At 39.6% G+C, this 69,529-nt stretch overlaps 11 protein-coding genes across 16 annotated transcripts in view; 6 read left to right on the forward strand and 5 right to left on the reverse strand.

Moving 5' to 3' along the window:
- Positions 1–823, forward strand: part of LOC135626820 (root-specific lectin-like) — a 1,106-nt gene extending 283 nt beyond the window's left edge. The window contains exons 1-2 of the mRNA XM_065132468.1: positions 1–362; positions 558–823. The exon at positions 1–362 is cut by the window's left edge and continues 283 nt beyond it. Of these exons, the coding sequence (XP_064988540.1) occupies positions 1–362; positions 558–634 (439 nt within the window). The 3' untranslated portion in view covers positions 635–823. The remainder of the gene's footprint in view (positions 363–557) is intronic.
- Positions 824–2,765: 1,942 nt separating this feature from the next.
- On the reverse strand, positions 2,766–3,962 carry LOC135626348 (putative F-box protein At4g38870). The gene has a single exon (XM_065131577.1). The coding sequence runs from the start codon at positions 3,960–3,962 to the stop codon at positions 2,766–2,768; it is 1,197 nt and encodes a 398-aa protein (XP_064987649.1).
- A 5,225-nt stretch (positions 3,963–9,187) lies between these two features.
- Positions 9,188–17,579, forward strand: LOC103970616 (WD repeat-containing protein DWA2). Of its 3 annotated transcripts, XM_009384459.3 has the most exons (14): positions 9,188–9,348; positions 9,424–9,507; positions 9,621–9,753; positions 10,365–10,476; positions 11,728–11,827; positions 13,218–13,345; positions 14,137–14,206; positions 15,923–16,011; positions 16,138–16,183; positions 16,359–16,432; positions 16,500–16,573; positions 16,643–16,701; positions 17,119–17,175; positions 17,257–17,579. In XM_009384459.3, exons 1-13 carry the CDS (start codon positions 9,301–9,303, stop codon positions 17,155–17,157), a joined length of 1,056 nt encoding a protein of 351 aa, XP_009382734.2. In that variant the 5' UTR covers positions 9,188–9,300; the 3' UTR covers positions 17,158–17,175; positions 17,257–17,579. The 3 variants fall into 3 exon arrangements, with proteins under 3 accessions (XP_009382734.2, XP_009382733.2, XP_064990302.1); XM_009384458.3 differs by having other exon boundaries at positions 17,119–17,579; XM_065134230.1 differs by having other exon boundaries at positions 16,359–16,423; positions 17,119–17,579.
- A 2,384-nt stretch (positions 17,580–19,963) lies between these two features.
- LOC135626352 (uncharacterized) lies at positions 19,964–27,235 on the forward strand. Its single transcript, XM_065131580.1, has 7 exons — positions 19,964–19,978; positions 20,530–20,617; positions 21,816–21,902; positions 22,073–22,203; positions 22,956–23,171; positions 26,585–26,791; positions 27,097–27,235. The coding sequence occupies exons 1-6, from the start codon at positions 19,964–19,966 to the stop codon at positions 26,723–26,725; spliced, it is 678 nt and encodes a 225-aa protein (XP_064987652.1). The 3' UTR covers positions 26,726–26,791; positions 27,097–27,235.
- A 702-nt stretch (positions 27,236–27,937) lies between these two features.
- LOC135627849 (protein ELC-like) lies at positions 27,938–32,991 on the forward strand. Of its 3 annotated transcripts, none has more exons than XM_065134229.1 (2): positions 27,938–29,177; positions 32,573–32,991. In XM_065134229.1, the coding sequence occupies exon 1, from the start codon at positions 27,946–27,948 to the stop codon at positions 29,170–29,172; it is 1,227 nt and encodes a 408-aa protein (XP_064990301.1). In that variant the 5' UTR covers positions 27,938–27,945; the 3' UTR covers positions 29,173–29,177; positions 32,573–32,991. The 3 variants fall into 3 exon arrangements, with proteins under 3 accessions (XP_064990301.1, XP_064990299.1, XP_064990300.1); XM_065134227.1 differs by having other exon boundaries at positions 32,637–32,991; XM_065134228.1 differs by having other exon boundaries at positions 32,676–32,991.
- An 849-nt stretch (positions 32,992–33,840) lies between these two features.
- LOC103970618 (small nuclear ribonucleoprotein SmD3b) lies at positions 33,841–43,700 on the forward strand. The gene is made up of 5 exons (XM_009384465.3): positions 33,841–34,123; positions 34,270–34,322; positions 34,415–34,481; positions 34,572–34,628; positions 43,368–43,700. The coding sequence occupies exons 1-5, from the start codon at positions 33,965–33,967 to the stop codon at positions 43,431–43,433; spliced, it is 402 nt and encodes a 133-aa protein (XP_009382740.1). The 5' UTR covers positions 33,841–33,964; the 3' UTR covers positions 43,434–43,700.
- A 612-nt stretch (positions 43,701–44,312) lies between these two features.
- On the forward strand, positions 44,313–46,906 carry LOC103970619 (uncharacterized). The gene is made up of 2 exons (XM_009384466.3): positions 44,313–44,966; positions 46,468–46,906. Exon 1 carries the CDS (start codon positions 44,416–44,418, stop codon positions 44,941–44,943), a length of 528 nt encoding a protein of 175 aa, XP_009382741.2. The 5' UTR covers positions 44,313–44,415; the 3' UTR covers positions 44,944–44,966; positions 46,468–46,906.
- Positions 46,907–49,890: 2,984 nt separating this feature from the next.
- On the reverse strand, positions 49,891–52,098 carry LOC135626355 (uncharacterized). The gene is made up of 3 exons (XM_065131583.1): positions 51,748–52,098; positions 50,830–51,600; positions 49,891–50,706 (listed from the first exon to the last, which is right to left on the reverse strand). Exons 1-3 carry the CDS (start codon positions 52,096–52,098, stop codon positions 49,891–49,893), a joined length of 1,938 nt encoding a protein of 645 aa, XP_064987655.1.
- A 543-nt stretch (positions 52,099–52,641) lies between these two features.
- Positions 52,642–53,475, reverse strand: LOC135626356 (uncharacterized). The gene has a single exon (XM_065131584.1). The coding sequence runs from the start codon at positions 53,473–53,475 to the stop codon at positions 52,642–52,644; it is 834 nt and encodes a 277-aa protein (XP_064987656.1).
- Positions 53,476–53,760: 285 nt separating this feature from the next.
- LOC135626357 (uncharacterized) lies at positions 53,761–54,069 on the reverse strand. The gene has a single exon (XM_065131585.1). The coding sequence runs from the start codon at positions 54,067–54,069 to the stop codon at positions 53,761–53,763; it is 309 nt and encodes a 102-aa protein (XP_064987657.1).
- A 6,734-nt stretch (positions 54,070–60,803) lies between these two features.
- LOC135626290 (probable galacturonosyltransferase 3) overlaps positions 60,804–69,529 on the reverse strand; it is a 9,768-nt gene continuing 1,042 nt past the window's right edge. Inside the window, exons 2-8 of one of the 2 annotated variants that reach the window (XM_065131493.1) lie at positions 68,645–68,766; positions 67,970–68,029; positions 67,756–67,893; positions 63,815–63,928; positions 63,405–63,739; positions 62,382–63,327; positions 60,804–61,371 (exon numbers count right to left, since the gene is read on the reverse strand). In XM_065131493.1, coding sequence (XP_064987565.1) covers positions 61,096–61,371; positions 62,382–63,327; positions 63,405–63,739; positions 63,815–63,928; positions 67,756–67,869 — 1,785 coding nt within the window. In that variant the 5' untranslated portion in view covers positions 67,870–67,893; positions 67,970–68,029; positions 68,645–68,766 and the 3' untranslated portion in view covers positions 60,804–61,095. The remainder of the gene's footprint in view (positions 61,372–62,381; positions 63,328–63,404; positions 63,740–63,814; positions 63,929–67,755; positions 67,894–67,969; positions 68,030–68,644; positions 68,767–69,529) is intronic. The other variant, XM_065131492.1, reaches the window with a different exon arrangement.

Here is a 69,529-nt window from a genome sequence, read left to right on the forward strand (position 1 = left end):
GCTTTGCTGCAGCAAGTATGGCTATTGCGGGAGCACTTTCGCGTACTGTAATGACTCCGGGTATCTGTGCGGATCGCAGGCAGCGGGAGGGGTGTGCCCCACCTGGCAGTGCTGCAGCCAACATGGGTATTGTGGAAACACTTCGGACTACTGCGGCTCCGGCTGCCAGAGCCAGTGCGACGGTGGCTCCGGCAGTGGTGACTCCGACGCGCAGTGCGGATCGCAGGCAGCGGGAGCGTTGTGCCCCGACGGGCAGTGCTGCAGCCAGTACGGCTACTGCGGAACCACGTCGGACTACTGCGGTTCCGGCTGTCAGAGCCAATGCCCCAACCCCAACCCATTCGCTGGATATCGCGATCACTGTACTCTCTTTCTCTCTCTCTGTCTCTAAATACTGTGAATCCTCGTGCTCTTGTATAGATAAATAATGATCGATAATCATATTACCCATATGTAATTCCCTTGTTCTTTATTTAGATTTTACCTGAAAACTCTAATGCTCTATCAATTTCAGATGGATCAAAAAGCATCACTCAGAAAATTTTCATGTCATGCAGGTGTCTCACAAAAATCCACAACATGGACACACAAAGAGTTTGCATCCATCTCAATTTCAGTGATGCTCTGTGGGTGAAACTGCTTGGGTGCATGGAGCAGACAAGGTTTTAAATGTGAAATCGTCTGTGCACGGATCATTGTTCAATTTGCTTTCGTGTATGCTACGGAGTGTTTGTTTTTTCGTGTACGCTACGATAAGATGTATGGTGAGAAATCATGGAAGTGCATAAATCTTCGAGATATGTTTCATTGAAGTTTATTGATATATTCTTTCGATTTATATAGGTTAAGAGGGAGGATTTTCGTTAACAGAGTAACGAGATTTTCTTATACAATTGGGAAAATCTTAGTTGCTATCATGCCTCCGCAAGATGGTGCTCATGTCAAGGATGTCGATCTTGGATTGATTTAATTATAATAATTTATGGACGAGAGACCTTACGAGTGAGTCCGCTATTTAATCAACCATATGTACGTGAAAAACACATAGTTGATGTTGGACAACTTAATCTCATACGAAGTGAAAATCATACATTAATGAAACACTGGATTGACGCACATGTAAATAACTCTAACATTATCACAATATATTGTAGGAGTAGAAGTGGAGTTGATATCAAGTTCTTCGAGCAAATTTATGACCTAAATGAGTTCTACAGCGGCGGTGGCAATGACATGGTATTCAGTTTTAGTTATAGATTGTGCGATTATTTTTTTGCTTCTTAAAACTCCAATTGATTAATTAGCTCCAAAGAATATAATATATCCGATATGGATATTCTATCATTAAAGTTTCATACCCAATCACGAAAGCATAGAGATAAAGTGGGGAGTTATAACAAACAAGAAACCATCATTGAGGGTCTCGTTAAGATATCGCAAGATCCGTTTGATTGTAGACCAATATGTAATAGATGACCGATGCATGAATTGTGATAATTTATTGACTGCAAATGTGATGTTTGGGCGAGTGAGTACTTGTATTATATCCCCCATAGTGTTCCCACACAAGTAGTTATAAGATCAATCGCCTTTATCATATGGATATGTATACAATACACTAGTATGTCCGATTATCTCGATATCCCTCTCGAGTAACTTATGACCAAAATTATTTAGGGTATATGTTTAAAAGTGAATCGATTTTATTATCGTGAGCTCATTACTATCCAATTCTAATTGAACAAATTCATGAACATCATAATATATATATATATATAATAAATAATATAAAGTATAAAAATATAATAATAATAATAAGTAAAAAAGAATGTGTACTATGTTACACGTAGTATCACTCACATAATTGATTTATGGAGCAATTATAATCAAATTTAAAGTGTTCATAACGGGATTTGTTTAAAAGATGATCAAATTATGGTTGAAGTTGTCTTTTACTCCAATTTATTGAAATTAATCGATTACTCCGTCTTCGCGAATTATAAGATTCTTTCTAAAGTTTTAACCGAACTTTTATTCTCCAAATTATCTCCCATGAGCGACAACTAACTAAAATATCAAAGACAATAGAGATTGTGGTCTTGATGTACAAAGCTAGGGTAAAAGTCCCTTAGTGGCAATTAAAATAAATTATCTTGGGAAGCGTTTATCCATGTTTTACAAGTCTCAAACTTATTTATCATCCCTCCATATGCTTGCATCATTCATTCATAGTGAGCATTCATCTTATTTGACAAGAGAGCTACTGAATCAATATTAAGATAGATAATACTGATATGTGAGAGATTTAAAAAGACCTAAAAATATGGAATAAACTAAATTAGTTGGGTGTTGAGTTAAATTTGGGTGTCCAATAAATATATTGTAGATTAATCATGATTGAGTTGATATTAAGATAATAATGATATGTGAGAGATTAAAAATGAACTAATGAATTTGATTAATTCTAATCAATCGAGTGTCCAATATAATATAGATTAATTCTAATCAATTTGATTCAGACTCATTATTATCATTATGATTTTAGATTCTTAACATCAATGATATAAATAATTCAAAAAAGAGTGAGAACTGTTTGTGCATTCTTCTTAACGATAATGCATAAACCTTCATCTCTCTCATAAATCTCAGCAAGTCCATACATATATCATTGTGCATTTCTCTATGAAAGATTAATCCAAGGAAATCGCTAAGAGCTTGATATAACATAATTATACTGTAGAATCAGAGAAAGGAAACAACTTTCTTCAGATTGCTTCCAACAGCTCTTCTCGGTCACCGCATGGTCGAAGCGTATTACAGTAAGGGATGAACTTGGGGGAATAAGCGAATCCCCAGCAACCTTGCCACTTGAGTGCTCCTCCATCCTTTATATTGTAACTGTACATCGAGTCATATGTGGTGAAAACAAGTAGCGTGGTCGTCGTCGACACCTCAATCAGTTTGACGTAGTTCACAAAACACGGGTCTCCCGGAAACCCCATCTGGGACAAGCTTATCTCATGCATCTTCACCCATTCTACCGCACCGTCGCTTGTCTTCTTCAATAGCCACAGACCGATCACCCCAGAAGATGAGCTGTAATGGATCAGGCACAACGACTTCCCCTCCCACTTGGCTATTCCGAAAATTGCAAAGAAGTCGATGACTATTTCACTCGGCAGAGGGATGATTTGTGTGCGCTCCTCCCTCACGTCGAAGGTGACGACATATGGGCCAATCCTCGCGTACCACTTCGACTCTGATGATAACCAGAACACGGCGTCGCCGCAGACCACCGGGTCCTCCAAGTCTAGTTGCTGATGCCCCAAGTCGAGCTCCTTATCCATCGTCCACGCCCTAGCAACTGAGTCATAGACCCGACAGTGGTGCGATTTGCTCAATCCCCAGGTTTGTGTGAGGTAGACCAACTTGTAGTCTTTCATCACCCGATCTCCGTCGTTCATGAATCTTACCGCGATACCCCCCGGGGTACACTCACCCGGGGGGGAAGGGAGCCAGCATCGAGTCCCACGGGCCGGGTTGTAGACACATATGCCGGTGGTAGTAGCATCGAACCTTTCATATTTCTGATTCAAGACGAAGACAAGGCCACCAGCTGACCCGAGGATGATAGATTCCATATCGGCTATGAATTCGAGGTTACTACTAGGCACGCCGGCGTAGGGGTCAATGAGGATGATGGACTTCAAGAAGTTATCACTATGGATGATAAAGCCGGAGACGGTCTTATTGTAGCGTGATTGCGAAAGTAGGAAATGAGAATTTGACGAGAGCTGGCGAAAGGTCTTGCAAACAGGGAGGAGCTTGAAGAAGGCCTTCGCCGGAAGGTAGGATATGATCTCTGCGAGCACCTCATCTGGAAGGGGACAACTCCTGTTTCTGAGCTTCTTTGGACCACCAATAAGGTCAACGCTACAAGTGTTCTTGAGCGTGTCAACCATTATAATGCCGGAAGACTTGAAGGACTACGACTCTTCGTTATATGTGAAAGAGTCATATAGAGGGAGATATGTAAAGCGATAATAATGATTAGGAATTTTAGAGTGAGAAGGAATCCTTAATTTCAATTGAAAAAAAAGGTTCAAGGACTAACTAGTTTACATAAAGGGCAATTTTTCTAAAAAGACCTTTGTCTTTGTTTCCTTTTCCGCTTAGTGTCCTAATATTAATTTTTTTCCTTTGAAACTTCTATTATTCAAAATGATAAAGTGCCTATCTCGCTCTTTCCAAACATATTCAATTGAATAAACTAATTTGATTAAACCGGTTAACTAATCCAAAATTTGGACCATTACAAAAAGAAAATATCCAAAAATAAATAATATTAATATATATATATGAATAAAATTATTATAAAAATTTCTTTGACTTATAAACAAAATATTTAAAAATAAAAATAAAAATCATAATATTGAATTGAAAGTAAAATATAACATAATAATTGTATTTATATATTAAATATATAATAATATAATCTATAAGTTTTTAATTTTAAATAAAACCTCAAAAAGAATTACAAAGACCTAAATCATCATTTGTTCATATTTTAAGTCTTAAATAGGTATTTTCACTGATTGAAAATGTTGAATTTGTGTCACTCAACGATTGAAATCAGTAAAAATACTTATTTTAAAAGTGTTAAAAATATAAAAAAGACCATTTAGATATTTGAAAGCCATTTCCATGGCTTTTTCAAATTTGAAAACTTTTGAAAAAAGGTAAGAGGTGAATTGTGCTTATTTTTTTTAAGGGTTAAACTATTTTTGAATAGAACCCTAAGGTAATATAAACTTATTAACAAATAGTGTAACTCATGTCATCAAAATATTTTTCTCATAATTTCAAGAAATCTATTTTGATCATATTCAAGTAGTTTGTTTGCTTGTTGAGAAATCTAGGGTGACATCACATGACAAAGCGAAAGAATAGAAATAAAAATATTAAATTTTTATAAAAAAAAAGTTTTTTTTTATCGTGTGTGAAGATTAGTGCACAAAAGTCATAAAATAAAAAACTATGCATATAAGAAAAATGTGTTACCTACATATATGTGAGAGAGGATGAAAGATGTCAAGTGTCTTACTCTCTAGTGGTAATCCACATGGTAGGGGTTACGAAGACGCTCATCAAATCGTTGTCCAAATCTGACGCTCATCAAATTGCTATCCAAATCTTCACATATCCCAAATAGGGGTTGCTGCTAAGGAGGAGAAGAGGAGAGAAGAATATAATGTGGCAACTAAAAATGCTTTTAGGTCCCTCCTATTTATAGAGTCTCTTGTCAACTTAACCCTAGTGGATCCTACCCTATTGGGTACTGGATCTTTATCCAACTACTCAAGCCTATTAGATTAGTGGATATCTACCCAATAATCTCTCATTGACACTTATTAGATCTCATCTAAATGATCTAATAATTTAGTGGCTTATTGGATATCCAATAAGATAGGGGCTCTATCGGATATCTTATATCCAAACCTCTACTCGTCACAACACCTACCATGTGTGTGTGACCTCTAGGCCCAATATCGAGCTGTGTATGAGTCATACCTATCAGAACTCCTTCTAGCTTAGTGAATTATTATATCAATAATAATTCACTTTACTTATCGATTACGGATGTACTAGGTCACTTACGTTGCAATCCCAAATGATACATAAGAATCCAATCCATTGGGTCTATTTATCCTCAATTATCATATATCTATAGTCCCTCATCCATCTAATATCCCAAATACTGTATACCGGGTATGGTGTTGTCAGGACCATACAGTTTCTACTCGAGTCTCACTCTAATCGGATTCTCTCGGAGAACTCTTTTTCTCACTGAATGACTCTAGCTAGGGATTTGCCTGAGCAAAAACACATGAAATATTCCTCTCATAATACCGAGAGTGGATGATTATCTATCAATACTCAATAGCCCTCGTAAGGTTAACTACCATTCCCGATGATAGAGTGTGCTAGATTTGAAACTTCCAAATATATAAGTCTAGTATCAAATAGTGGAGTACTCATATAGGACATTATTGATGTCTCAATTCTAAAGATTATATATACCAATGAGACGATCAAATCTTTATCTAATATTGATGTATCATCAACCATCTAGCATTCCGTAAGTGGATCAATCACTACTATCATTATCATATAGATGAGCATACAACACACCAGTTTATCCAGTCATCTTGATATCCCTCTTGAGTGACCTATGATCAGGATTATTTATGGTTTATGTTTAAAGGCGAATCGATCTCATTATTATGATTTCATCATAATTTATTTCTTATTGCACTAATTCATGGACATTATAATACATGCAATAGACAATATAAAGTGAGAAGAATATCAAATAAATAATAAGCAAAAAGTATGCATGTCATATCACAAACATAAGATAGTACACTCATTATACCTTTATAAGCTAAACTTAGTCTTTGCCCATTTCCAATGTGGGACTAATTGGGGTGTCACAAGAGTGGCTTCGACTGCGAGCGATGTTTATGATAGTTGATGGTGAGGCAATAGTTGGCAATAGGCGACAACGATGGCATGAAGTCCACTGTGAATTGCTATCGCTATGGGCAGCCCGATAGTGTGGATGCAATGACATCCGTTGATTATGAAATCTGCTGGTGTAAGAGAACCAGAGGCAGAGGAAGAGTTGATGTTAGTAGAAAAGGTCCAATACCCCCTACAACTTATGTTGTCGTTAAGGGTGATGAATGGAGAAGAGGCACAATGGAAGCAGAGTAGAAGAAGTTGATGCCAAGGCCGATGTGGTAGGTCAGCGATCACTTGGTGAGGATGGCTGCCCCCTAGCAATGCGGTAGTGATCGGGAATCAACAGCAATGAGTAAGAAGAGAACGACCCACGATCAATATATCACAGCCATCATAAGAAAAGGTACGACCCACGATCAATAGATCACGACCATAATAAGAAAAGGTGTAGATTTGCTAGGAAAGGCTTCTCGCCGATGAAGAGGAGGGGCAACCGCTTTTGCAGATCAGACGAGGAGGAGGAGGGAGCATTAGGGTGTGATGGGATAAGATAAGTTGCTCCGTCGCAGTATTGGGTAGGGAACCGCCGCAGCTTCGTTATAGTACTGGGTAGCATAGTGTTCGGTGGCAAGATGTGGTAGGATGCATCCGGTAACTGACTTCAGAGTTGAGGAGAATGTCCATGCGAATATAGAAGTCGATGAGGAAGAAGAACTGGTCTTAGCGAAGCGTAGTGGTGTCACCGATGCTCAAGAGGAAGACAAGATAGGCCAACAGCCTGAACGAGAACCAACAAGGAAGGGATTCGATCTATGAGTAGTAATGAAAAATCATATGAAGCAGGGGTGAATGAATCCACCATGGAAAATGCCTCAATCTGCCTTGATTTAGAGGAGGGAGGAGGAGGCTAGTTGGAAACTAGCAAGCGACTACAACAAAGGATATTAGATGGCTGGTTGCATTGAGAGATCCACCGACAGATAAGATGGCTGGTTTTCATTGAGAGAAGGAGCAAGATTCTTGCTCACTGCTCTTATACCATGATAGAATAAATCATGAAGATATGTTTCATTGAAGTTTATTGATATATTTTTCCTATTTATACATGTTAGGAGGTAGAATTTTTCTTTGGATGATTAAGAAAATCTTCGCTGCTATCAACGTTAAAGTAGGTGAGGATAAAAGGGAAAAGTGATCATTCTAGTGATCATAGACAAAATCAACAAGTTCATTTTAACTCATTTTAATTATTATTATTATTATTATTATTTATTACTTCAATTTAAATGCAAGCAATGCCTCAAGCTAATCTTGGCATGCATCTCCATTCCTACTGTGCAGTCATCTAAAATAGCATAATTCTTCGAGAGATATAATTCAGTATATAAGCATATAGCTATGAAATAATTATATTCATTCTGGCACAAACTTCAAACATACATGTTCCCTTAAATATAAAATAGGTAAAATTGTCACTCCAGCACAATTATCATTACTTGTTATGGTTCACAAATATTTTTTAAAATTTTGAAAAATATATCTTGAGGGGATAAGGAATCTCATTATAGAGATAATTTCTTTGTTACGGAGAGAAACTATAGAAATTATAATTTAATTTATAGATTTTAGTGAGGAGCATACATTTAGTGCTTTGAGTTTTTCCCAAGTGCATCCGACGATCGTTGATAGAATATATACATTTTTTCTTGAGGATTTTTATAAAAAAGTATATAAAATATTTATTGTGAAAGAGAATATAAAAATATTTATTGAATCTGTATCTGGTTCTCAAGTCATCAATAAAATTATTATCGTGGATAATATTTTTTTCATAGATATATATTAACGATTTTTTAGAAAATATTTATATTTTATATATTTTCCAAAAGGTACATCTCTTTTATTTTTTTTCAGACAGTATGCCTAATTTAAAAGTGCCTAAAATATCTCTCAAAAGTTATTTTACTCTTTTTTTTTACTAATTTTAACTATTATAATGCTTTCATTTGACTTATTTATAGTATTTTTCAATAACGTTTAAGTGATTTATTGAGGTACTGGAAACATTGTAAATGCTATTAAAAAATAGCATTTACAATTTTCGATGTCATATTGTGTGTTTTTTTTCATCAATGCTCATATAGATCATTATAATATTATTTTTTAGGTCTATAGTTAATTTGATTAAGATTATGAGTTTATTTATATCATTTATAATGTTTTCAAGTAGGTCTTATAATATTTTCATTATGGTAATCAGAACATTGTAATAAATAAAAACATTGTAACAAATGAAAACAAATTTGAGATGTAATTTATATATTTTTAAAATAAGGGATTATTTAAACAAATAAAATGAGGATATCAATTGTAAAATATCTAAAAAAAGGGTAATTTTCAAGAAAATCGCCCATATGCTATACAATTTTATCTTTTTATTTATATTTTTTGGTGTTTGTTACGTCATCAGGTTTCATACGCACCAATGGTTAGGATCCTCAGCAAGGGCGGGGGGGTGGGTCCCGTGGCTAATCCCACACCGTCTCTTCCACTGTGTCGCATACCTTCGCCGTTGGATTTACTTTGGATCAAGATCTGCTCCGTTCTCCATCGATCACAACCGTTCATCCGGCTTTACGCTTCGATGTAGACCAAAGTCCAACCTCTAGAGGAAGAAGAATCCCCAGCCCCTTCCCCCTCACGAAGACGGTGAAGCGCTCCGTCGTCTTACATAACCAGCAGCTAACCGCCGTCTTCCTCTGTCGCCGGGGGACAATGCGGGGAGCATCCACCGGCATCGTCTACGGTGGCCTCAAATACCAGGTGAGCACCGATGAGAACTAACTACGTTCACCCAATTCGATTCTTGTTTAGAAATCGCTCCTCTGTCTTATCCAGGCGAGATGCATCGCCGACGTCAAGGCCGACACCGACCACACCAGTTTCCTCGCCGGAACCCTCAGTCTCAAAGAAGAGAACGAGGTCGCTCCTCCTCCCGATCACTCAACTCCCTTCCGCTCTCGCTCTATACTCCCCTCGCCCTCCTCGTCGATCTTCACGTTCCTTTATGATTTGTTTGTAGTTCGTCTTGTCAGGTACATCTGATCCGGCTGTCGCCGCCGGGATCGGAGCTCGTCTGCGAGGGGCTCTTCTACCACCCAAACGAGATCTGGGACCTCAAATCTTGCCCCTTTAACCCCAGAATCTTCTCCACGGTGTTTACTTTCGGTGAGCAATCGACCCATTGCACTCGTAGTAACTTGATCTGGAAGTAGATGTGCGGCAGTGTGTTCTTGAGAACTGTGTAATTACTAGGTGATATTGCCGGATTCATGTAATTTGATGTGGGTTTTGATGTGGAGATTCATTTTCCTCTCCAATGACAGTATTGGATCTTTTGCCTTGATGTGGTTCACTGTTTAGATATGTGAGGTACAGCAGAAAGTGTATTGATTGCATTCTTTTGGTTGGGTACTCATGAGAAGTAAGAGGAAAATGATGTGCATGAATGGCGGAAATTCAATCATTCTTGTCTGAAAGAAAGTAGAAGGATAAATTTGCAGCCTCTTCCAGTGATGTGACTCTAACTCATACATTGCACTAGTAAATTAAATTAAGGGGTGATTGCATGTCGTTTTTTTGAAGAAATATCTATTGGGAAAACATGGAAAGTAGTATTGTCGGCATTTGTCTCTGTCGGCATCTCAAAAAGTTGCATCAGCTTCTCCTATATTTTAATCATATAGTTATAAGCAAAGTGCTGTAAAAGTTATAGGCATATAAGAAATCAATGCAGCTTTATTTATGGAAAAACTAATAAGTTTTTAATTTGAGTGAAGGTGAAACATATGGAGCATCAGTTTGGCAAATTCCTGAGCTCAATGGTCAGTCGAATGCCCCGCAACTAGAACAACTTGTCTCCCTCAATGAGCATTCTTTCAAGATTAAATGGTAAGTTCATTTGTCTTTGTTTCATAGTCTCTGCAGTTCATACATCTGCTTTCTCTGACAGTAGTGGTTTCATTTGCTCTCATCATTGTTTGGATCCTACCTTATAAAGTCATGCAAACAATAAAAGAACAAACACGTTCAGGAACATAATAAAGATCATGGGCTTAACTTATGCTTTGGATTTTTGGGTATTCGTGTCTATGTTTGTTAGATTGAAGAGATAGACTACCTCACATCTGGAGAAAGTGTAGTAGTAGGGATTATGTCTTGCTAGCTTTACTAAAAAAGCTGGGATAGACTTAATGGATGATTTTATCTTTTCAAAGATTTCGATTTGAGACTCATGTGCAACATTATGAAATTGATTGAAAGAACTTTCTCCTTTATTGAGAACTTGTTACTTGGTTTTGCTTTAGTTAATCTAATTTTAAACTAATATGATCCTTATGCTGATTTTTTTGCTTCAATTATCAAGGTGAACATATTTTACAGCTATCCATCTAATTCCGGTACCTTAGTACTTTAATACATTTCTGATGACCCTCTCACATAATGGAGTATGATAAAGGAGAATTGCTTAGACAACTCTAGTTTTGACTGTTGCTTCGTTAATTGAAATGTTCCAAATGGAAAACCAGATGCCGGAAGAAGTTTGATTTGTTGTTATGAATTAGAAAAGGAGAAACAAGAGATTCTTGCTTCCTTGCTGCACACAGCATATATTTTTGGCTTCAAAATATTTGTGGTTACTAATATTTGAAACTAATTCTTCCTTGTTTGAGGTTTCGACATATATTGATTGATTATGTCCTTTTGTGTTAAAGACATCTAGGTTCTGAAGGAGCAATGCTATCCTGATGTTTGATTTTAATCAGGCAAAGGAAAATAGAGTTGATCTTCCATTTAGATGCCTAGGCCCCTATGGTGCCAAATTGAACAACACATCTTTGGGCTGGTGATGCATAGAACTATATTCCTGTAAAATTAAAAGAAACCAACTTGGTTCCAACTGTGCCCTATCTTGACTTGTTGGTAAGCTTTACGGTCTGTTGGGGCCACAAAATTAAAAATTATTGGTCTAATTTAAGCTAGTTGGTTTTGACATGGTAGGATACATAGGAGACATTTGGTCCTTGGTTCTACCCTCCTAGCTATTGATGCCTTTAAATTCTTCTCATTGTTGATTTAAAATAAAATGGGTATTTGGTAATATGATTTTATCATAAGTTATCAACAAGATGCTTGTGACAGTGTTCTTTGGTGGCCGTCGGGGAAGTATGATAAACTAATTAGCATTGACGAGGGAAATCTTTTTCTTTGGAGCATAGATGCGTCAAACAAGATGGCCAAGGTAAACTCCTCAAATGACTTTGATTTTATTCAAGTTATAATCTCGTGGACATAGCTGTTGTTACATTAAAAATAAAATTGCAATATAATTCCCCTGGTTTTTTGAACATTCATATTACTAGTTTGTTTCTCTGGTTTATTTCAATTTGTTAAGTTTGAAAGTAGTATTATCTTAAAATTCCTAATGCTTTACTATTTATGTGTTAAATTAGATGTTGATGTATAAGGTATTATCCAATTTGGTTTTTACCAATTTATCATATGGAGCATTATGTTTCCTTAATTTTGATTTTCATGTCAGATTTTGTTCACTTAATGACGGTGGTTCCTTTAAAATCCTTTGTAATCACGCAATGGCTATTGTCTCATCATCTAGGGTTTGATTTAAGGATTAGTGATTACTGAGCATCCTATTTCTTGGCTTATAAAAAATTTTCATGTTTGTGGCAAGCATTTTGTTTGTGTGTGGGGGTAAGATCTAGTAATACTAGCATCTCTCGTAATTCTGCTGTCGGAAACATTATGCACTGAAGTCAGCTAGATCTTAGTAGCTGAAAGCAACATCAATGCTTGGTGTTTCTGATTCTAAATCATGATCTAGCAATTTAGATGTGGAAATATGTGGGGATTATGATATGAAACTGTCAAAGGCACAATTCCCTAGCATTTGAACTGCTGCGGCAGGAAGAGAAGGGGAAACAGTACAGATCATTAAGTTGTCAAGTACTCATTTACAAATTTGATGCTTTCAAGATTGAATTTCACTCATTCTGATCCCTCTTTTCCTTATTGGATCAAGATCAGGATCAGTTGATCCTACAAACATGTACTTACTATTTGTTGCGCCTATGGCTACTTTCTGATGCACGCTTTGTGCTGGCTGGCTTTGTCTACCCTACATTCTTGTGAGTTCAGCTTTCTTCTTACTTAATATGCATAATTAGCACTACTTAAATTTTATGTAATTTCAAATTACTTGTTAGTTTTTATACCTTTAGGATTCTTTACGACCATTGATAACTTATTTTGTACATTTTATTTTTGTAGTTTTTTCGGTAAGCTCTCTAAATGCATAATGTTGAAGACAGAAGACTTTTTAGAATTTTAGACAAACAACATATGTTACATATTCCTTGATGCATAGCTTTTCTCATAGTTATCAATGGCTTGAAGTGCATTTTTAATATCATAAGCATCAGCTTTTCCTTAATTTTGTTGGTTAAGCTTACCTTACAATATATCTTTTCTATATTAAGCTTACCTTCCAATATCATGAAATATAGAAGCAAAATGGGTATCGATTAATAGGATTTCATATTTTAATAAGAATGTCTGCGTCTGACTTGATGCTTTCTTTGCCTGTGTTGATTCTTACACATTGGAAAATGTAGGTGATATCACAAGAATCTGTTGGCATGCTTCATAACCTATCAGGTGGAGCATGGGACCCTCATGATCGAAATGCTGTTGCTGGTATATGTGACTCATCACTAGAATTCTGGGATCTTCGAACAATGAAGTATGCTGATTTCTCAATTCGTTAATTTAGAATTTCATGCAAGTCATTCTTTACAGAGCAGTATATAGTCCAAAGAGAAACCTTAGTGAGATCTCGAGGCACATTCTAGTTAGCCTTTGTAGGTGATTTATACACTACACTCTAGCACTTTTCCTGCAGCCATTTTCCTTTTCGATGCTTTCTGGTTGGCTTGATCTGTTGATATTTGTTACTTAATTTCCAGGTAGGATGTGAATAATAAGTACCAAGTCAAAAAACATTATACAAAAAATTTAGTATTTTAGGATAATGCCAATCAAAATTTTCTTCATTTATGCATGTCAGTCTAGACTGAATTTGTAAAAAGGTAATGCAATAGATGTCTTTAAGAGCTTACCTAACCATTCAAATCGATCTATGTTGTTTGGCCCTCTTATGAGTCTCTTGAGGTAAAACACAAACTTTGTGCTTGTGGTGGTTTCCATGCACATTTATTTTTAATTCTTTTGACATACAATGCCTCACACAGCTGGTGGCTTATATGCATATATGCTGACCATGCTATATTCTGCTGGTGCTTGTGCCAATATAAAATATGTTTACATTTATAAAACTGCCCTAATGATATTTTTATTTCTGGTTATGGTTTTTCTTTTATAAACTCATGGACCATTTTCTTCTCATTTGATAGTCTTCTCAATTCTCTGTGGTTTGTGTCTAGTATTGTGCATGTTTATAATCTATCATGCGGTTATTTTTATTGAAATGAATTCGCTTTTAGGCTGACATATCCATGTGTATGACTTCTCCAGGAAGACTTCTTCAATTGAGCAAGCACATGCTAGGGATGTTGAGTACAATCCTAAAAAGCAGCATTTACTTGTAAGTGCAGTTATCAGTTAGATTTTCTAGCCATGCAAGTTAAAAATATTTTTTCTCGTTTGTAAATAGTTGAGAATGTAGATTTCTTGGTAATATTTTGTGAGACAATATTTAACCGATGACCTTTTTCATTCTTGGTAACATGCCAGTCTGTATCTTTTTCTATGGTTGTATAGCAATTTAACTGAGGACCTTTTTTATGGTTGTATAGCAATTTTGTGACTTCATCCTGTTAAGTGTTGATTAGCACCCACCGATTCTGCAATTTTGTGACTTCATCCTGTATAGAATAATTTTGCAACAAACAATATTTAACCGAGGATCCTTTTTATGGTTGTATAGCAATTTTGTGACTTCATCCTGTTAAGTGTTGATTAGCACCCACCAATTCTGTATCTTTCCCTCTAAGATCACTATTGTGCCCTTGAAGTAGGTTTGCAAATGGATGGGCCATTATCAGCTCAAGCTGGTCTTATTAGATCACCTCGTGGACCATCTTAGCTAGTTTTGTGAAGAGGAAAAACAGGTCCTATCCAACTTGTCAATCTTCTTGTAAAATGATATAGGTGACCTGACCAAAGCTACTGCAACTTTGGTAGTGAAGATGAACCCATATTTTCTTGTGTGATGCCTTGCTGGATGTTGGTTGAATGGGCCAGCCTAACCTGCTTATATTGCTCACTTTTTCATGAACTAATGATGTTTTATTGAGTCTGTCCTGAGCATTTGCTGCATGTATTCTTGATGAAATGAACCTTGATGATATAAAAAAATATAAGATTACTATTTAGGTATTTGGAAAATTTCTTATTGGAGTCTTGGTGAAAAAGATTGAGATGGAAGCCAGTATTGTCATGTCTTAAGTTTGTATATATTCTACAATTATTTTTACAGAATTTCATCAGAAGAACTTATGCTTGTGTGGAAATTTACATCTAGGTCTACTTGGTAGAGTTATTATGAGTTCCACATTTCCCATTCTTGTAATTTAAACTTGAATTTGAACTGCATTTCATGCTTTAGTGTCCTTTTATAGATCTGTTTATCCTGTAGTATCTGTTATCTGCAAGCCTCACATGTGCTCCTTGGTTTTAACTTAAGCAATTCAACAGCCTTTCCATCACTTACCAATAAAGTTTTAAGCATGTATGGACATCTTGCCGTTGAATGTGTGCCATCCATAGCAGTTCTCATACTAACCGTTTTTCCTTTGACGACATATATTTTGAGCTGGTTGATCATGACAACTGATGTCTATATATTTAACAAATAGTGAAAGCAAATATCGTTCTGGATCAAAAGTAATTTATTATATCCTATGACGTAAACTAATAGTTTATTTACTCTAGTGTGAACCTTTTTAATCTATGAGTTGCTGAATTTTCAATATTTTTCTATCTAGGAATAGATGATATTCCTATTTAATTTTTTTATATTCTAATTCATTTCTTAAATAGCATTGTCCAACATTTCATCATGGTAACACTCAACAGGGCTAGTTGCCAATGAGAACCAGGAAACTGGTCTGGCATGTGTGACAGGGATTAACGATTATAGTTATAACTTGAGTATCTAGGGTTAATGTTTTGTTTCTGATTTATTATATTTCAGATATGTGGTTATAAATTTTCACAGTTATTACAAATATAATTGAATTTCTTTCTGATTGCCACATGTATACCTTTTCTTAATGTGGCATCCTTGTGAACATTCCAGGTCACTGCAGAAGATGTATCTGGGATCCGATTATGGGACCTTAGAAGACCTAAGTTTCCTGTGAAAGAACTCCCTGGGCATGCACATTGGTACTTATCATATTTAGTTTCATTGTTGTTATCCTAAATTATTTATGCTGTGAGGGAGCTTCTCATCTTGGACTGTTCTGGTTGAAAGTATTGCTTACCCAAAAGTTCACTTGCTCATTCTGGCAGGACGTGGGTCATCAGACACAATCCTGAGTACAACGAGCTGATTTTGGTCTCTCTCTCTCTCTCTCTCTTACTTATTAGCAGATACAAGGATTTGTACATCTGCATCATTGATGACTCTATTTTCAGTGCACGTGCTATGTGCCCATGATATCACATTGATTTACAGTTTTTGTGCTTGTGCAATCTCTTTCTATGTCACTTATGACAATAGTTTCTTACAGAGTGCTGGCACAGATTCAACTGTCAACTTGTGGTTGGCTCATCCTCCTGGTGCTGATGATTCAATGTCAGAAAGGTACATACGTTTTTTAAGAAGATCTTATATAATTGGTTGTCATTCATTATATATCTTTTTTTCTCAGTCCTATTGACTCACCAAAGCGACCAAAAGATTCACTCCTCAACTCGTACACCGACTATGAAGATAGTGTATACGGTAATTTAGGATTTTGTCATTATTAAATTAAAAAATGGAATCCTGATTGACAAACTTCAAATTTGGTAGGTCTTGCATGGAGCACCCGGGAACCTTCAGTATTTGCATCATTGTCATATGATGGCAGGGTAGGAAATCTATTCAACAACCTGATGATGATTCTCTTAATATATTTATGGGGTGTGAATATAGAAATCAGACTGTCTAATGCATATAAGCTCGTCTTGATTTAACTGCCTGCACTTTTACACCAAGCCAATCTATTGGTGTGAGTAAAAGTTGAATTACAGTAGCCAGCTGAAAGTTATTAAAAGAGCCACATGGTGTTATTGCTTTTCTTTTTCTTTTTGAACCATATGGTATCTTAATTGAGTATACATGTATATCTAACCTTCAATTGCATTTCACATCTTAAATTCCAGGCTGAATTCTTTAGTCTCCTGCAAGAATTGCAACATGCTGGATTATATTCTTGGAATATTTAGGACATTTCTTTTTGTTTTTTTCATAGTAATATAACCTAATATTTTCTGTACTTAATACAGGTGGTAGTCGAATCGGTGAAGTCGTATATTAGAAAGTGAAGGTTGTGATCTTATCCAGTAAGCAAACCACATCATATATCCTCGAAAAGATTTTAGCAGAAAGTGTACCTAAACCATGTCGGATCATGCTTTCTGCAGGGCACATGAAGCTTATGCTCGATTGATAGTTCCATTTCTATATTTGGACCTCTTTACAGTTTTTTTTACAACTGGAGTTCCTTATTTTCCATCCTGCAAGTCTTAGATTTGACAGTATCAGTTCCTTCATATAATAGCATAATTGCACTTACAAATGTTCTCCTTAATTCAGACATGACATCGGTTAGTGCAATAGCTCGAGGAATGATTGTGTTATAGAGAATTGGATGATTCGGATTTTCCATTAGACCAAGGCTTGTTTTGCAAAAATAAGAGAGATTTCTGATCGTAATGGTAGATGGAATGCATAAAACTGTTCTTTCTGCAGTTGGGTTTATCTTTGCGGTTATGTCCTTGAAACAATTGGGTCATCATGTCTACTTTGCCATTTGTTTCATTATTAGATGATCTTTTGAAATGTCATAATTTTGATATGTATATAGTTTAAGAAAATAATGGAATTTGAAGAGTTGACCGTAGAAAACTATAACTTCATAAACTTTCATTTCGTTCACCTCTGTTATCTGTAAGATGGACGATTAGATCAAGTAGTCAAAAAAACAAATCAGGCAGATAAATATCAAGTAGCACCGTACAGAAACGCTACTTCTTACCGGCAAACTCATCTTGTTCTCCCTATGAGGGAAGCCAAGACGGTTCTCAAGTGCAATGCACGTGGTGCGTCAATTCGATTGAACTCGACTTCGAATCTTCCTCTGAGGGATTTCAGGTTCCATCTCAACCGTCAAATCGTCGATCCAGCTGTCTCTCCGTATCTCGTCGTGCGACGGACCCAAGTTAATATAACAGCCGGTCGAATCGGCTCCTTCTCTCTCACTCTCTCTCCCCTTGTAGGTACCGTGAGAGGGGTGAGCGAGCATGGGAGTGATCATGTCTTCCCTCCTTGCGTCGAAGCCTCTCGCCGCCTCTTCTCCTCTCTCTCGCCTCCCCCTCTTCTTCCGCTCTCCCTCGCAATTCCCCGCGGCGGAGGGGCAGATGCCTCGTGCGGACCCAAGATTCCGATACCGTTGCTTCCGACGGTGATCCCAAGCCCCAGACTGGCAATCTGGTACCTTTCTTTTGCTTCTTCTCGCCTTTTGGTCGAACTCTTTGTTTATGAATCGGAAACTTTTGATTCTTGAGGTGACTCTTGTACTATTCGTGATGGGGATCAGGAGTTTTCCCTAGGTAGATTAACATTTCTGTTGGTTGTTTATCTTGGAGGTACTTGTGCTGTCGATGTGTGTACACTTCAAGATTTTTGGGCATGTTTGATTAATAAAGAAAGTTTTAATTTACGATATGTTTTGTACCTGAGCGTTGGGGTATTCAAATTGAATTGGAAAACCGAACTGAACCTAATCGAGTCTGAATCAAACTGGTTCAAAATTGGTTCTGTCTGAATTGATTTACCAATGGTTCGATTTTGAAGGCTATAAATGGTTCCAGTTTGAGGATACCCTTCTTTAGTTTCGTTAATTGGTTCAAATCGATTTTAATTTAAAAGATATCAATCTGATTAACTTCATTGCCCTCAGCATTTAATCGGTTCAAGCCGATTAATCAAGCCGATCCAAATGCCCAAATTTAAAAATAATGTGGGCTCAATTTCATAGATATTATTGTGTCGTTCAATTGGACCAATATTCTGGTTCGGTTCAATTGAACTGAATCGGTTCATTTAAAACAATATATATTTTTGAATTGCTTAAATTATAAACCAGTTAAACGAATCGGATTAATCGGTTTTGACTTAGTTCGGTTAGGATGATCTGAATTGGTTCCGGTTCGGACTATCTTACTTTAACCAACCAAACCAAAAAAATTGTTCGGTTTGACGTTTAACGGTTTGGTTTGAACTAGTTTAAACACCCCTATCAGAACTTCATGGAGAACTGTTATCATTTGGAAAATCAAATTCCCCCATCTTTGTTTGGTGAGGAAACAAGAAAATTTGGAGAATCGCATTTCAGATTTAAGGAAAAGTAGGGGAGCTTAATTTTTCATCATATTCTTTTGGAAATTCAAAAGAGTTCTCTGGATCATTTCTTTTTGAAACCATTCACCAGCTTTTTGGGCGCTATGTCCATGGAATGTATATTGGTTTAGTCTTTTGGTCAACCAAACTTGGGTGATCTGATTTTTGTCTATCAGCTTGTCTGCTGCGGTGTTGTTTTGCAGCAACATACTACAAACTGTTCCATCTAAAATTTTCTTCTTTTTGTAGTTGTTAGTTTTATGTTTGTCTAAATATTCTGAAAATCCACGAGATTTTTTAGAGCTATATATGTGCTATCCAGAACAAGGTATGCAATTTCGACGTTCGCTCGGTACGGTACGAAACTGTATATCGAGTGGTATATCGTTCGATATATATATAAATATATATATATATACATTCATATATACATATATACATATATATATACATACATATATATTCTTATAAAAGGCGACGTCGTTGCCTCGACGATGTCACCTTTTATAAAAAATATATATATAATCTTTTATATATATATTTATTAATTTATATATATATATAAACGAGGCGACGTCACCTCGTTTATAAAAGGCGACGTCGCCTCATTTATAAAAGGCGATATCACCTTATATATATATATATATATATATATATATATATATATATATATATATATATATATATATATATATATGACGTCGCTCGACGTGGGAGAAGGAAAAGGCGATGTCGTCGAGCAAGGTATGCCTTGTTAGTTTTATGTTTGTCTAAATATTTTGAAAATCCATAGGATTTTTTAGAGCTATATATGTGCTATCCAGAATAAGGTATGCAATTTTGTACCGTACCGGAGTTTCGACGTTCACTCGTTATATATATATATATAAATTCGGTGGCGTCGCCTCTCTCTTCTCCCAAGCGGGGCGAAGTCGCCTCGTTTATATATATATATATATATATATATATATATATGTATATATAATATTATATATATTTATATATAAATATTCTTATAAAAGGAGACGTCGCATTTTATAAAATATTTATATATATTAATATATATATATATATTTCGTTTCGTCCAGTAACGGACGGTCCGTGTACCGGTACATACCACCCGTATCGGGTGATATTATTCGAAATTGTATACCTTGATCCAGAGACTATGCTGTTAGACACATGTTTCTTTATATGATGGTGTATTAATTATGATGTCGGAGAGTGATCATGTGGATATATTACATGTACACTTAAGGGTAGCTTGCTTATTTCTGGTTTTTTAATATTCTCAGCGCAAGAACAGGAGAGATATTCTTTTGGAATATGTAAGAAATGCTCAGCCATATTTTATGGAGTTATTCATGAAAAGGTCACCACAACAGATAACTTTTCATCCTATATTTTGTAACTATGAAATTTCTTTTAAGATAAAATAGGAAACCATCAGATTCATGTGTAACTTGTTCTGAAAGATTTTGGTTGGTGCCTATATTTCATTTCGACTTTTATGATAAGCAGAATTTAAAATAAGAATTTATGCGTATTTGAAGTGTCACATCCCAAGTGCATCTGTCACCAGAAATGCACCGATTGTGACAACAAACCAGTATGACAGTTGTATACATTAAATATATTACATCAAAAGGTTATATTGTTTCTGTTATATACATATAAAGCAAAATTCTATCTATTTGTAAGAGCAGAGTATCTCCTTATTTTCTCGAAATCCTTTAGGAACTTAAGGCTCTGAAATATTTAAAAAAATAACATAACTGAGCAACAATTGAATTGCTGAGTAGGCATAAAATATAAGAACAGTGACAACCGGTGTACTAAATGAATAATAAATCAAAGGATTAAACCAGTCAATCATTAAGAAATAATAAAATAATAATAACTTGCAACATTGATAATTATCAAGTGCCAACATATTACATGTTAATCGATGGCTCATTAGAACACCCGAACTCTCGAGATGGATAGCTTTTCAACAACAACGAAAAGGGTCCATACAACACTCTCATTGGAGTGGCGCCTCTTAGCCACAAGTGGAGACATGTCTCCCCTATCTCGAGCGGGAGACCATTAGCTGTCACGTTTGATGGTCTGCTAAATCTCTTAAGGGAACTGACCTACTTGCTTAATAGTAAGGATCAATGTCCATAGTATATATCGGTAATCATGTGGGCACATATCATGCAATACTTTAATACACCGATTCCAATATAGAAAGTTTATAATTCAGATAATAATGAAAAATTATTAAATAAGATTTATCAGTATTTAATAAATATAATAACGATTGGTTAATATCAAAATTTTAAGTTAATCATATAAGAATATGATTAACAATCATTATCTATTGTCATATAATTTTATAAAATTTTTAATTTCAAAATAACAACATAACAAATGGAGCGTAAATTGGTTACAGCATATAAACATGTCAAAAATGATAGTTTTACCTTTTATTCCTTCACAAATCTATAATTACATATAGGCCCTTTATTTTTAGAAAATTAAATATTACATGGTCTCATATTGTTACACTATTTTTTTTTTTCTAATTTTACTCTTGAGGTTGTTGATGCTATGCGTCAAACTGTGACAAATAAGATTGGAACACTTCCACATCAATTCTTTGCAATGACAGTTGCTACGGGATGTTACCTGTTGTAATATCTTTTATCCATTTTGGTAACAAAGAGTCAAAAACATGAGTGCATGAATAGTATGGCATTTGTATTATATTTATAATCTCAATAGTACTCTGCAGTCATGACTTTGTTTTTTTCTTGTGGATTTTAATGTGTACCTTGTTCTGGTATCAGGTAGCGGAGAACCTGGCACAACTCATGTATAGTGTTATGATGACTGGTTACATGTTTGGGAATGCACAATACCGATTGGAATTGCAGCAAAGCCTGGAGCATATTGCCCTTCCTGATCCAGAAGAAAAAATGTATGTTCTCTCTGACATTGCTATCAAGATGGGGTGGGTGTGGTTTTGATGCCTCTGGTGACTAGTGATAATATCTACTTGAAACTTCAATTTTTTTATGATTATCTTTTTTAAGAACTAGAGACTTTTTTTTTTTAATTTGGCAAAACAAACAATTTTATCTGTCCATATGAGATGTGACACTCTTGACTTGTTTCTGTAATCAGTTTTATCTAACTATCATCATATTGCAACTTAGATGCTCATGTTGATATTAATGGTAAAAGGAACATGGTAGTGAGGGTATTTTAAAATTTCTATCTGACGTGATTTACTACAAATAACCACTTTGCTTATCAAGCTTTTTTCAAGAAAAGTAATAGCTAGTTTGCTTGTGGGCTATTGTTTTGCAAACTAGTTGCAGATGATGGTTGGACCTCAAGCAAGCAATTTTCTGTTTTTGTGTTTTAAATTATGTGGTAGTTGATGCAGAATTACAAATTAAATAGGAAACATTTAGTCACAAGTTATATGATACTGGACAATTGAGGCATAAATAGCTTTGTTAGTAAATTTCCATAAACGGCTGTTCGAAGAATGACTGCAATTGGAAAGAAAAAAGGGGATATGGTTGTAGCAAATGGAGAATTGTGTTTTCAAAAGTTTATATTGTTCAGATCAATTCCTAATCTCCTATCTACTGCCCAGGATTATTTTCTTTTACAGGATCATTTGATTGTAAATGTTGTATAATTTGCCTCGTGAATGGTGTAGGAGGTTCCAGATTTTGCACTTGGGACACAGAAAAAGGTGGCTGGAGAAGTTATTAGGTGGAACAAGATCACTGGCCCTGAAAAAATGGATGCAGTGAAACACATAGAATATCTTGAAGCAGAAATCGAGGAACTGAATCGCCAAGTAGCAAGGAAGTCGTTAAATGGACATAATGAACTTTTGGAATATCTAAAGACCCTAGAGCCCCAGAATTTAAAGGTAGTTCATCTTTCATTGCTTAGTTTATTGGGCTTGTGAACTTGCATAAAAGCATCTTATCAAGGTACCTTTTTTTCCTAATGAAGACTGTACTTTTAGCGTTCATAAATTAATGATAAGAGTTACATGGAGCAGAGTTCTATTTTGGATCTTAATGCCTATCTTTTCTATTTTTATGTTGTATAATATTTGTGGTCTGGACTCCAGAAGATGAGCTAGCTTAACTTTGGCTTGTAATTACCTTAAGATGTGTCATAAATTATGGTGTAGCTCTGCCCAGCAATATACCTAGGTGTCATGTAGATGCATCAATGACAAAAATGATAAAGTAATTGAAGACACTTGTCTATAAAATCTAGACATAATTTATCTTTTAAGGCGTTTGAAGCTCACTTTCTTCTGTCTGCTTTACAAATCCTGTTTCACCTTGATGGATTAAGGCCATTGTCATATGTGCTTAGAAGAAACAAGCTTCTTTGCCTGCTTCTTGCTTACTAACCATGATAGTGATGAACGATTACATAATACATTTAATTACAATATGAGTGATTAATGGTAATTTAACTTGAGAAAATCAACTTTAGTTGGAAATGAACAATTTGTCTTAGTGAATACTAACTATCATGGTGTTTTTTTCTAAATTTGTTCTTTGGCCTTCGAATTTCAATGTAGCTATCTTATAAAGGTGCTACCTCTTTGGATGCTCCCTTGTCTGGTTAAACATTGCACCAACTTCATTCATACAGTAATGCTGTCCTTGTCCTGGTCCAAGTAAAACTCATGTTGAACCTTTCTGAATATTACAACATGAAGCATTGATCATTTGTTTCTAGTTAGCCTATCTATTTTAGATTGAGATGAAGTGTGAACACCATAGAAATTTTCGATAACTTTCTTGAAGATTGCTTAGTGGAAGGTTCACAAACTAACAAGTATGATCCAGAAACCACCTTGTTATTTTCAGATATGCCATCTTATTTTATTGACATGACTTCCCAAAATTATTACTAAAGTACTATTTTTTGTGACGAGCTATGAGAGACAGACTTTAAAAGGTGTTGTTAGGTTTAATTGCTTTCAATTCTTCGAAGCACTTTTAGAATGAACATGATTCTTAAATGTATGATATAGAAATCAATTACTGTTTATATTTTCTATGATTCCTAGAATGCCTATAGGTTCTGGCAGAATTGATGTTCTTAAGAAGGATGCCAAATGAATGACTTTGGCTATGTTGGTTAAAGGGGAAAACATCATTGAGGTTCTCTGCTTCAATGTAACTTAACAATTTTGTTATGCAAAACCTAAATAATACAAGTCGACATTCATATTTAATGAAACTATGAACCCAAGGTAGGACTACCTTCTTGATGCTACTAATTTTGTCTACTTCAAAATTGCATAATGTGCAATTAATGGATATAATTTCTACAATGAAGATTTGACTTTAATTAAGAATTTGGCATCCGTATTTCTCAAGAATCATATGTATCATAATTGACATTAAGTGTGCTTGGTGTATTGTTGTTGGGTTGGGCAGCTACTGTGATGCCTACTAGACCAAAGGGGCGGGATAATTGCCATTTTCATTGAAGAAAGTTTAACTTTGATTGGTGATTACCTATCCACCTTTTGTGCTTGCAGCCTTCTTATATATGTATCATGTTGATGACTGAAGTATTTAAAATTAGAAAATGAAACACATGAACATTAGTGTCAAGGTGTGCTTTTTTTGTTTCTGTTGGAAATGACAAGAAAATGTATTTTTGACTCAAGGTGTCCTTTCCTCTTCACAAAATGTGAAGGTGGTTGTTGTTGACCTCTGATATTATATGTTTTTCTAATAGTAGGGAGATATAGAATTCTTTTTAATTAAAAAGCAGCTACATCCATAATATCGACTTACATATCCAGTAGTAAGGATTGGGGGAAAAGTGAAAGGTGTACTATCATTGTATCTAAAATTGGTTAATTTCTTTAGCGACCACATTGAAATAATTAAGTTAATGATAGTGGTTAAGCTGGAGATTATGATCTGCACCTCTGCTGGGTCTAGTGAAACTATGTGCAACTGTCTAGACCTTTAGGATATTTCATTAATATTGTATTCTGTAAGGGAATGAGGAGCATAGATATTAGGGACACACTTTCTCCTACTAATCTTGTTCTCATATGTAAAATCCTTACTGCAACTATTGTTATAACTGGTTTTCTGTTGACATTTTTGGCATTTGACTGCTTTATAATTTGGCCAAATGATAGGATTTGATGTCTTTTTTTGTCAAGGAAAGATGAATACTTTTAATGAGAGATATGAGAGAGAACAGAGGAGAAGAACAAGCGAGGGGTAAGAGAATAGAGATGAGAGATGAGGATTATAAATTTGAAAGGAGATAGTATTTATAATCTTTGTTATCATTTGATTTGATCTGATCTGATGGATTTAGAGCTTTATAGTAGTCTTTATTCATAGATTCTCATCCCTTGCCTTGTAAAATTCTAAATAGAAAAAAACTCAACAGGCATATACCATCATAGAAGTTGAAGGGTAAAAAATTTAATCTCACATCCTCAAAAAGCATCCCTGTTATAAGACTATAACTTTCTAAATATTACTCTAAATAAGAAAGTAGATAGTCTAACATATACCACAGCTATATTGTAGAGTGGATGAGATCAGATGTTTAGGTTGGAGATAAGTAGATAATGACCTCAGTTGAACAGTTACTGCTTAAGGGGAAGAAGAGGATTTTTTTTTTCTTTCTTTTTCCTTAGATGTCCTGCACTCTACAGAACCCGTGTTTATCTATCCTTATGTAGACATATTGATCGGACTGCTGGGATATAGGCAACAGAAAATTTTTAGTAATATGCCCTTGTGGGATTTTACCATACTAGTAGTCAATCCCGGAGCAAGTGCTGCTGGAGAGAGGCATGGTTTCTTGAATGGATGTTCTTTGTTATCTTTTCTTGGGTATTATCATAATTAAATTTGCAAAAGAGTTAAAAGTTTCATATTGCTGCAAATATGAAAAGATTGCACAGGTTCTTAATTTGTTAGAGATGTTGGGACAAGATTTTCAATTTCGGCCATTTTGGTGAGAGGGGAGGGGCGCCGGGGGTTGGGGAGAAGGGGAAGAAGGTGAGGAGGTAGCACAGAAGAAGAGGGGTGGAGGTGTCAGAGAAAAAGAGGAGGGGAGCAGGCTGCACGGAGTTACACTGGTGGATGGTGGACAGCTGGTGGCATGTGGTAGTCAGATGATCTAACTTTTGTGTAACATTTCTCAATGATGTTTCAAGGTTTCGTCTTCATGATAAACTTAGCAGTATCTCTTTATTTGTTAGACTTAGTATTTTGTTTTTGCATTTGTCTTGTTCATAATCAAGTTACTGATCATTCTTCCCTTCCTCAGACTTCGGTGACTGAAACAAGTGCTCCTGAACTTGCCAATCTGCTTTTTTGGCTAATGGTAGTTGGGTATAGCATTCACAATATTGAAGTTTTCTTTGACATGGAAAGAATCTTCAGTGCACCACCTGGAAAGAATGTCTGAAGATGCAGTAAATTGAGAGAATCCAACCTTGTAACATTCCATGGTAGCCAATCCCAAACCTCAGAGGTAATAATACATTTACATGGCATTTTGTTGTGTGTACACTTGGTAGCGGCTGAGATGTCTCCATATTTGTTTGGCATATTGAAGTTTCGGCGCACAGAAACAATGATTTTAGATCTGCATCTCATATGGAATAGGAGTTACATTAATGTTAACAATTCTTTTACTTGAATTCTTTTGTTGCAGCAATGTCATCAAAGTTAGCTCAACTCAAAAAGAGTTCTATTGTATCTTATTGACAAGTATAGAATAGATTATTTGTCTAGTCTTTTGCCTGGAATTAATCAAGGTCTGACTTCAATGTGCAGGCATTTGAAAGTCTAATGCATAGTCTATCTTAACTTTTGAAGAAGAAGAGAACTAGGGAGGTTTCATGATTTGGATCCTTGAAGAACTGAGGACAGATCATTTCAGGTCTTTTCTTCATTCATTCCGGTGGAGTGCAAATGAATTTGAGACATGCAATAATGCTGGATCTAAAGTCTGCAGAGACATTATCTATGGAAGGATATTTTACATCCAAATTTATTTTACATTATCTTCTTTTTTCCTCTTATCTTCTTTTCTTACGAGCACAAAGTCGGTGTTGGGAGTAAAAGAAGGGTGAGGCGAGAGTGCTCTACGATAACGCCTTAGGGATGGCGGTAGCAATGAGGTCTTTACGGGTTGTATGATGATGACAAGGACAATGAAGATATAAAGTTGATGGATAACATATAACGAGCAATAAAGGTGATGATCGACGGGATAGAGATTAAGATTAATTTTATTTTTTTTAAAGAAAGGATATTATGTGGTATTAAAGTAATGTTGAAGATGTTTGAAGGGGAAAAAAAAGAAACTTTAGTTTGTTTTTTCGAATTTGCCCTTTAGATTATTCAGGCACAAATTCAGTTGGTAAAGCCTGGACCGAGTGCACAGGGGTTGTTGATGAACGGCTTGGATCAATTGCCAGCCTATCTTAAAACAACGTTGGAATTATGATAGGATTCGGATTCCGATACTATTTCAATCCGATCCGCTAATTCCCGGAGTAATAAAGGAAACAAGCGTGGGTGGAATAGTCGATTGACGACCGACCGACCCAACGTGAGAAACCCTCGCCTCCCAAGGAAGAAAAAGAAAAGGGTGCGATCGGCCGAAATACCCCGTTGGCGATGGCCCCTCATCCTCCTCCGTCGGCGACGGCGGCCGCCCAGCACGTGCAGCAGTTCCTGACGACGGCCCTGTCGCAGCGGGGCCCGGCGGCGCTGCCCTACTCGGAGGACGTGAAGTGGCATATACGGCAGCACCTGGTGGCGCTGGCGGAGGCCTTCTCCTCCCTCCGCCCTCGCACAGCCACCTTCACCCATAACGACGGCCGTTCCGCCCACCTCCTTCAGGCGGAGGGAACCATCCCGATCTCCTTCCGCGGCGCCGTGTACCACCTCCCGGCCTCCGTTTGGCTCCTCGAGTCCTACCCCCGACGCCCCCCTGCCGTCTACCTCACCCCCACCCGCGACATGCTCGTGAAGCCTGGTCACCCCCTCGTTGATCCCTCCGGGCTCGTCCGCGAGGATGCCGCCCCCTACCTCCGCTCGTGGGTCTTCCCCGCCTCCAACCTCGTTGACCTCGTCCGATCGCTCTCTCACCTCTTCGGCCTCGATCCCCCCCTGTACACCCGCCCCAACCACGCTACAACTTCTCCTTCCCCCTCCCTCTCTCCCTCCCCTTCTCCCTTGCCCTCCTCCTCCTTCTCGTCCCCGTATGGCGTTGGCGTTGGTAGCCCTTCACGATTCCCCCCGCCCCCGTCGTCACAGGCCTATCCACACTTGCGGCCCACCGAGGACCCCGCCGAGGTCTTCCGCCGCAACGCTGTTGCCAAGATCTTGGATGCCGTCCATACGGACATGGGTGCAATGCGCCGTGCTCAGGAGGCTGAGATGGAGGGCCTCTTCTCCACCCAGGCCGAGCTACGGCGGCGTGAAGAGGAACTTACCCACGGGCTCCGTGAGATGGTCGAGGAGAAGGAGGGCCTTGAGCAGCAGCTGCAACTCGTCCTCATGAACACGGATTTGCTTGAGGGGTGGGCGAGAGAGAATGAGGGGCTGTGTCGGCGGTGCCATGATGGGGTTGATGTGGATGATGTCTTTCAGCCAGTTGATGCCTTGTCGAGGCAGATGCAAGAGTGCACGGCGGCCGACCTGGCAACTGAGGACACCATCTATGCGCTGGACAAAGCTGTGCAAGAGGGAGCAATACCATTTGACTCGTATCTGAAAAACATAAGGGCATTGTCAAGGGAGCAGTTCTTCCACCGGGCATTGGCAGCCAAGGTTCGTGCTACACTTGTGCAGGCCCAGGTTACAAGCATGGCTGCACGAGTGCCACACTATGCTTCCTAGTGGAGGTCAGTGATGGCTTTTAGATTGTACACAGTGGTCCAGTTGTTATTCTATTTGTCAATTTTCTAGTTGGATTTATTTATATTATCCACTGATGGGTCATTGAATAAATCATCTCTATGAACTTACTGCTTTATCCATCTTGGTAATTTGTGATGTATTCGCTGGGATTAAGTTTTAAGTCTATGAGATTTTAGACTTGATCTTGTAGTTCTCTCATTTATGTCGGTGTAAGACATGATATTTGATTTATCTAATACTTTATTCTGTATGATAATTTGTTATAATGTTTTTCATTTATGCCTTTACAATATCGTTAGTGGGATGTATGAGACCAGATTATGTCTCTTCAGATATATGTTGATGTGCATATTGATTGCCATGCTATTCTTATGCAATGGAATTTTAGCTTTTATTATAGTTTAATGATGCTTCTAATATTGGTGATGTCATTAGACAATAAATTTTTTAGCCTATAGAACCAAACTACTGTATTGCAGGCATTCAAAATTGTTGTCATAACGTGAGACTTTATCATGATGTTCTTATTGGAGAACCAACATGATTTCTTTTAGGATTCATCCTGATAGTGATATGTTGGCAGTCCACCCCGTAAAAGGGAGGCTCTAGAACAAGAAAGAGCTCGAATTCAGAAAAGAAAAACTACTCAGATATGAAGTCATTAAATCACCTTGTGCATCATGATTTTGTTAGCCAGAAGCACTTAGAGTAGATGTTATACATGTGAAACTGAGACAAGACTAAGCTAAGGCTGAAGTCCATCCAAGTTTATGTGAATAACCAGATCAAGCCTAATTTAATCCCAAAAGGAGAAACTGATATAACTGAATTCATCCAATTATCTGATGTAATAAAATCTAATCAGCTGATGTCTGCAGAGAAAAAGAAGATTAAGAAAATGTTGTGCAATAAGTTTATGTTCTGCATTTTGTCTTATCTGGTTCACCATATCCTTAGACTGCTTACTCCTAAAAGAATTAGGTTAAATTTAGTCCAAGGGTCTAGCCTGCAGGTTTTTTTTTTGTTGAAGATTTGGGATCCCTTATTGACCAGGTGGTCAATAAGGGACTCTTGCATATTCTATAATAATTGCAATTTCTGATGAAGTGGTTGAATTAAATTGAATTTAAGGCTATAATGATAGATGATATATCGGTGAGAAGACAAATACCAGTCTCTGAATGCTTCTTTGTTTAAGATTGCTAATATTTATTAACGTTAAGATTTGCATTGGATGTGCACAAGTTAAGATTGTTTTGAGGAAAAATGCATGTTCCTCACACCACAATGGGCATAGCTTTAGTCATAAAGATAATCTCTATCATTACGAACAAGATTGTGTACATGGGCCCTTCACAGACTCTGCATTAGTGGAAGCCCCATTCACTGGTTGTCCCTTTTTCAATGAAAACATTGTACATCTTGCTTTCCCTCATTTTTTCACACCACAGAAGGAAAAACTCTGAAAAGCTTGACAATTATTCTACCAGGACTAAAGGAGTGATGGCACAAACGGTAGTTTAAATAAACATTAATTGTTTTATAGCATCAAATACTCTTATGTTACAATAATGAGCTACCCAGTGTGGCATTCAAGTTTTCCATGATGGAAATTGCTCGTTATGTTAAATTACTCAGCACTACTTGAACACATTTTTGAGCTCAACTCTGAGTTTTGAGTCCAGCTGAGGTTCCTTAAATAAGTAGAGCTTTGCTCGGTTTATTGATTGGATCCCTTTTAACTGGATGTGGTTCATTGGTACTTGTTAATTTTTTAATTTAATTTTTCTAAATGTGAAGTAGACATGTGGCTTATACCTGTTAATTATGTGATACTAAGACTACATCCATTGATGCAATGTTTAATCTTTGGCATCATGTAGGATACTTATTAAACTCTGATTATAATTTTTATGGGTCAACTAGGAATTGCTCTCTCCCAACATCAGACTTGCTCATTACACCAAACACAACTTCTTTCTAGGTGCACTATATGTATTTATCTTCTCATGGATCATAGGGTTGGACCATTATGATTTTTATGTCCTTGTGAAAGAATTATTACGTCGTGAATGATTATGATTTTGTTAGAAATGCTTGAAATTGTGAAACTCATAAGTGCATGTTGTCAAGTAGGTAATTATTTGGATCAGATAGAAGTTCTCAGTCTATAATAAGATGTTATTCCATGAGTGTTTGATGTATCAAGGTAATGAATTAATCAAGACACAGTTTTCTGTTTTTTTACAACGGATACAGAAGCACCTGTCTTTTGTACAATTGATACAGAAGCGAAGAACCTGTTTGATTTTTGAAATGTCCACTGAACAATTTGAAATTTCCCATCAAGTCGGCATTCTTCATTGTAGGGTATAACGTGGGTAGCCATTTGGGTCTCACTATTTTAGTCTGTCTCAATTTCATCTCGTTAACAAAAAAGTACTGTCTCACTATTGTTTATCTGGACTTATTTAGTTTGTCTTATATTAATTTTGCAATGTCAAAAGTTCCTAAACTCATATTGTTAACAAAGTTGTACTATGTATCCATTACCTTTTACTGATCAGTAGTATCTCAATTATAATGACCACCTAAATTGCACTGTTTAGCTTTTGCTTGCCTTGTCAGAAACATCTCAAAACATATGGTGGTCACCTACAGTTTATATTTAATGAGATGAGCATGGGCATGAGTCAATGACTTTTTGATTTTGTTGAATGATTTCTAGCATCTTTCTGGGGGTGGTCGAATTTCCGGTTATGTTATATTGTCCGCATGTGGTTAATAATAGTTTGGACTTTGAAGTATTAAGTTCAGCTTGCAGCCAATGCTGGTTATTTGTCTTCTTTGCATCTGTTAAAAGGAATTACCTCAAAACATGTAAGGTTAGTTAGGGTGGGCAGAAGGTCAATCTTGTTGGTTATTGCTCTAGTCATGCAACAGCAATAAATCTTTGAATTTTTTCTGGACATAGGAAGAGTTTGGTGAAGGAGAAACTAACAAGCTATTGTATAGGAAGTGTTCTTCTTAAAAGGTACATATAACCTAACATGCTTACACAGGGGAAAACACCAAACACATTCTAGAAACAGCTGTGAGCAAAATCATAGAGAATCATAAGAAGCTAATAAATAGGACTACTACATGTGTAAGCTTCCTTTTGAGAATCCCAACACTATTATCTTAGCAATTGCTGGTAAAGAAGTGCAGTTTTCCTGTTTAGAATGTATGTAGTTGTTCAAACCACTGTAATTAAACTTGTAGTATTATGTGAAAATTTTCTGTTTGAAGCATGAGAGAATTAATATTCTGACTATTACGAAATAATTCTATTTATGTTTTTTGTTTCTTGGATTCTTATAGTGTTAGCTCTTTCCAGGTGGGTTCTATAGGTTAAAAGATCAAACTAGGATATCAGTATTTTCTTCATCTTCTTGTCACAGGTGTTGTCTTAAGAGTTTGTGGTCTTTGGTTGTCTTCAGTGCAGTGATATGGATATTCCTGATGGTGAGTTGCATTTCCTTTGACCCCCCTCCCCTCACCCTGGTCGACTTATCATGCCAAAAACCTTTACAATGCCAATTTGGAGATCCATATCAGAGTTGGTTGATGAGTTGCCTCTTCACAAATAATGTCGATTTTGGTGTTATGCATTGTAGCAAAACAAACGGATGTTTGATACTTACTCTCAATTTTATGTAAAATTAAACATATTGGCTATCGATCTTTTTCTAGACCAAATATTCTTCTGCAAGTGTTATATTAAACTGCATATAAGATACTCTTACACGAATTCAAGCCTGAGATCATTTTGTTACGCTTACTGATAGCGAAAAGTTTCTGAACCGTTGTTAGTTCTGTTCTCAACCGATGGAATACTATTCTATTGGCATGCACATAAATGTGCACCGACCCCGCTGGCAATTAACTGGCTGGCATTACCATGCCGACACGACAACTGTAAGCATCCCCCTCCCCTCAAGAAAGTTGTCGAACGCCGATAACCACATTTTGGACAGGGGGTTGTATGTATCTCCTCCCAAAAACCACATGCTTGGAGAAAACTTCGTAAATCCATTTATGTAAAAGTACAAAATATGATATCCATCCAAAAGCTATTACAAAAACACATGGAATATCATATTTCAGATTTGTAATATGATATTCTAAATCCTAAAATATTAAATAGATCTAACAAACGTAAAAAAAAATATTTTTCGCCTTCGATTGAGTATCTATCTTTTTTTTGTTATTTTGTATCAATGATAAAAGATACTTCGAGGATTAAGAGGAGAAAAATAAATAAATAAATAAATAATGGGAAGAAAAATATTTGTATGGAAGGAGTTGAAATAGTTTGTTAAAATTAAATATAAGTTGAAGATTTTATTAATTTTTAGATGATTGTATAAAGTAAATAATAAAATAATATTTTTATTATTTTTTCTAAGGAGATTGTCGATAGTAAGTGATTGTCCGTAGCGACGAGGGGGCTTATGAATAGTAAGCTTATTGTAAAATAGTAAAAAAGAAAATTATCAATAGAAATCTCCAAAAGTAATAAAGAATTAGAGTAAGTTAATGGGTTAGGCCCAAAAAGGCCTTTTATGGCCAACCCGGTTGCGTCGCCCAGCAACTCCGGCATTTTGGGTTAGGGTTTAGGTGGGACGTGCACGAGAGAGTTCGAGTGAGGTGAGAGACAGAGCAGAGGGAGAGGTAGAGAGAGAGAGGAGAGAAGCGAAAGCCGGAGAGAGAGGAGGGAGAGGGGAAGATGAGCCGGAGCCTGGGAATACCGGTGAAGCTGCTGCATGAGGCGGCGGGACACGTTGTGACGGTGGAGCTCAAGAGCGGCGAGCTCTACCGTGGCTCCATGATCGAATGCGAGGACAACTGGAACTGCCAGCTCGAGAACATCACCTACACCGCCAAGGTCATCCGCTTCTTCCCCCGTCTCCCTTCCCCCTCCTCTTCGTTTTCACCCAATGAAAATTAGGGTTTTGGTCTACCAACGACACCTGGTAGCAGTCGATTTATTCTTTGTATCTTATTTGGTTGTGTTATTTTCTTCTTGATTAGGATGGGAAAGTGTCGCAACTGGAGCATGTTTTCATCCGAGGCAGCAAAGTCAGGTAAACTGATGGTTCCCGGTTTGTTATTGTATGCCGTGTGTCCATTGAGTGCAGTTTCCTTGGCACCAACAAAATATTGGTTGTCATTGTAGGTTTATGGTGATCCCTGATATGCTGAAAAATGCTCCAATGTTTAAGCGTTTGGATGCGAGAATCAGAGTAAGATAAACTTCTTTTACTCTTGTTGCCTAACAGTATGCACTTGTTTTTTCCCTTCTGTTTCTTAATTAAAATGCTGGATTCGTGAAGGGCAAGGGATCGTCTCTTGGAGTTGGTCGCGGTCGTGCTGTTGCTATGCGAGCTCGGGTGAGTATCCTGCAAAGAGATCTTCTAGCATATTGTAGAATAGTTTGTACACTTGTATGAGTCCATATAGAACTGGAGTGAGATAATTTATCCATCCTGCTGGCTAGCTAAGTTTTGGTCTTTACTGTTCAGGATCTTTGTTCCTGTATTGTTTTGCATACTGTTATTCGAATAATTGTTGTTTTTATTAGTTAATCTGCTTGTCCATGCTACCTTTAAATTTTCTGCTCATGTTGAGCTATTCGGTACTTACTGCATCTAACCAATTCCTCTATTTTCTTTGTTGAACTGATAGACCCCTTGATAAGCTATGAATGTTGGCTGGTGTGATAAAAGCAAGGATTAAAAGCATCTGCTAGTTCCTTATAGTTGTCACCTAAATCTGATTACCTGGACTTAACCTTGACCCTTCCTGTAACTGATATTCGACATTGATGCAATAAAAAAAGACCAAAATTGAAGGGAGTGAAGGATGAGGAAAGCATAACCACGAAGACAGAGGTTAGAAGCAACACGAAACTTAAGAACATATATAAGGATTTGAAGAGCTCGAGAGGTTGAATACTTTTGAGGGAAAGTCAAAGGATAGAAGTAGGATGAAATATTTGAAGAGAAAAGGCTAGATTTACTTGCACTAGAGGAGTTCTTTTTTCTCTTAGCACTGATAGCCATGCTTTTATAGAGGTTGGCTATAGGACAGATAACATAAATACAATCAGTTAGGAAACAAGTACCTGCCTTTTTGATTTTTTTTTTCTTCTAATATATAGATGTATACATTAAAAATATAAATTTTTGCAATTAGACCCTTGACTCAAGAATATAAGCATGACTGAAATAAACTTTTCATAACTTCCACAATTATGATTGCAGACTTTGTTGCACTATGCCTGCAACGTACTAGCAAATTATATTGGTTGAGACTTGGAACATTACATGGCATGTGACTAGCTTGGTCTAGCATATCATCATACTATAGGGTAAGATGGCTTACATATCGAGTCAATATAATATTGTCACATTGTCACATTGTCACGGATTTAGCTGGTTTTGCTTAAGTGGTACGACATTCTTGTGTGTTCGTCTGTAAAGGATCAGCCTTCATAAAATCTCTTATGGTCCCTTAAGGATTTACAAAAGAGAAGATGGGTTAGAAAAGCATTTAACTCAGGATCCACGAGCAGTCATTTCGGCAAACACTTGATAGACAATACAAATTACAAACATAGACTTCTCAAGCTCTGAACGGTCATGCGATAAAGGGTCCAAGGTGGTTCGTCGTCGTCAAAAGTCTCCACAAGTGCCCACATGACACTACTGCGGAACAAGGCAGCAAATCAGCCCTAGACACTACCCTAAAGGCCTATCCAACCATGTGCCACTCGGGGAGCTTCTGGGTGCTATGTTGGTTAGCACTTCGTACCACTTTGCGGAGCTAGAAAACTCTCAAAATAGTTGTATGAATGGCTTGTTTCTAGGTAGTTTTGCCTTTGCGCGATGATTGTACACAACTTGCATTTACAAATCTGAAATGACCACAAAAGCCAACCAAAATGGGGTTGTCAAACCTATCGTAAGCCCTCTACATGCTATGCATAGCATAAACAAAATCGAAAGCCACGAACATATATGAGCATTACATCGAACATCCTATTTACAACTTTGTGACATTCTTCTCCATTTATTCCTTTGACGTCCTCGTCGAAGCCTTTGCTGATGTTGCATCTTCGTGCCTTTACTGAATCTTCAATCTTCTGCTCCAATTGTAATGTGCCTCTTGGCTCCCAGCTGCTCTTTGTCGTTGTTGTTGAGTAGTCAAATTTTGATCCGCCATACTACTTCAACTCGCCAATGACTCTGACTTTGATATAGGGTCAGTTGAGTTATGCTAATCTTTGTTGGTTTTTATGGATGCTTCAGATAAAGGAAAACATCGTCCTTGTTATGCGCTAGTCTCTTAAACGTCTCATGCTACTTAAATTTGGTGGATGCTTATTGGAGCTTTAACGAGCATCGCCTCACAGATTTTAAAATTTTTTATATATTTATTTCACAAAATTTGCTCATTGATTCCTCTTCCACTTAGTTGTCGCTTCCAAGTAGGTTCGCACCACTTCCACTTTCGATTGGTGTTCTGTTGGGAAATGAAGCGGACAGTCAACTTTGATAGCATCGATCACCATTGGTGAGGATTTGATAACTGTTGTCTTTCACTTTCTTTGAAGGGTCTTTGAACACGTGTAGAGCTCTTATGTTGGATAAATAAGAAACTGGGGTACTCGGTTTCACTCATTCTCTTAAGGATTGAGAATATAAAGGTTAATTGATTTCGTCTGCCTCATCGAGAGTTGTACTCCATGCATCGAGCCGGTTACTAGCCTTTGCCTGCTTTTTGCTCATACTTTCGAAGCATCTAAAGTGTTTGCACTCCTTATGTTGAGTTAGCTACTATGATTCGCCTTCTCGTTGTCATCGAACTTGAAGTTTTGCCCGAAAAGAGCAAAAGTTTGTCTTAACTTGGAGCAAGTCTTCAATAGTTTTGGTCGCCTCTAGGATTGCATCATCTTCATCATTTTTGTCGCATACTCCTCTGAGTAGAAAATATACAATACCACGTATTGCTTATTTCGTTCCTTGGTCGAGCACTTTTGTATTGACCCAAAATTCTTTACTTTTGGATATTTTGATGAGAAGCCCGTTGACACTGGTATTACGAAGTTCCCTGGCCTCTGCCCTTCAGTCTTGTCTTCGTTCTTGGAGTTTGCCTTTGCATTCTTCACATCCTCGGTCCCTTTCACGACCAAGCGCTCTCCCTCCATATGAGCAAGGGATCGATGACTCCACGAAAATCTCACATTTGCGGTACCATGGCGTTGCCATACCCATGGCCCTATTTTTCGTTGTCTCGCATTTGTGTCCCTTTCTTCGTGATCGATAGATCGACTTCGACATCACTATGGCACTCCTTCGAGTCCACCTCTATTCTAATCGACACTTGGTTTTGGGTAGCTAAGCCCCTTTGGATCTATCGTCGTTTCCTCGTCCCTTTCAATCACATGCTTCAACACCTTTGTGTTCTCCGAGAAGTTCCTCTTAGTCGATGGAAAGACAGATTGCAACTTCCATGCATGACCTCCGCCATCATGTTGCACGGTTCACGTCGATTCTGTTCTCCTTTGCTTTTTTTTGGTAGAGTAATATTTTCTTACTCGGCCTTGTCCTCTAACTTGTTAGGCTCTCTTAAAGCAAATATGAGCTCTGGAGCTCTCTAGTTGTTTCGATCATACCTCTATATAATTAAGCTCCACCCATGGGACTCGTTGGTACTGGCACTTGGAATTCTTCCTTAGTGGTATACAACCTCCATATACTAATGACCAAGGCTTTCATCCGATGCGAAATTGGATATATGCCCCGAAGACCCACATCTACGATATCATGGCATTCACTCCTTAAATTCATAGTGCTTCTTGTCGTCGTGTTGTTCACCAAAGTGGAGCTTCCAATAGCTCTCGATCATACTTCGTATGATCAAGTCCCTCGTAGGACTTGTCTTAGGTGTGCTGCATTTCCTCGAACTATTCCACCACAATCTGTTGCACTATGTTGCCTCCTTTTGATATCTCTATTGCATTATGATCTTTATGGAATGAACTCGGACTATGATCTCTCCATGTGTAGCCTCTGCCAATATATCGTAGGGCTTTCACCATCTCTGATTGTGTTCGCTCCTTTGGCAATCAATTTTTGTCCACCCGCACTCGGGTCACACCCTGAAAAGCATAGCTCTAGGATAGTTTGTCACCAAGAAGCTCTAGAAGTCCATTGACTTCGTTGAAATTGGTACACTTTATTTGGATCCTGGGCCTCTACTCCCCAGCACAATCTTCGCTGTGCATCGCTTCCTTCGTTGTAACTCGAATGGTAACATTGCAACATATTCTTCAAGAGTACCCGTCTCTTCGTCCTTTTGTCTCGTACCAAGACCTTTTGACCCCAACTTCGCCTTCGCAAGTTGAGTCGCCTTAGTTCTTCACTCAAATGTTTCGTCGAGATAAGGTGCATGTGCCTCAAGCTCTCTTCAATTTGGCACCATGCTAGATGAGTCTGCTCCATCAGAATGAGAGACCCATGGAATGATATGAGCTTCGCTCTTGCCTTTGCAAGAGTTTATGTCCTTGACCTCTGTCCAAGAAAAGCTTTGTGCCTCCGCTCCATTTTTCGTCTTCTATATTGACTCCCTTCATGTGGCTTGGGCACTTCACCAAATATCACCCAAGTTGCTCTGCTCCTTGATAGTGATTTCAAAAGGTGCTCGGGCGAGGTGAGGCGAGGTCCGAGCGCCTCGTTTACTATCCAGGTGGCACGCTTCAAAGAGGCGCTGCCTGGGCGCTCGCTTGAGCCCAGACACCGGGCGCTTCGGGAGAGCGCCCAAGTTAAATCAGGTGATCGATTCTGGGCTCGAGCGAGTGCCTAGGTTAAATCAGGCGACCGAACCAGCATGTTAGGTCTGGTTCAATCGCATTTGCATTAGTTGGTTCAATCGAACCAACTAAAGCACCGATATCAGCCTCTCTTTATTGCCCCTCGCGACTTCCCCAACCCTAACCCGACTTCCGCCACCGATATTTTTTTTCTACTGTCGTTGTCACTACGCTTCGCTGTCGTTGCTCTCCGCTTTGCCTATCTCCGCTGTCGTTGTCGCTGCCATTGTCGTTGCTTGTCACTGCCACTGTCATTGCTCACCGCTGCTACTGCTCTCAGTCAGCAGCCTCTGTTCTCAGTCAATAGCCTCGGTATCTTCTCTTCTCACACTCGACTCAGTATATTGTTAACAATAACAATGTACTGTTAACATAATTTTTTATTTATTAGATTAATAATATATTATTTTAATTTTAATATTGCTAACTTTATTTATTATTTTGAATTTTGAGACTTTTGTTAATGTGATATTATGACTTTATACTTAAGATTTTCTTAATTATCATTTTTTTATTTAAATAATTATATTTATTAATTATATAATATATTTTTATATTTTAGCGTCTCGCTTCGCTCGAGCGAGCGCTTAGCGCTTCTGGCGATTTGGAACCTTGGCTCCTTTTAGCGCCTAACGCTTTTTAAATCACTGCTCGATTTGCATTGAGTTGTTGGTGGTCTCGCGTCTATCATTCCACAAGTTAGCCCTCCGTTGAGTTTGATCACCATATCGACTCCAAGCATACCTATGTTTGTTGTTGCCTTAGGTCTCACCCTCACTTGATCTCGCAATGCATCCACCAACGTATTATCTCGTGCGAGATCATGTGATGACTCCTCGTCGCTCTCTCGGTTCGTCGAGTTTTGTGGAGTTATTGTCTTGAGGTACCTCTCCTCAACATGTGCGATCTGTTCACATAATTCTCCCTCTGGAGAACCGGGACTTATCTCTCTTGGATATCTGTCCCGTTAGAGCAACGTTTTTCTTTGCATCCTTCTCTTTGGAAGTTTCAAAGATCACCATCTCTTTGGACTACTCTGCCTTGCTAAACGAATTGTACATTGTTTTGTCCCCGCAAACGCACTTGCTAGATTACGACCCGTTGCTAATACAACCCCCGCTATACTCCTCAAGGCTTAGCAACATGCTGAACTTACTGTACATTTTAGCCTCTTACGGACGTATCATTCCCATGCCGAAGATAAAATTTTAATGCTTCATGGCACCAAGTTTCGGTCACCTTTGGATAGCCATGGACAGTCCATCGTCCGCACATAAGCCCTCGCATGAGTATCGAATTCTTTGAGTTAGCAATTTTCCTCACCTTTGCGAGCTTTGTACAACTCTTTCAATCGTTGAGCAACCCATCCCACCTTGCACGGTCTCATCCTTTGTTAAGCGTCTCGCTTGCCTTGAGTACCGTCAAGTTTGGTTGTCAATGTCAAGTCATAGCTTGAACTCAACCATCTCAACTTACGTGTGCTACACGTTCTTCCCTGCTTGTTCTCGTGGTGCCTCTTGCAGAAAGGGTTAGTCATTCCTTTGAATGCCAATCTCGGATGCTCGCTCCTCTGAGCGACTTCGTTCCCTATGTCTCAATGCCCATTTTCCTCAAACAGTCACGCATGCTGGTTGCCCTCAACGCAGCCCTGTTAGGTCCACCGCGTTTGCATGCACAGTGTTTCTAAGTGTGCTTGTCCTGCTCTGATACCATTTTTCATGGACTTAGCTGGTTGTACCTAAGTCGTGCGACACCCTTTCGTGTTCGTCCGCAAAGGGTTAGCTTCCCCGAAACCTGTTGTGGTCTCTTAAGGACCTACAAAAGAGAAGACGGGTTAGAGAAAACGTTTTAACTCAAGATCCACAAGCAGTCATTTCGGTAAACACTTGATTGGCAATGCAAATTATAAACATAGACTTTACAAGCTCTGAACGGTTGTGCGACAAAGGGTCCAGGGTGGTTCGTCGTGACCAGAAGTCTCCACAAGTGCCCATATGATATTGCTACGGAACAAGACAACGAACCAGCTCTAGATACTATCTAATTCGTCCGCAAAGGGTTAGCTTCCCCGAAACCTGTTGTGGTCTCTTAAGGACCTACAAAAGAGAAGACGGGTTAGAGAAAACGTTTTAACTCAAGATCCACAAGCAGTCATTTCGGTAAACACTTGATTGGCAATGCAAATTATAAACATAGACTTTACAAGCTCTGAACGGTTGTGCGACAAAGGGTCCAGGGTGGTTCGTCGTGACCAGAAGTCTCCACAAGTGCCCATATGATATTGCTACGGAACAAGACAACGAACCAGCTCTAGATACTATCTAAAAGGCCTATCTAGTCATGTGCCACCCTCGGTGCTATGCTGGCTAACACTCTGCACCACTCTATGGAGCTAGAAAACTCCCAAATGACTGTCTAAATGGTTTGTTTTTTGGCAGTTTTGCCTCTGCACGACGGCTGTACACAATTTGCATTTACAAACCTAAAACGACTACAAAAGTCAACCAAAATGGGGTTGCTAAACCTATTGTGAGCCCTCTACATGTTGTGCAAAGCATACACAAAATTGAAAGACACTGATATATACGAGCATTACATCGAACACCCTGTTTACAATTTTGTCCGTGACAACATGGCACAATAATTTTTTATGATCTTGAAAATTCTATGATCAATGCCACTTTTAGGATAGTAAGCGTTACATTTTTTTCTTGGATTTTTTTAGTAGATAGTTTAGCAACCTGGGAGAAGATGAAAAGAACATTTTGGATTTGACTAATTTGTAACGTGCAATTTGGCCTACTTTCACATGGTGCTGTCGCTCTCCACTGTTCTCATCCTTTTTATTAGTAAATGCAGGATGTTTGTAACATTGTTTTCATTTAAAAGGTGAAGAAGCATAATAATTTTGAAGGGTGTACTAGCATACGAGGTTCCCACTAATGCGGGGTATGGAGAGCGAGCGTCAATGTATGCAGCCTTACCTCTAAATATAGAGAGGCTACTTGTATGACTCGAACCCTAGTCTCCAGATTGCTCCAAGATGCAAAGGGGCAACCTTGTACCAAGGCCTGTTCTCAATCAAGCATGATAATTCTAAAGATTTTTTTTTCATGATTAACCACATAGAAAGTGTAAATTGCATCACATTTTCTAATGTCTAAAATATCAAGTAGGTTGCAACAAGCCATCATTTTACATTTGAGGATAAATTTAAGACTGATAATAATAGAGGGTATTTTGAATGCTGAATTCTTATAATGCAACATTAACAAAGCAACAAAATGCCTTATCTGGTAGAAAAATATATAAACTTATGAAGTAGTTATTATTGGAGTATCATCAATCATCATCTAACCATCCGTTCATGAAAAATAACCTACTAACTGTAGTTGTAATTTATCATATATGATCTTTTGTTAGTCTGTTCTTATTTAATTTTCTATAATTTGTATGTATTAGTGGTACACCAAGAATCTTGATTGGTTAATCACGTGTTTATAAGATGTGCTTTCTTGAGAAGAATAAATAATTTGGAACGAGAACAAGACAGTGTTAATAATGAAAAAAAAAACACAAGAACAAAGAGGGAAGTATATGTTCTTGAGCCTGTCTTCCTGCCTCTCTCTTGCCCATGTGTTATCAAAAATATTGTTGCCGGTTTGATCTCTTGTCATCAGTGTTAATATTATCTTTGCTTTCTGTTCTCCATTCTCGACCTCTAGTTGTTGTTGCTGTCTGTTGAAACTTCATGTTTGCTTACCGCTAATTTTGCTTCATTGTTTTTTGTTGCCACCATGTATCTCTTTCCCTTTTTTTCTTAGCCAACTCTGGCATTGCCTGTTTCTCAGTTTTTCCACCTCTGTGACACTGTGATTACCTGCTTTGCCTCTGACTTGCACTTCTTTTTCGTTATGCTATTCTTGTTATTTCCGTTGTGTTTCAGCTGTATTAACTCCTATTGACTTTCATCTTATTTGTGATATTTCATTTCTTAATTGTTGGGAACTTTTATCATGTTAAGTGCATATTGATTTTTATAATATCGTTTCCATTGCATTTGTGTGCCAAGACATATTACCTCCTTTATATCCATGTTTGTATCGCAAGAAACCTTAATTACTTGATCCTGTAATGGCTGCTCATGTGCATGCTTATGAATGCAACGCTTTAGGAATCCAGGCATTGCTTTCCCATTAACTGCTTCATGAAACCACAACAGAGTATTTATTATATATGGTGGCTTCCATTTCAGGCACAAGCTGCTGGCCGTGCTGGTGCTCCCGCTGGCAGAGGTCCGGTGCCTCCGATAAGAAGGTAGTCTGTCACTTCTTGCTGGTGCAGTAATCGCTGGTTTAGGGACTTTATGGACCAACTTCTTTCCTGTTTGAAGGGTCCTCGAAATCACAGTGTCATCTCATGATCTATGATGTACCTCACCGTCCTTGTAAGTTTCTTTTAGTAGTCGCTGATATCGAAACGTTAAATATGTCAGGACAAATGAATTGTGCTTTTGTGAACGAGCTACCTTAGATTTTTAACAGCAAACCCCAGGGTTGGAAGTGACCGGCCCATCTCAGGTTGCATACATGAGGATGCGCAGGTGGTGTCATCAATCATCAGATAGATCATACCTCTGATACACTGCATCTGTGTATTGTTTCATTGCCGTGAGCCATATTTCTCCATTCGCGATGGTATTCTGGTCATTTCAGAAAAAAAATCATTATACAAGAATAAAGATAAAAGGGGGTGCGATGCAGAAAAATCAAAAGCCATGTATAAAAATCGAGTGTTTTTTCATGGGATTCACTTGAAGAATCAAACATCCCTTGGTTGTTGGGGATGCAAAATTAGACAGATGGAGAACTCCGGAGATGGAAACAAGACTAGGATAGGATATTGGTCAAAAAAGGAAAACCAAGGAGTTTATTTTGGAATTCTCCTCCATATAAAAATTACCAATAATAAAAGGTATCAGTCGTAATATCTGAAACGCACGGCCGCAAATTATAAACAGAAAAGAAAAAGAATCACAAACCAAAACCCACTCCGTCTCACAACCCTATTCGATATCAAATTATATATATATATTTTATATATATATATATATATATATATATATATATATATATATATATATATATATATATATATATATATATATATATATATATATATATATATATTGACGCGATATCCGAGTTCTAGAGGAGAAACAGAGAGAGAGAGAGAGAGAGAGAGAGAGAGACGGAGAGGGCAAACAGAAGTAACGCCAAGCTGTCGTATCAGGGCCGGCCAACATGCTCGGGACCGTCGACGATGACATCGAGACCCTCGGCGGCGTGCACCGTCGCTTCGAGGACGCGGACGCCGCTGGCTCCCGTGCCAGCCTCCGGTGGCTTCGCCCTGTGAATCGGGTCCGTTGGGCGCGGCGGAGCGTGGGGGAACGGCGGTGCTGTGAGGCGCTACGCTGCCGCGGCGACGGCGGCGCCATCGGAACCCGCTGGGGGAGGAGGAGAAGGGTGCGCCCGTCGAGGCACGTAGCGAATTCGATTTGCCGGATGGATGAGTCGCTGGCCGCTCGCATGTCGGAGGCGGCGGCGGCGGCGGTGGGGAACGAGGAGGCGACGGCCGCGGGGAACGAGGAGGCTGCGGAGGGGTCGGCGCTGGCGGATTTCCGGTCGATGGAGGAGGAGCTCACGGCGGTCGGAATGGAGTCTCGGAATCAGGAGATATTGAGGAGGATGGAATCGTTGATCACGACAGTAGAGTATCACCGGGCTTCGAGGAGGTTGGAGGAGTTATCTTTGTTCTCTCCTCCTGCTTGAGAACAGTGTGCTTGTTGACTCAGGTTCCTCTCTTTCCTTTTTTTTTTTTTTTTCTCTCCAATATTAGATTTAATTCGTTTACTAATGAAGTTTAATTGCAAAGATTGACAGATTTAGTGAAAGAAAGAGTTGATGTTTATGAGAGGCTTATCCCTATCTTGTTATTGATCTGTCAACATGCTCGTTAGTGTCAACATAAAAGCCTCTTATGTTCCTTAAATTCCTTGATTTGATAGACTGTTCAATGACAAGGGTTTAGTTGATTAATTGTACGAGAAAATATCATACTCTTGTCACCTACAATTTACACAGTTTCCTCTGCGTGCACATCTTGCAACTAAAGTTTAGGCTTTGAGCAAGTTTATTATATCCAGCTTCTTGTAAAGGTTATTGGTGTTTATTCAGTCTATCAGCTTCATTAATTTTCCAATGAAATCATCTAGTAGGATTCACTAATGGATTACCTTATCATCTTCAGCATGTTAATTCCAGTGAGGGGTTGAGAGTTGATACTCTCTCCATCTCTCTCTCTCTCTCTCTCTCTCTGGTTCAAAAACCATAAATCTATATCATCTGATAGATACATCTGTTATGACAATGCCTTCCTGTTCAGCCCTCAAAATTAATAAAAGTCATGAGAATAAGCAGTGTATCTTAGTCTCTCATGGCTCCCGGCAAAATTTGCTGCCCAATTTGCAGCCTTGTTTGCTTCTCCATAGACATAGGTTAAATAGAAAGTAAAAAAAATATCATCAAAATGCTCCAAAATGGGGAAAAAAAAAAAAACACAATATATATTTCTTTGTGCAATGCTCCAAAGGATTTCCTTGTTCAGTATAAACTGCTTCACATCAATGGAATTAACTTCAATGTGCACTCTACTGAACATCTCCAAGGCTTCGTTAGCAGTATACAGCTCTCAGCAGATAATAGAGAGGGAAACATCCAACTTCCTACACCTGCCCAGATAGAGTGGCAGGTGGTTGATACTGTTTGAAACATGAAAATGTTAGTGTACTGGTTGATAATATTTATCTTTCTGACAGCAAGTTAAATCTTGATAGTTCTTTCTGATTGTGATAATCATCATGAAATACACCGTGTTGATAGTTCTTTCTATTTGTGTTATCGCTAGCACCTTTTTTATTTCCACCTTGTCGGACTGCAAGATATCTATCAGGAAGTTCCTACAAATAATCATGAATTTGAAATGTGGCCACTTGGTAGCATTGTAACTTTCATCGGACAATAACTAATTGTTCCCCTCATAAAAAGCCCCTTTAGCTTCTAGTTTCATGAAACTTTCCACATTAACCTTTTATAAGAACATATTAATTATTTCATAATCCATACAAACAACCATTACTGATTCATTCATGTGCAAGATTTTGTTTTAAAAGCCTATTTCGCTGTTCTTCTAAAATTTACATTTTGCACAAGGAAGCAATTTGTTCAATTCAATTGGTTCTTCTGCTATTATTCTTCGTCTAATGATTTTTTTTATTTCCTTATTTTGAAAAGCAGATGGTTGCTTTTTTGTATTTGGACCGATGAAAGTGACAAGTGCAACAATTCAATTCTCTCTGGCAAATAAGCACAATTATTGTTCTTCTGAAGATGGATTTCGTGGTCAAACTAATGGCCTTGGCATTGCTCAATCATGCTAGACCGGCTATGGTGAATATATATGCCTTGGATGTTACCTCATTGGTAAAGATTTATGGAGATTAATGGTGGTAATGACAATTGCTCCTGTCGACATATCGGGAAACAGTCACTGAAGAAATGGAAAATGAGAAATCCAAAACGGAATTTATTTGAAAGATGTCTATTTCTTGTGTCATGCCTTGCTAATCATCCTTGATATTTGAGGTACATTTGGCTATTTAACAAAAAGAGAATTGTGTTCACATGCAATTGTTGGAGATCTTTTCGAGCAATATCAAAGCTTGCTTGCTTGTTATCTTGGTTTTTGGAGCACACATGGATTTTTTTTAAATAAAAATAATATTATTCGCCTACGATTGTTCAGAGAATGGACTGTTGATTTGATAAGATAGGATCTGTCATATCTTTCTACTTATTTAAAGGTCAGTAACTGGTCTTTGGAGATATCAGAAGCGGTGGAGCCTTCTGATATAAACAATAGGTCATATATGAACTCTATTCGGATAAATAAACAATAGGTCAGAACTCTCTCTCTCTCTCTCTCTCGGATACATTGTCATTTAAAATGTTGCCTTAGTGCTAGGCACAAAGAAACATAAAACAAAGCTAAGTGACTTTCTTAAACTATTAATGTCTACTCTTATATCTCGGGTTAAGCATTGGAGGGACTAAGTGAAAAATCTCTTCCGGTCTTGATCTTCATACAAGTAGTGTTATGGTAAGTAACTTTTTTAGCCGTGACCTTGGGGTCGACACGGCTAGTTCAGGGGTCCGAACGGCTGGGATCAGACGTGACTCCTCTCGGGACCTTGTGGCGGCCGATTGCGGGCGGTCTGGCTAGAAAGCTCCGCGAGGCCGGGTTGGGTCGGCTCCGGTCGAGTACCTGCACACAGGTCGGGTCGGCGGTTCGGCCCGACCCCTCCGACGATCAAGTCAGTGATTGGGAGAGGAGTTTTTGGGTGAAGTAGTGCTTCTGTCTGCTTGCCTTGTTCGTTTGGAGCCCGGGAGTATTTATAGGTGAGTTTGATGTTACCTGATGTGCCACCCTGCCGGGGCAGGACCGTACCTCCGATGGCGCCTGTCGTCGTCGTGGGCGTTGCGTGGAAGGCCGAGCTATCGCAGGGTATGGCGAGCCTCAGTCGACGCCTTCCCCTGCCTCGGCCGATCGTGCGGGGTCAGACGATGAGGTCGTCTGGGTACGGTGAGTGAGGGTGCACATTATCTTGATGTTTAATGCTCGCCCCCTGGAGCAGCGTGTCGTCCAGGGGGGGCTGATGTCGTGATGTATTACGTCAAATCCGGAGTGTTACGTCAAATATGTTTTTACCCCTATCATATTCCCCTCCCCCGAAAGGAGCTATGCGTCGGTTTTTGCATGCAGGGGTCCGATGCATGGCTTCTGACCTCTGGTGGGCTGGCCACGCGGATCCGAGGGGCGCGGCGCATGTGGGCCGGCCGAGCGGAGTTGGAATCGGGGGTCATGGAGCCGATGAGGGCCGAGGAGCACGACACAGGCGGGTTGACCGCGCAGGTGTGGTCTTGGGCGACGTGCAGTCGAGGGCCGAGGAGCACAACGCAGGCGGGCTGGCCGCGCGAGTGTGGTCTCGGGCGACGTGCAGCCGAGGGCCGAGGAGCACAACGCAGGCGGGCTGGCCGCACAGGTGTGGTCTCGGGCGACGTGCAGCCGAGGACCGAGGAGCACAACGCAGGCGGGCTGACCGTGCAGGTGTGGCGTGCCCTTCCGTTCGACGACGGCGGAGATCAAAGAGCTGCCGTATTTAATTTCTCCCCTAAGGGGGAGTTGATTGCTTCCGCCGCACGTCTTTGGGCGTCGGGATCTAGGCGTCCGGATGCTGCCATTTTGGCGGGGTCGCCACGTCAGGCCTTCATTAAGGCGGAGTGCCTTGTATTTTCCGATGCGACGCGACGGTTATGCGCGTGCGCGAGTGGGCTGCAGCCCATTCTCGGGAGGCGAATGGGCGCTGGTTCTAGCGGGACATCCCTTTTAAATAGCGGGCGCCTGACTTCACCTCCATCTTTCGCTGCTGAGTTTTTTCCCTTCCGGTCTCGCTGTCTTTCTTCCGGTCGTCCTCCTCGCCTCCAGCGTCGCTCTCCTCTCTGCCAGGTCGAGGAGGTCCGTGCCGGGGCCGATCTGGAGGTCGTGTAGCCGCCGAGAGGCGCGCAGCAAAGTCTGAGGCGGAGGTGGCTCGCCTCTCGTCGGAGCTCGAGGCCTCGAAAAAAGCGAATGAGGAGCTCCAAAAAACAATAAGGTTGGAGCGGGTCGAGCTCCGCCTGTTGAAGTCGGAGACGAGCGCCCTTAGGAAGAAGCTGGAGGGGGCGAAGGCCGAAGCGAGAGCGGCCTCGGAAGCATTGGCGGAGGAGGCCCACCTTCGACCCGTCAAGGACAAGGAGCTCCTCGAGGCGTATAAGAAGTCCGAGGGATTCGAGCTTGGGCTAACACGGACAGGGCAGGTATCCTTTGAGTATGGATACCGGATTGCCACGTCCCGTTTCCGCGCTCGTCATCCCGGCCTCGAGGTAGAGGAGGATCCCTTCACTCCTTACCCCGAGGATCAAAGGGTAGACATGCCCGAGGAGGTCCCCTTCGACGACCGACTGGATGCCTCATGAAAAAGGGGTTTTGTATTTTTGTTTTCTAAGGCGTTCAGCCTGATTTTGTAAGTGGGGGTCAGGTCCTGTAAGCTTGTTTTTTGAAATGAATGAAAAAGGCTTTTTTCCACGCATTTGGCTCCTTACTTCGCTGGTCGGCAAACTCCCTAAACAAATTCCTTACGGTTGTATGACTTCCTTTGCTTTAAACAAAGAATTTCTTAAGGTTCTGGACATTCCAGGTTCTTGGCAGGGAAGAACCGTCCAATCTCGCGAGTCGGTATGTGCCCGGTCGGATTATCTCGACGACCCGATAAGGTCCTTCCCATTTCGGGGCTAGCTTCCCCCTTGCTCGGGTCGGGTCGCTGACCTCGGTCTTTCGCAGGACTAGGTCGCCTAACTTAATCGGCCGGGGTCGTACCTTTCTGTTGTAGACCCTCGCGACGGCTCTCTTGCAAGAGAGGGCCTTCAGGTGTGCGTCGACGCGTCGCTCCTCGAGCATGTCGAGGCTGGCGCGAAGTCCCTCGTTCGAGACTTCCTCGTCATAGCTCCTTGTCCGAAGGGTGGCAAGACAGCTTCGATTCCGAACGTCAGGCTGTACGAGGACTCTCCAGTCGCGGTCTTGGGAGTGGTCCGCAGTGACCATAGGACGCTAGGGAGTTCGTCGGTCTAGGCCGATAGGGCTGCAGACACTCTTCTTTTAAGTCCGTCCAAGATGGACCGATTGGTTACCTCTGCCAGCCCATTCGTATGAGGGTGGGCCACCAAGCTAAACCTTAGCTGGATGCCATGACTGGAACAGAACTGGAACCTCCTACCAGCGAACTGAGGTCCGTTATCCGTAATAATGGTTTTGGGCAACCCGAACCGAGTCACTAGGTTTCTCCACACGAACTTCTCCATTTGATGTTCCGTGATTGTCGCCAACGGCTCAGCCTCGACCCACTTTGTGAAATAATCCACTCCCATGATGATGTACTTACGTTGCCCCGAAGCCGGTGGGAAAGGTCCGAGCAGGTCCAACCCCCACTGTGCGAACGGCCACGCGCACACGATGGGGCTGAGTGGGACCGCGGGCTGTCGGGGTGCGCGGGCGTGTTCCTGGCACGGACCGCACCGCTGCGCGTAAGCTTTCGCGTCCCGGCACATGGTCGGCCAGTAGTAACCTTGGCTGAGTATTTTGTGTGCCAAGGTTCGCCCGCCGATGTGTTCTTCGCAGACTCCCTCGTGGATCTCGGCCAGGACCGTCTGGGCCTCGTCGGGCTCCAAGCATCGTAGGAGGGGGTAGGTGAAGGACCGCCTGTAAAGCCGCCCACTCTCCTCAGTATACCACGCGTGTGTATGACGCAGGCGCCGAGCTGCAACTTCGTCGTGGGGAAGGGTCCCATCCCGCTTGAAGCGTAGCAGCTCTTGTACCCATGTGATTGGCGCACTACTGGGGGCCGTAGCTGCTACTTCAATAGCGCGGGCGGGAAGCTCCTCGACCTACGGCCATATTTCGTGGGTCGGCTTCGACGCCAGCTTAGCTAGCGCGTCGGCTCGCTCATTCTCCTCCCTCGGAACATTAGACAAAGTAAAATAAGGGAACTTGGCAGTCAGGTCCCTTACCCGTGCTAGGTATTTCGCCATGGTTGGGTCCTGAGCCCCGTATCCACCATTGAGCTGCTCGGCCACAAGCTGCGAGTCGGTGAGGACGTGTATAGCAGCCACCTGCATCTCGAGGGCCAACCTGAGTCCCGCTAGGAGCGCCTCGTATTCCGCTTCATTGTTAGTGGCTTTAAACCCGAAGCGGAGGGAGCGCTCAAACGAGCGTCCGTCAGGGGCGAGCAGGACAAGCCCTACGCCGGCACCCTTTGAGCTGGCCGAGCCATCCACGTGAAGAGTCCAAGCTTTGAGAGGTTGCTCGAGATCCCCGTCTGCCATCCGCGTTAACTCCACGATGAAGTCGGCTACCGCCTGGGCTTTGATGGCGGTCCTGGGCACGTATCTTATCTCATGTTCGCCGAGCTCCACTGGCCATTTGAGGAGCCACCCTGCAATATCAAATTTAGATAAGACCTGCCGAAGAGGTTGGTCGGTGATGACCTCCACCGGGTGGGCCTGGAAGTAAGGGCGCAACTTCTGAGCTGACAGCACCAGGGCGAGTGCGAGTTTCTCTATTGGCGGGTAGCGCTCCTCGGGTCCGTTCAGGACATGGCTGACGTAGTAGATCGGAAGTTGCTCGCCGGAGCTTTCTTTGATCAGGATGGAACTTACTGCATGTGGGGAGGCCGCCAGGTAGAGGCCCAGCTTCTCCCCGGGAGAAACAGAGGCGAGTCGGGGGAGGCTGGCCAGGTGCTGCTTTGTTTTTTTTAAAGCTTCCTCGCACTCCGTCGTCCACTGAAAGTTTTTCGGGTTTTTGAGCGCCCTGAAGAAGGGGAGGCAGCGATCACCCGACCAAGCGAGGAAGCGGGACAAGGCGACAAGCCTTCCGTTAAGTCGTTGCAAATCTTTGATCGTCTGGGGAGACTACATGTCGATGATTGCCTGAACTTTCTCCGGGTTGGCGTCAATTCCTCTTTCGTGTATGATGAACCCGAGGAATTTCCTGAAGGTGACGCCGAAGGCGCATTTTGTGGGGTTAAGTCGCTTACCGAACTTGCGTAGTGTGGCGAACGCCTCGGTCAGGTCGGCAAGGTGCGCTCCGGCCTCTTGGCTTTTCACGATCATGTCGTCCATGTAAACCTCCATGTTCCTTCCGATCTGATGGGCGAACATCCTATTCACCGTTCTCTGATATGTGGCCCCGGCGTTTTTCAACCCGAACGGCATGACCTTATAGAAGTACACCCCTTGCTCGGTGAGGAAGGTCGTATGCTCTCTGTCTTCGGGTGCCATCCTGTTCTGGTTGTATCCCGAATAGGCGTCCATGAAAGAGAGGCGTGCGTGTCCGGCCGTTGCGTCGACCAGTTGGTCGATCCTCGGGAGGGGATAGCAGTCTTTCGGGCATGCATTGTTGAGACTAGTGTAGTCAATGCACATCCTCCAGCTACCATTGTGTTTTTTCATGAGGACTACATTGGATAGCCATTGAGGATATCTGGCTTCTTCTATGAAGCCTACTGCTAAGGGACGGCCCACCTCCTCTCGTATGGCGCATTGCCGGTCAGGGGCCTGCCGCCTAGGTCTTTGCTTCACCGGGCGAGCGCCAGGTGGGATGTTGAGATGGTGTTGTGCGACCCCTGGATCGACGCCCGTCATGTCCGATGAGGACCAGGCGAAGATGTCGGCATTTTCCCGCAGGAGACCGACGAGCTGCTCTCGTTCCTGTTCGGGTAGTTCCGAACCAACTTTGATCGTCCGGTTAGGCCGAGCTTCTTGTAGTGGTATATCAATGGTGGATCCCCTCGGCTCGGGATGAGGGGCCGGCTTTTTTGTTTCTCACGGATCTTCCAACGGCAGCTCAATCCTGGCCCTCTTGTGTAATGAAACAGCGGTCAGGTAGCACCGCCTGGACTCTCGGGGGCTTCCTGTAACTTCTCCGACCCCAGCGTGAGTCGGGAACTTGATGGTTTGGTAGTAGGTCGAGACGACGGCTCTGACCTTGTTGAGGGTCGACCGACCGAGTATGGCGTTGTAAGCTGTGGGAAGGTCGACCACCAAAAAGGTGGTCATCACCGTCTTTGACCTCGGTGGGGCCCCTAGGGTCAAGGGCAAAGTAATAGCCCCCAGGGGTGATATCGAATCTCCTGTGAATCCGGTGAGCGCTGAACACATCGGCCTCATATTTTCCCTGGCCAAGCCGAGCTTCTGGAAGGCGTCGAAGTAGAGTATATCGGCCGAGCTCCCAGTGTCGACCATGATCCTTCTCACCTGCGCGTTGGCTACCCTAGCCGATATCACAAGGGCGTCGTCGTGTTTGGGTCGCTCGGATACCCCGGTCGGGAAGGTGATCTCGAGCTCGGGCCCGTGTCCAGGGGTTACGTCTGGAGCGGCTCGGGCGTACGCCTTTCTTCCCGACATGGAGCCCGCAGCCCCGCCCCCCCCCCCCCCCGATGCGGGACCGCCAACGATTACGTCGATGTGTCGCTCGACGGGGCCCTCCGAGCGAGGTGATAGCTCTTTGTCCGGCAGAAGGTAGTGGCCGAGATGCCCTCTGCGGATGAGCTCCTTGATTTGCCTTTTTAGCTCACGGCACTTTTCAGTGTCGTGCCCATGTTGCCGATGGAAGCGGCAATATTTTGAACGGTCCGCGAGCTCTCGCGGGTTCCTCATTGGGTGGGGCTCCTTGAGTAGTCCCTTCCCCTTCTCATGGAGAAATATTTCTATTCGGGATGAATTCAAGGCGGGGAGAGGAGGCCTTGGGTCGGATCTGTCCAACTTACGCCGGGACGCGACGAGTTGTTGCTATCGGGGCGGCTCCGACTTGACCTTTTTGTGCTCCTCCTGCTTCCCAGCCATCCACATCTCCGCGACGATGAACTGACTAGCACGCTGAAGCATTTCGGGAACTACGATGGGGGCCCGTTCCACGAGAGACCAGAAGAACTTGGAAGGCCGCTAGCCTGTCATGAATGCCTGCATCAACAGAGAGGGGTGAGCATCCGACAGCCCGCGAATTTCCGTCGTAAAGCGGTTCACAAAGAGGGAGAGGGGCTCGTCCTCCCTTTGGTTGAGTCCGAAGAGCAACTCCACGGATGGCTTTGGTCGAGCGTAAGCCAGGAAGTTAAGCTCGAAATCTTTGGCGAGTTGGTCGAAGGAGGCGACGGTCCCGGCCTTCAGGCTGTTGTACCACACGCGAGCCGGCCCCCGCAGGGTTGTTGGGAATGCCCTGCACATCAAAGCGTCGGAAGTCCCGTACATCACCATCTGGGCGCGAAAAGCGACCACGTGGTCCGCTGGGTCAGCGGCGCCGTCATACGCATCCAGCGAAGGGGGCTGACGTCGTGATGTATTACGTCAAATCCGGTGTGTTACGTCAAATATGTTTTTGCCCCTATCAAGTGGTATCTTGGGAGCTCAGAATTCTCACCTTGAAGACACTACGAATAATCATATGCATTTAATCGAATAATCATATGCATTTAATCGAATAATCAAGTGGTATCTTGGGAGCTCAGAATTATGTGGACTAAGACGTCAATAGAATTTTTTTTTTTCTAACATTTTTTATGCTAGATAGAGAGTTCAATGGTATAAGAACATCCGCCTACTAACCCTCTTAACGAATGGTCAAGCAAAGAGGTCTTGCCCCCAACCCACAATACTTTCGTTCAGGAGGAGAAGTAGACACTCTGACCCACACTCATCGTACAGTAGGAGCAACGTCTCCAGTATGACATCAAGGAATCCCGCCCTATCCTCATCGTTACTCTGACCAACACTCACACCTTTCAAGCCCACCACCCGGCACTAGTTCAGCTGCTCATCGATGCCTTCTGTTGCATCGAGAGGATCAAATTCTACCACTTTAAACATCATCATAGCTTGACATCATAGCTCATAGGGTGAATGTAATAGTAGCGTGGTCTTCGAAATCTTCACCAACTCTGCTGCCATTTGATGAGGGATCTGTGAAGTGGAACTTAGTCATCCGCACTGATTGACAATGACAAGATGTCTATGCCATCATCCACTGCATCATCTATGGCTTGTAGTACATTGGCTTCCTTGCAGCTTCTTGATCCCCAACACACCTTGTAGATTGCTAGCTGCACACGAGGAGCACCTCCTCTTGTTGTACTGGCACCGAGACCATGGAAGCTTGCATCGCTTACTCGAGAATCTACTCTTGCTACTGCTTCTGCTGCTCCAAAGGCACTTGCCACATCTCCTATCGAAGGTCTCCTCCTCCCAAGTGGGTGCAAGGCGACCGATGACTGACGATCAATGACATGCACAAGGCGGCCCCTTCCCTTTAGTGCAGCATCCTTCTCTCTTCTCTTTTCCGGACAGTGCTGCATCCCTCTTTCTTCTCTCTACCCTATGGACAACACTCCCAAAGGAAGCGCAAATGTTGCCACCTTCGGCGATCGTTGAGCAGATCACTACTGACAAACAGTGATTGTCTTCTTCTCTCGTTATCGCTCTGCACTAGCGTTCGCTCACTGTAGCCCTGAAGTGCCCTTTGTCAGCAACACAGGATCTCATCTACTGCGATCCTCCCCACCATGATTCCTCTGGTGCTTCATTCACCAGCACTATTCCCCCTTCTTACTCGTTGATCGCCATTACCTGATTTGCATCAAGTAGCTTGTTAAATCTCGAATTTTGATGATGAAATCAATTGATGGGTTAATGATCAAATCTATGTTTTGAGTGATGCAGGACTAGCTTCAATCAGAGAAAGACAAATCGATTAAAGCAGTGAAATCAAATGTTAGGTCGGAACATGTCAAGAGATTGGACGTCGAGTCGAAGGATTGATCGGCGTATCGGTAAATAGCTTCGTGCCATGAGTTTGGGCATCGGGCTAGAAGGGCATTGCACTAAGGAGATCGGATGTTGCAGAGGTCAACATGTTGATTGTGCAATATGTCACAAGAGAAGACGAAGCGCCGGATGAACCAATGACATGCCGGACAATATAGTATTCTGTTTGTAATCGATTGTGTTTAGATTGAAGTAGTCATGATTGTAATTGAGTTGGTTTTAGGATTAACCCTACTAACTCAATTAGGGGCCCATTGGGCCTAAGTTGGGACTATTTTGGGCCAAGTGAAAAGCTCATTTAGTGACTCAATTATAGGTTGAACCACCTATGAGTTGGAAAAGTCAAGAGCACACTTTTCCATGTTGTCAGGTGGTGGTATCGCCAAGAAATAATCTTCCAGACTATGTCAAGCGGTGGTACCGTCCAATGTTAAACTAGTAGGCGATGGTACCGCCTAGTACCTCGAAAACCTGGGGATTCAAATTTTAGCTCTAATTTTTAAAGTAGAATAAAACTCTGTGATTCCAAAGTTATAATCTCTTAAAGTATAGAGTCCCACCTCCTAGAGCTATGTGATAGTCCTAAGGGATGTGTGTGTGGGAACACTTGTAAAAGAGAGGTGTAAAGGTTCTCTTGTGAACATGTGAAAAGGAAAAAGAGTGTAAGGGTAGTTAATCTTCGCCCATTAGAAAGAAGATCGGTAGTGAAAACCAATAGCCTCGAGTGAAGAGGAATCGGGAGTGAACGTAAGTCACGAAGACCGAACCACTATAAATTCGGTGTACTCAGTTTGTATTTATGTTCTGTTTTTTATTCTCATATTGCAAACTAATTTACTTACTATTCTCACTACACTTACGAACGTACTCTCTAAGTTTAAACACATTTCCGATATCAGTTTTCATCGAACTAGAATTTTTGAACCGACGTGATTTTTTGAAAGTACTGATTCAACCCAACCCAACCCACCCGCACCCCCACCCCCCAAGGTTTTTCTTATTTGGTTTAACACCAAAGAGAAATGACTTTTATTGACAATCAAGATGGTTTAGCTATCACTCGTCCTCCTATGTTCAACGGGACGAACTATACATATTGGAAAACTCGAATATGAATTTTTTTGCTTTCTATGAACTTCAATTTATGGAATATCATTAAAAATAATTTTTTTAAAGTCTTCAAATCTAATGAACGAATTGAATGATTTGGAGAAGAAATTTTTTTTTTAAATACGAAAGCTATGAATGCTTTATTTTGTATTTTAGATAAAAATGAGTTTAATCGTATTTCGATTTATGAAACTATACATGATATTTGGCACACTCTTGAAATTACACATGAAGGCACAAATAGAGTTAAAGAGTCTAAAATAAATCTTTTGATGCATGATTTTAAATTATTTCGATTGAAGCCAAGCGAAACTATTGTTGACATGTATACCCGTTTTACGGATGTCGTCAATAGTTTAAAAGTTAAAAGCCCTTGGCAAATATTTTTTGAATCTTGAACTTGTTAATAAAGTTTTATGATCTCTTTCTAAAAATTAGGATTCGAAAGTAAGTACAATACAAGAAGCAAAGGACATTTTTCGCTTGAAGAACTTATTGGGTCATTAATGACCTATGAAATGATATACAAGATACATGATGAATTTGATAAACATGATAACAACCTTCCAAAGAAAAGGAAGGATTTGACACTTAGAAAAAAAAGAAGACGACTCGAACGAAAGTTTAAGTGATGATGACTTTAAACTCCTCACAAGAAAATTTAAAAAATTTAAAAAACAAGAATCTAAGAATAAAAATGAACTTAAAAAGAAGATGCTGTCAAAGAAAAAGAAAACACTTGAGGCAACTTGGGATAAATCAAGTATATCCGAAGACGAGGAGCAAACCGAAGACGAAATGGCGAACTACGCTTTGATGGCTCTCGACGATGAGATAAATGACTCAACCAAAACCCTTTTACTTTATGATGAATTATTAAATATTTTTTATAATTTATATGATGATTTTAAATTAGTTGGTAAAAAATATAAAGTGGTAAAAAAGGATCATGCTTCTCTTACTAGTGACTTTAAAATTTTAAAAAATGAGCATGATAATTGTATATTAACTCCTTGCACTAAATTTGGAGAACGAGATTCATGCAAAAAGAAAATTTTGTTATTACAACAAACGTTAAATAAATCTAAAATTGATAGTAAATCTGTAAACATGATTCTTGCCAATAAGAATCATGTTCGTAGAAAAAAAAGAATTAGTTTTGTAAGTAGTAATACACAAGGCCAACAACATTTGTTCAAGGACCCATATTAAATGTTTCGCTTGAAAACAAATGTAATTTTTATGGTAGACATGTTCATTTTGTATATAAATATTTATTTAAAAGATATGACTTGCATAAATTAGTTTGGGTTCATAAAGGAACCATAAATGATATTATGTCAAAAAACATGATAGGTAAATCCAACCATGAGGAACCCAAAATCAAATGGATACCTAAAGGAAACATATCTTTCTTGTAGACATCTCTACAATAGAAAGCTAGGAGTAAAAATAAAATTTTAATAATGGATGCTCAAGGCTTATGATCGGAGATCTAACACACTTCATAAAGCTCACTAGTCGAAACAAAATGATTTTAATGAAAAATAATTTATGTTCAATGAAATCATGCTTAATGATTTAATTATGCATGATGATTTGAAGTAATGAAGATTTTTATGATTTATGGTTTATTGATCTTAATGATTTTTATGATGAAATTTGCTTTTTCGATTTTAAACAATGATGCAAGTTTTTATTTGGCATAAAAGACAAAGGCATGTTTATATGAAATAAATCATATAAATTCAAACAACTAAAAAAGAGAAAAGTATTTTTCTTGAAAATTTCTCAATCTCTATCTTATCGAGTTTTCAAAAAGAGATTGATGAATATATTTATATCACTTTCTTTTATGAATCTCTTGAACTATGAAAATGATTTTGATGATTTAATGATTTAAATCTAAATAAGATTTTTCTAATCGATCATGAACCTTCTTTTGATTTAGATATCTTTTATGGCAATCTAGAATTTTTTTTATCTTGTATGATTTCTTCCTTATAACATTTACTAAAAACGAGACTTATGCAAACAAATCATGATCTTGATATTTATAACTTTAAATTTATTTTATGTAAATCAAGATATCTTCTTTGTTCTCTTTTTCTTTTTATCATTTACTAAAGAGGAAAATTATTCGTATGAATCATGGTTTCTCTTGATTTCTTGAAATTATTACTTATGAATTTTTTTATGAATCAAGATTGTTTACTATGATTCTTTCATTTTGTTATTTGACTTATCTAAATACACTATAATATATCACTTGATTTCTTGATATTTATAATTTTTTTTATGTACAACTCTACCTTTTGTCGAAAAAAATTATAATATTATATTATTCTCTTCTTTTTGACAATAACAAACGGGGAGAAAAGTCTTGTTAGCTTGCACATCGTAAAAAAAAAAAATACTAACTTACACACACACATATTTATATGTATATATATACATATACATATGCATATATATATGTATATGTATGTATATATATACATATATATATGCATATATATACATATACATATGCATATATATATATATATATATATATATATATATATATATATATATATATATGTGTGTATATATATATATATATGTGTATATATATATATATGTGTATATATATATATATGTGTATATATATATATATGTGTATATATATATATGTGTGTGTATATATATATATATATGTGTGTATGTATATATATATGTGTATGTATATATATATGTGTATATATATATATATATGTATATATATACATATATATATGCATATATATACATACATATACATATATATACATATATATACATATATATATATATACATATATATATATATACATATATATATATATATAATCGAAACCGACGCAGGAATCGTCCGAATTCAGTTCAGTTCCGATGGCCGAAAACTTAGAACCAAAACCGTCACTTTCGAAACCGAGGCCGAAACCAAAACAGTTTCACCCTTTTGTATAGGCAAAAAGGAAAGTAGAGATGATTGGTAAAACATAATAATTCGTAGGGTGAGTGCAGTATATTATTATCCATAAAAAAATTAGATGTAAATAGCAATAAATCGGAATCCTGCAAACGTCGTCGACCCAAATCCCATTCCGTTTTGGAAACCTATCGTAATCCTCCGACTCCACAATACCTATGTATATATATATATATACGTGAACGTATACACGAAGCTCCAATCCCCACGGGAGAGCGAGAGAGCATGGAGACGCCTCCGCAATCTGCCGTCTCGCTCGCTTCGGTGGTGACCAATATGCACCAGGCCATCGATCGCGTCCTCGCGCAACCGCCCATCGGCAGCCTAAACGAGTTCGCAAACACCCTGTTCCGCGAGAGCCGCCGCATCAAGGACGCCGTCGACGCGCGGTCCCCCGAGGCCTCCCACTACATGCTGGAGAACCTCGCCGTTGGGCGCCGTCGCTTCGAAGCCGCCGTGCGCGACCTCGAGATCACGGCTGCCGCCGCCGCCGCTGCGGTCGCCGACGTACCCCGGGGCGTCATCCGGAGGCTCCGCTACGCGAAGCGTGCGGCGTGGTTGTGGCGGATCGAGGGGGAGCGGCGGTGCTGGGAGGTGCTCGCCCGCGGGATAGCCCGCTCGGCGAGGAGGAGGCGTGCGTGTTCGCTGAGGCGCCCGATCCGGAGGGCTTTACCGACGGTGGAAGCGCCAGTCGCCCGTATACCGGAGCCGGAGGGGGCTATGGAGGCAGAGGAGGAGGGGTCGGCGCTGGCGAACTTCCGGCTGATGAAGGAGGAGCTCACTGCAATGGAGTCTCGGGATCAGCCGCCATGGAAGTTAGAATTCTTGGCCACGGCGGACGAGAGAGAGTTGACTTGGATGCGTCCTCATGCGTGAAGACTCTGCTCTTGAATTCTTTTTGGACTCCTTTTATCATTCAAGAATTAGGTTTAGTTATCTCTTTCAGTTCAGGTTGTTTGGTGATCAAATTGTAACTAAGAATGATGACAGATTTGGTATAAGAAAGCAGTTATTGACTATGATTGACATCTGTTTACACCATATCCCAAGTCAAAAGGTCTAAAGTATTTCTTGATTTCATGAGATCGATCTACAAAGGCTCATTGATTAGATTATCCATGACCACAACAAACGCCCAAAGAAGAGAAAATTGTACAATCTTCAGGCAATGATTGATTAGATTGAGAAATCCAAAGAGTGGGAAACAGAATCTGGTTGGAAGCCTATCTTTTACCAGTAGAAACGTCGAACATTAGCTGTGGAGTGGAGGAAAGAATGCAGCTTGGAAAGAATATTAAAGAAATTGGAATAAGGATCTATGGACGATTGCTTCTTCAACATCATTGATTGCTGTAGCAGTCTTGAATATAAGGATTGTCAACATCTACGAACCTGGACCAGTATGGCTGGTACTTGGTGAAAGCAAGATCTAGCCATGGCTTGTAATTCCCATTGTAGTGGATGACAGCAGCATTCTCTATTTCCAAAGGGTTTACTGCTGGATCATATCCAAGTCCTAACACATGCCAACTTCGATCCAGAGGATATGTCAGGTTGTAGAAAGTTATCAGACCTGGCGGCAGCGATCCGAGCTTCCAGAGCATGCGGTCCTCGTTCTGAAAGCAAAAGAAGAGTCTTCATTCGTTACGGGATTTGATACAGATAAACCATATGATGATGTTTAGGATGCCCCGTAGATTGTATTGGCTATTCATGTAAAAACGACCACATGTTCAGAATATATGTGCTATCATGTATCTGTTGTTACTACTTGAAGAGGATGAAGGGAGAGTAATCACGACATGCCTATTCTCTGGAGTATATGGCTTTGAGTACACAAAAAATGGTGAGAATAGTACATTCCTCTGGTTAAACATGCTAGCAAAATGGCTCTTCGTAAATGAATATAATAGAAAATGTACATACATTCGAAACAGGTGTACATGTGCATGTTGCCGAGATAAACAGAAATAGATAAACCGTGTGCACATGCATGCACTGGCATACACAAAAAAGGCTCATGTGAGCTGCAGTAATGCAGTGAGTAAAGAAAATGCCAATGCTTTCGTCTGCCAATCCTGTTCAATCAAGAACTTCTATAAGCAAAAGGCACTAACCAACTACAGAATTTTTTTCCTATTTCAGCCCTAGTCTGATGATACTAGGATGCATGCACATGTACATGGCACACATGCAAATGCACATCCTCATCTTGGAAATCAATGATTTATAAGATAGGCAAGCATGGTACCTTCTAGTCTGAGAATGTTGAAAAGCTTATTCTTACAGAATATTGGAATTAAATGAGTTCTGCCCAGTTTTCAATTCAATTCCCAAGCCAAATCTATTAATGCCAGCATTTATAGAACTTAATGAGCAATAGGCCACAAGTGAATATGACCTATGATGATGACAATAAACACAACATCACTGTTTATCATCCAAAAGATGCAAGTATGTGATACAAAGTGAAAGAACATAATCTCAGCAATTCATGATAACTTAGCATCAAGAGAAGGAAAGAAAAAATGTCAGTGATATTTAAACTTTCAGTTCAAAGCATAACCAAGTAAAAAAAAATCAAGAAAACAATAAACAAACAACAAGAGAAGACAATTTTACGTACCAAGTCTTGCCAATAGTGATAAATTCCTGTGATATTTCGCTTCTTCCATTCTTTCAAGTCAAAAATATTCATCCCAAAGGCCCATCCACATGCCTGTGGATCAAAATTTTGAGAAATCAACGGGTTTGAGAAATTGAGATATGTATCAAACCGATGAAAGCTCTCTTTACATGTCTCAACTGCACCATTTACCATTCCCTTCATATCTATCAACCAGAGTGGTGTCAAATCCTTTTGCACAACAATATCATCATCAAGAAATAGTATCTTGTCTAGTTTCGGGTAAACCTCAGGCATGTAGAATCTTAGATGGTTGAGCATCGACAAATACTTAGGATTCCTATATTTCAGATTTTCATTTCCAACAGAAAGAGATGATGGATGATTCGCTTTGAAGTAGTACTCCTTGATCCTTGCAGATTCAAGTTGGCGAAGAACCGAACAGTAAGATGAATTAAGCCACTTGAATTCATCAATGTTCTCCACATGGATTGTCGCTGGAAAAGGAGGATGGGCAATAAACCACATTTTCATGGCTGCAAAGTTCAGTTTGTCTGTGACGATGTGAAATACATGTTTCTCTGGTTCCTTTGCATGTAAAACAGTAGAATTGACCACTACCGATGCTGCAAGCACATTATCAGAGAATATAGCATAATGATATAGTGAAGGATCCTCAAGCTTCCCCTTTTCTAATGTTTCTTTGTTAATATGGTTGCGCAAGTAATAATCAGTTGTTAGCTGTAAAGATAAACAGTGCACTGGTTTAGGCATTGTCTTTGCAGCATGCTGGACTAAGAATGTACTATGTTTCTTCACTGTGTTTATGTTTTCCTCCAAAGACTGAAGCATGGTCCTTAACTTTCTTGCAGTGACATCACCGTCAAGTAGCTTGTCTCTTGCAAGGGATAAGGCATGGCCCATAGCTTTTGCTTGTTCAAGTGCACTGGATGCAGGGAAATTATTCTAGCGTCAGAACCAAGAATTATAATAGGGGATTCATCATAAAACACCAGTAAGTACCTCTCTTGCAGCTCAGAATCTGAATTTGCATCTCCAATACCACGCTGAATTTCTTTGATGTGTCTCGTCAGGGAATTATAAAGATCACGTTCCCCTGTGGAATAAGCAACACTAGCATACACCTTGGCCATTATTTTCTGATCTCTCATAAGTTTCAAAGTGGTATCGGAGTTAGGATTAATATATTCTTTCCTCCATATGCTATACCATGCTCTTCTCATGTTGTTAAACTCTTTTGCACGTTCGATGGCTGCGTTTTGCATCTGCAATTCAGTTTCTTTGCTCATATGAATAAGCTCTGCTATTCGTTTTTCCCTCCGTTCGTCCCGCAATTTCTGCAGGCAGAAAACACCATGAGCCTTCAGTATGACAATGCAACTAACCAGTTTTGGTAAGAGACCAGATATTACCTGACGCCTAATCTTGATTGGATCTATGGTTCTGGATTGTTGATTATATTCAATGGAAAGCTGTGTACTCTCTCTAGAACCATTGATGGTTTGTTCAGATGAGCCTTCTTGAAGCTGAGCAGTTTTTGGCACAAGTAATAAACAATCAGAAAATATCATAAATCCGAGATGAGCTATTGCTGTGTTACAAGCTTGGGAAGATGATGCAGCAATATCTATTATTGGTAATATTGTAAAATGCTTGAAGGTTCTTTTAACAAAAATTGTAAAAAGTATTCCCCTTCTATATGTTGACTTTAGTGGCGATCCAATTCAGTAGAGGCGGTATGAAGCTCAGAGTAGTCACAGGCAAACTAGTTTTAGTCAGTTTCCAGCAAAATGAATGAATTCAGAGAGTTTTAAGTAGAACCATAAGAGACCAACAAAAATTCGTACTACAAGGGTAGATTATTTTAGCTCAATTTTTTTAGGATGTCTATAAGTCCACGGTGGCCATTGCCTAAGCTTTATGTTATATTTGAACAAAGATAACACTTTTTTACCCAGATCTCACTAGTGTGGTGGAATTGATGTTGATTAGAATGACTTGCTTGTTTATTTCATTATGCATTAACCTGATTCTGGAAAGCTAGCATCTTGAGTTCATTATGCATTGACCACAAACTCCCACTTCAATTTCTAAATCTACAAATCTTAATTAGAGAACTCGGCATCAAGTTTCAGCGGCATATCTAATACCGGCTGGCTGCTAAAATGGCACTGCTAAAAGTTCACAAAAATGAAAAACAGAAAATAATGAACATAGACAACCTAGATGAGCCTATTCTGCACATATCCATCTCTTTGAGGTTCATATCTAATGTCAAGTTTGATGATGGTGGTGGTAAAAAACTGAGTGGAAATCAGCACTTTCTAAATGTCAAGCTCAGTGAAAAGAGGTAGCAAAGAAATTTTGTGGAGAGTGAGAGCCAATATTCTCTACATCCTACCTCCAACCCAAAACGTTTGGTAGAAATATAAAACTGAACTAGATTTAACTTACAAAGGGCTAGCCAAGGTTTTAATTATTCATCAACTATTGGTTTTGACAACCTATGGACCGGTACCAAGATATCAGGCAGTACACAAAGCTATAATCATTCAATTGTTCTAAATAAAATAGTAAAATTAATATTGTTGCTACATAATGAATAATATATTATGTCAAGATATATCAGCTCGATATTGCATGGTCCACCATGGATGTTTGGTCAGACTATAAAATATTGGTCAGTACTTACTGGAGGAGACCAGTTTGGTCTTTGTCTAAAACAATACTTCAAGGAATTATCAACATTGGGCGTGAATAGGTCATAGCCCGGTAGCTGTATGACCCTCGATCAGTGATTTCAATAGGCGCTTGGGCGAGGCGAGGCCCGAGCGCCTCGCTTCATGTCCGGGCACCTCGCTTCAAAGAGGAGCCGCTTGGGCGCTCGCCCGAGCCCGAGCGCCGGGTGCTTCGAGCGAGCGCCTGGGTTAAACCAGGCGACCGAACCAGATTTTTAGGTTTGGTTGGTCTTCGGTGCTTCAGTTGGTTCAATCGAACCAACTAAATCACCGATATCAGGCTCGCTCTCACGATTTCCCCAACTTCCCCAACCTTAGCACTCGCGATTTTGCCGCTGAGATTTCTTCTCTACTGTCACTGCTCTCTGCTCCTGCTGCTATTGTCGCTGCTCACCGCTACTGTCGCTACTCGCCGCTGCCACAATCGCTGCTTGTCGACTGCTCGCCGCTTCTGTCGTCGCTTGTCGCTGCTGTCGCCGCTCGCAGCTCCTGCTCCCAATCCTACTGTCGCTCACCGCTCCCGCTGTCGCCGCTGCTCGCCGCTGCCACAATTGCTGCTTGCCGATGCTCGTCGTTGCTGTCGCCGCTCCTGCTACCGCTCGCAGCTCCCGCTCCCACTCCCGTTGTTGCTCGCCGCTCCCGCTTTGGTTGTCGCTTGCTACCGCTGTCATTGCCTTGGCAACCTCGGTCTTCTCACACTCTTCTCACTATACAGTTAACAGTATACTGCTAACTGTATACTAATAATAGTATTTTTATTTATTAAATTAATAATATATTATTTTTAATTTTAATACTATTAATTTGTATTTATTTAATAGTATATTTTTTATTTAAAAAATAAAAAAATATACTATTATGATTTATTTATTTATTATGATTTTGTACCCGATTTTCTTAATTTAATAACATATTTTATATTTAAATAATTATATTTATTAATTATATTATATATTTTTATATTTTAGCGTCTCATTTCGCTTAAGCGAGCGCCTAGCCCCTTGAGTATTTTTGGACCTTGGCGCCTAACGCTTTTTAAATCACTACCCTCAATAGACTGGACCCCTTGATTCATAAGACAAATGAATTATCAAGATCATGCACGTTATTTATTAATATACTCTACTTAGTTACAATATTCAAACTTGAATGACAATTATAGTTTTGGTTATCTAAACCAAAAATTATTACAATGTTATAGTCTGATAAACAAAAATTATGTGTTCACCAAGGTTTTTAATTTTGACCAGACCAGTTCATACCAACTGTCATTTATTAGTCCAACTGCAAATCAGTATGTGAACCAAGTGAGTCTGCTAATACAGTAAGCCTACCAGGTGTACATATTCATTCTTCGAGTCTGTACACAGTGCAACATCGGACAATAAGCCTAGTACCTGATTCCCATGTCCACCAACTTCCTTGCCACCACTCACACCTAATTTCGACCACTTTTCTCCATGATCAGTGTTCATTAACCTCCTTTCTTGACATTTCTCACCTGTTTGATTAATTTTCTATGTGCAACTTGGATTTGGAGTATTCTAGAATGCAGATTTCTCTCAAGGAAGATTGTTCTTTTTTTCTCTCCGAGTCAAGGTAAATCTAAACTTTGCCATCTTGTTCAATTTGATCAATTTTCTTGCTCAAGCCTTTGCCTTGCATAATTTACATGCTACTTTGCATCTCTATGGTTTGCTTTTTTTTTTTTGACTTGAGGCATGATACAACATGCTATAGATTGTATAATTGATCTTTGGCCACATTAAATTATGGACCTAGATGCGGCTGCTAATTAAGTATGACTTGTATCATACATAATTGGTGTATATACAAGTTTCTGACTAATTATATTTGTGAAATTAGGAATAAGTCATGAATACATATATTGAATCACTGGTAAGATAAATACACATAAATATAGAGTTTAATAGGGAACAGAGTGGTCTGAATTTAGGACCAGCCTACACCAACCAATATACTATATGAAACCAGTACAATATGTATATAGGACATATATAAGAAATACATATTTCAACAAAGAACTATTAAACTGCAAAAGTTATATCAAAGAAAGCATAGGTATATAAGTTTAAAACATTTCTTTTGGAATTGTTTCTTTTTTCTTATTTATCCCTGACTCTTGATATGTATCATAATTAAAACTCTCAAACTTGCACAAATTGTTGAAATGACCAAAACAGTTCCTAAACTGAAAAACCAAAGGACAGGGTAAAGCAAGAATATTTAAACGTAAATTTAACATATCCTGCAAGACTAACACATAGGATCATTTATTAATATGGTCAACCAACCCACAATTTTATTTGCTTGATGACTTGATTTTATTAGAACCAGAATGGTCTGCAGTGGAAACCAAAATTTGAGCTCTCAGGTATGAGATTTAACAGCAACCCAAGATCTATAAAAGGGGTAATAGCTTGATACAGGAATTTGTGTATCTCTTTGAGAAAAAAAGAGAAGAAAAACCAAAGAGCCAAATGGAAATGTACTGATGCATATAAGTTATTCCTTTTACGAAAGACATTTTTGATGCATGTCCATGAATCTTTTCCAAATAATTTTCTAATAATTGGTAGTATATGGAAGAGTACCTGTCCAACGACCAACCGTTTCTGGTTTGCATCAACCGGACTCTCCCACACCCAGGATGATGATAGGGTCTTCGAGTTGACCTTGTGAGTTTGAAATTTACCGGAAGCATCCATGTATGATATTGTTATATCAAAGTTCTGCCAGTGGATAAGGTTAGTAGATCATGAAAAATACTTAAAACAGATGAACATGAAACATAAAGTATTTTGGTACTTCATCTGGTTGTTGGAAGTTATTTCGTCCAAGCAAACTCTCCTTGGACAAACCATGTACCTGTTCATCCAACATAAACTGATTACAACCAGTCAAGATCAAGTTATGAAGATTCCACATTTATCAACAAGAAAATATGCCCTGCAACAGATCATATATTTATGAATAGATTGAAAAACATAACTGAAGAATCCCCACATATTTATGTATATCCATGACACATTTTGAGGTTTTCCCATGCACATTAAACAAACTGTCTTTTGCATTTGAATCTACGAGGGATTGCATGCCCAAAGATCCGGAAAATTACATATTTGCACATTGTTTGTTCTATCCCTCTGATGATACATATGCATAAACCTAATACTTGGAAGAGCAGATACACGTATAAAATATGCATTACTGAAGGAGATACATGCAAAAATTCATTTCCTATATATACATGATAAATAATTCTATACATGATATGAAAATGCAGATTACTGTGCAATGACTTTAAAAGCAAGTACATCATCTTTTACATGATATTTATATATGCAAGAACGGATTGTTGCAGGACATCCAACACTGTATTTGCATATGTTAGTCCAAGGATTTAAGTATCTAATGTACTAGCCTGCACTGGTTATTCATGAATACATTTTATTTGGTTCAGTTATTTCTTGTATGTCATACCTTTCACATTTCTAAAGCTATTATTTGGGATGAGATAACAGAATATAAGCTTCCTTCAATTTTTGTCACCAAGGAACTAAAAGAAATCACATCAGGCAAATGCTTCTCCATCTAGCCAGGGTCTGTTTCCACAATCAGAAGAAGTTTGCCAGTTATTGCATAATGTCACAAAATACCTATTGATACATCAAGTAGCAAACATGTTTTGCTCACATATTTAAGATATACTAAAAGACCAAAATTTGCTAACTTCAAGAATGACTACAATCAAGAGAACAAATTCAATTTTGTAGCCTATTAATAAACATGAGACGACATATTCCAGAGAAAGGTTAGGATTTCTGTCATAAAAATGAATATGTTACTGTTCTTTTATTGTTTATAAGCTCTGCCAATGGAGCAGGAACCCAAATTGTCTATATGTTGATCTTTCTATGCATAATTTCTCCAATTCCTGCCATTTCTCAATGTAACCTTGTGCTTAACTCATCACAACAGCAACATCTAATCATTAAACAGTTTTATATTGATCAGATTCACCAGCACTAATATTACTCCAACCTAACTGGAACATGGTGATGAGCCTATTACAAACTAGGGTTTTCATTTCTTATGCGTAAAACTTGATACTATCTTCATTCAGTCCCTTATTATAGTGTTTAATCATAACACTAGGTACCCGAAATGGAATACTTTGCTTTAATAACAGGCAACTTTCAGTCTATGGAAAAAAGCACAACATTTCAAAAGACACAAGGGGAGCCCTTGGTTGAACTTCATGATATGCCAAAGTTGATATTCATAAGTGACCGGCATATGCAGCTAAACATTAAGATTCACTTCTAAAACAACTCACTTCCCTGAGCAAATTTATCAACATACTAA

This window comes from Musa acuminata, chromosome BXJ2-11, assembly GCF_036884655.1.
Source record: "Musa acuminata AAA Group cultivar baxijiao chromosome BXJ2-11, Cavendish_Baxijiao_AAA, whole genome shotgun sequence".
Classification (NCBI taxonomy): Eukaryota; Viridiplantae; Streptophyta; class Magnoliopsida; order Zingiberales; family Musaceae; genus Musa; species Musa acuminata.

Bases quoted from the DNA above. Each gene is read 5' to 3' on its own strand.
- LOC135626348 (XM_065131577.1), bottom strand. From the start codon at position 3,962: ATGGTTGACACGCTCAAGAACACTTGTAGCGTTGACCTTATTGGTGGT.
- LOC103970616 (XM_009384458.3), top strand. From the start codon at position 9,301: ATGCGGGGAGCATCCACCGGCATCGTCTACGGTGGCCTCAAATACCAG. The intron at 13,346-14,136 runs GTATGCTGATTT...TGACTTCTCCAG, and splicing joins TGGGATCTTCGAACAATGAA to GAAGACTTCTTCAATTGAGC. The intron at 16,012-16,137 runs GTACTTATCATA...TCATTCTGGCAG, and splicing joins CTCCCTGGGCATGCACATTG to GACGTGGGTCATCAGACACA.
- LOC135626352 (XM_065131580.1), top strand. The intron at 22,204-22,955 runs GTTCTCTCTGAC...ATGGTGTAGGAG, and splicing joins ATCCAGAAGAAAAAATGTAT to GTTCCAGATTTTGCACTTGG. The intron at 23,172-26,584 runs GTAGTTCATCTT...TCCCTTCCTCAG, and splicing joins TAGAGCCCCAGAATTTAAAG to ACTTCGGTGACTGAAACAAG.
- LOC135627849 (XM_065134229.1), top strand. From the start codon at position 27,946: ATGGCCCCTCATCCTCCTCCGTCGGCGACGGCGGCCGCCCAGCACGTG.
- LOC103970618 (XM_009384465.3), top strand. From the start codon at position 33,965: ATGAGCCGGAGCCTGGGAATACCGGTGAAGCTGCTGCATGAGGCGGCG. The intron at 34,124-34,269 runs GTCATCCGCTTC...CTTCTTGATTAG, and splicing joins ACATCACCTACACCGCCAAG to GATGGGAAAGTGTCGCAACT. The intron at 34,629-43,367 runs GTGAGTATCCTG...CTTCCATTTCAG, and splicing joins CTGTTGCTATGCGAGCTCGG to GCACAAGCTGCTGGCCGTGC.
- LOC103970619 (XM_009384466.3), top strand. From the start codon at position 44,416: ATGCTCGGGACCGTCGACGATGACATCGAGACCCTCGGCGGCGTGCAC.
- LOC135626355 (XM_065131583.1), bottom strand. From the start codon at position 52,098: ATGGCACCCGAAGACAGAGAGCATACGACCTTCCTCACCGAGCAAGGG. The intron at 51,601-51,747 runs GCAATCATCGAC...AAAAACTTTCAG, and splicing joins CCAACCCGGAGAAAGTTCAG to TGGACGACGGAGTGCGAGGA. The intron at 50,707-50,829 runs GTAAGGGACCTG...ATATGGCCGTAG, and splicing joins TGGCGAAATACCTAGCACGG to GTCGAGGAGCTTCCCGCCCG.
- LOC135626356 (XM_065131584.1), bottom strand. From the start codon at position 53,475: ATGAGGAACCCGCGAGAGCTCGCGGACCGTTCAAAATATTGCCGCTTC.
- LOC135626357 (XM_065131585.1), bottom strand. From the start codon at position 54,069: ATGGTGATGTACGGGACTTCCGACGCTTTGATGTGCAGGGCATTCCCA.